The sequence below is a fragment of the Cynara cardunculus genome (genome assembly GCF_001531365.2).
Source record: "Cynara cardunculus var. scolymus isolate 2C chromosome LG 2, CcrdV1, whole genome shotgun sequence".
NCBI classification, from domain to species: Eukaryota; Viridiplantae; Streptophyta; class Magnoliopsida; order Asterales; family Asteraceae; genus Cynara; species Cynara cardunculus.
This window is the reverse complement of record NC_037529.1, coordinates 67769018-67822112: the sequence shown is the minus strand read 5'-3', so window position 1 is coordinate 67822112 and position 53095 is coordinate 67769018. Positions and strand designations below refer to the sequence as shown.

The following is a 53095-nucleotide window of genomic DNA, read 5'->3' as shown; positions in this document are numbered from 1 at the left end:
AACTGATTTCTTTATGTAAGTATTTCTTTCATTGTCTTGTATAAACGCAATTTGATTTTTTCAGTATTTACTTCAAATTTTTCATTCTTTATTTGTTTATCTCTGATTCATTATTTGTTTGTTTATATCTTTATAGTTTCAAAAAAAAAAATCAAAATTAAAAAAAATTATGTTTAAAAGTTGAAAGATTCTATATTAATTATAATAATAAAATATTAAATGCATTTAATATCATGTTAAATTTTAAATGTAGTTGAGATATCTTGGGAATTGTACAAAGAAAATAAAGAAACATATTGGGTTGTTTGGGAAAATACAACTACAAATGTGATATCTGATTGGTTTAAGATTGGATTTCAATGGTTAAAAATGCTTAAAGTTTGGACGTTCAGATTCAATTCCAAGGAGGAATAAAAATCCCCTTGTAGTCACGAAGATTCAAATGTAATTCCAAATTATCTGCAAAGCAGGTAGTTGTCCTGGGATTAGTCGGCTTGTATAGCCGGTTGGTTATCTCCTTCCTTAAATTTGTTGTAGATGTTGTAATAAAACTTAATTTCTCTTAAAACTAAGTTCATGTGCATCAGAAATGAGAACACATAATCTTTTATCTGTATAAAGTATTTAAACAGTAATGAACAATTATTAAATCACCGATAGACGAGAAATTCTTCAAAAAGCAATGACGATGAGAATGATCACGATCCAGATGATGATGATGATAGCTTCGTCCCATATATACTCTCAAAAGATATATTTCAAGCCATACTCACCTTAAACAACCACAATATCCAGATGATGACGATGTCTTGTATTTGGACAAATTCGCTTTACCTCTTTACCAACTGAACTACACGTCGAAGGGGTGTGTGTGTGTGTGTATATTGTCAATAAAATCAATAATTATATCAGTTTACATGTTTATTCAGATCTCTAATTATTAATGTCTTTTTATTACTTAAGTTGTTGGTGTGACTGTGTTTTTATATAAAGAATATGTCTTCCAAGCTCATATTATAGATTATTCAAATCAGTTTACGCATTATCCTTTTGGGAGGTTGTTTTAATTGGTCAGATGATCAAGAACAGACAGCAACATGTAACAACTAAATTTAGTTAATAAAAAAAAGTTGTGAACATAATACATAAAAGAAAGTGCTAAAAATTAGGTTGTCAAACCACAAGGGTGGTGTCTGATTGGTTTGAGCTTGGCTCCAAAGGTCAAAAGTACTAGGAGGTCTCAGATTCGAATCCAAGGAGGAATACCACAGAGGTTCAAATGCGATGATTCCGGACTATCTGCAAAGCATGTGGTCACTCTGAGATTAGTCGGTTCGCAAAACGGGTTGGATATCCAGGTTAATAAAAAAATATGTCATCAAGTTCAAGACTGGGAAATCTCAAAACTTTAATGAATATAACAAGTTTAAGCAATGACGACATCGTTATAGTTGATACGTATGTCCATAAATCTCGTTATCATATCATATTTGGATGGTTATGTTGTAACAACTTATATTTTAAACGATATAAAAAATTAATATAATATTATAAATATTGAAATACAGATTAACACTTCAAATTAAATTACCATTTTTTGATAGAAGGAAATATAAACTGGTTTATCTCTCCTCTTTTTAGAGATTTAGAGAATTTTTCTCTATATTCGGAGTTTTCTTCATGATTCTCTATTTTAGAAAATGAGATAAATAAGTTGTTGGAGCATTATAGATAACAAAAAATTGATTTATTTATTTATTTTAGAGAAGCTATTGAAGATGCTCTTATCAAGATTAGGGGTGCTCAAAAATCCAACCAACCCGATCAACCCAACCCAACCCAACATGAAATAATTCAACCTGAAGTAACCCAATGTGTAATTGAGTTGTAACATTGTCAAACTGTAAGTATTAGGTTGATATTGGGTTACTATTATTTGAATCCAACCTAACACGATGAACCCGATATTCTTATATTTCTTATATGATTGTTAAATATTTCTTATATTTCTTGGATTTAATATGATTTAATATGATTGTTATAAGAATATTTTAATATATCAACGTATCGACTGTAACGCCCCCAGAACCCCGTAGCAATGATATTGTCCGCTTTGACTAACCTGCCCGCTAAACCACAAAGCAGTAGCCGCACGGTTTTGTTTCTGGCAGCCGCACAACGCAAGCCCCAAAACGCGTCATCGCATATCAGAGTCCGCAGCACGGAAGCGATAGATATTGTCCGCTTTGGCACGCTAAACCACAATGCCTCACGGTTTTACTTCTTGCCCGCTATACCACAAGGCAAGACGCGTCATTGAATACAGAGTGGCCCAGCGGAAGGAAGAAGCGCACCTGTCCCAAGATATTGTCCTCTTTGCCCGCTATACCACAAGGCAAACGCGTCATTGAATACAGAGTGGCCCAGCGGAAGGAAGAAGCGCACCTGTCCCAAGATATTGTCCTCTTTGCCCGCTATACCACAAGGCTCAAGGTTTTACTTTGCCCGCTATACCACAAGGCAAACGCGTCATACTAGGTTAGTTTTCACAGTTACTCACTCATCATAATAGAGATCTTTGTGGTTGAGCGGGCAGGTTAGTCAAAGCGGACAATATCATTGCTACGGGGTTCTGGGGGCGTTACATCGACCCGAGCAACCCGTATGAGTTGGGTTGGGTTGGGTTAAGATTTTTCAAACCGCACGCATTATGTTGGGTTGTTCAAATGTCTTCAACCCGATCAACCCAACCCATGAACACCCCTAATTAAAATAGATAGAAAGTGTAAATACCATTGATAAGAAAAAAGAAAAGACAACCAACCTTAAAATGCGTTTGCCAACTATATAATCTAGCTTATGTTTTGAGTTTAATGAAAATACCCGCTTTGTTAGGTATAAGCTATTTTTTGAAACGTTATTTCAAGTACTTCTTTTAACAAGTTTCATCACTACCATCGTTAAACCATCGTCACCAGCCATAAACAAGCGCAACCCATCGTCATCCACCACCGCCACCATCATCACTGGTCATTGAGCCTAAAAACCCTAAAGCAAATGAACAAAACCTAACAACTAAAAGGAGATGATGTGTATAGGACGGGGGAGGGGATGGACGATGGAAAATTTACAATGTTAAAAATAAAAAGAAAATGATGGGGTTCTTCGAACAAAATGATTTGTAATTTATTGTGTATCTTGAGGTATCACAACGTGCATACGATGGGTATCATAGTGGGCATATACAGTGAATTATCTTAATTAATGTATCACAACTTGTATACAGCGGGTATCACAATGGAATGTTCACGTCGCAGGGGAGAGGAGAGAGGAGATTGAAGATATAAGATTTCTAAAATACCTAAAATGCCATTATTTAAAATTTGAAGTCAAAATTACCAAAACTATTAATTTCCTAATTTAAAGTTTGATTTGTGATTGAGATCGGTTCTCACAAAATACTGATTTATGGTAAAAGTCTGAACGCTTAGGAAATATGGTACAAAACAACAAAATCAGTGAGTTGGAACGACCAGATGTTTCTGGATGAAAGACACGCCTTCTGAAAGGAATGACATGATCCAACTGAAGCATGACTAACTGTAAATGACTGAACATAACCATATATATTTATATTTGTATTCTTTTTTCTTATATACGGATATAGAATGTCATTTGGATTTTATAAATATATCTTAAACAATTTACGTCATATTATAAAATGGTAGATGCGTGAAGTTACGGAGGTTTGATCTTAGAATCTTATTATAAAACGTTAAAAGTTTGCTATTTGCGTGTGTCATGGATGTTAGGAAATGACATCACGACATGACCGGATGTTTTAAAAGGAATTTATAGTTAAAATTGTTATTACGTTTATAATTAAAGTTGTTGTTATCGTTTATAATGCTATTTATGCATGTACACAGATCACTATCAATTATAAACCAGTTAAATGTTATAATCTGTATAAACAAAAGGATCACTATCATATTTATTTTTTGAATTGTTACCTCCTTAAAAAACTCAGTCAGTTGTCATATGCCAACGATATCCTAACGATTTTTCCAACTGTTTTTTTTTTCATACGAACCAAACCAGTTATTGTTTCCCATATGAAACAATAACCATTTTTGTTATCCTAGTTTCATACTACTGTTGTTTTTGTGACTGTTTTGTTTCTCTTATGAAACCAAACCAATTATTGTTTCTTATATGAAACAATTACAGTGTTTTTTACCTAGTTTCTTACCAATGTTGTTTCAATATGCGAAATATCAAAAAGTAACTGATTTAATAAAAACCAATGTACATACTAAAAAGATATAAACTAATGTTTCAACTTACATGTACCGTTTCACATGTGAAACATCTATTAAACTCTGAAAACGTAAAATCAAATCATATCTACAACGGTTGATTAACATATTCATCTTATCGCACTATGAAAGTGATGCAGACGAATTGCATTTACTTTGTTTGTGATGGTTAATGACGACCAAGGGTGGGGTGAGAAAAATGTCTGACGATGGGGTAGGAGCGGATTTAATAAAAGACTAATGGTATCCTGTGCAACCACTCAATTTGTTCGTCGTGATGTAAATCTTTGTACGACTCTGGCGATACCGCTAACTTTTTTCCGTACAACCATAGTCGGAATTGCTGCTGGAAAATTGAGACAAAAGAAAGAGAATGAACACTAGAGGGTGCTAATAAATATTTATTTGGAAATGGAATAAATGAAATAAATTTAATATATATATATATATATATATATATATTATAAAATTATAGTAAAATTCGAATATAATTTATTAATTGTCTCTTTTCTCCTTTTTATACTAATTTTAATTTGTTAATTTATGTATTCTGTTAATATATTTGAAAAGCAATTAATGCATAAATATAATTCTATACTATAATTAAACAAAATGCACAAATCACAAAAATATTAATCTTTATACAAAATAACAGTAAATAATAAATAGTAATGCGGATCACTCGTAATATCGATTCGACCAAATATATTCAACCAAGCGGAGCGAAGTTGAAAAGAAACTTCATTTGAGCGCATTTGATAATTTTGATGAAGATAGTTTTGGAATTAATGGGTAGAATGTTGAAATATTTGTGGTTGTCAATCTCTTCATCGATCCAATTGGTCAACTTGTCACCTTCATCTTCGATAATCATATTATGCAAAATCATGCACGTATGCATAATATCCTTCAACTCTTCCTTATACCACGATCGTGATGGTCCTTTAATTATCGCCCAACGAGATTGAAGAACTTCAAGTGCACGCTCAACGTCCTTTTTGCATCATATTGTCGTTGTTTTGAATAACTTTCTTTTTGCATCTTTTTTTTTTTGAAGTATGTAATATTTATATATGTTAAAATAGAATAAATAAACTCACACACCCTCCTCACATTTGGTAAGATTTGAACCCCTGATCTCCTATGATGCCAAAGACTTACGCCAAAAGCCTTTTGGTTTCTTTTTGCATCTTGTGGGCAAGAAAAATAATCTAAACATAATAAAATAATTAGTTGATTAAAAATTAAACTTATTCAAAAGCCCTTTGGTTTCTTTTTGCATCTATGGGATCAATTAATTTTATGGTTGATTGGGAGTTCTCCGGTTTTCAATTTCACGTAGTTGTGACAACAACCATCTAAACGTCCAATGCACATAGCCCAAGTGACCATCAAGGCTACCTCGCATGATCATATTGATGCCCATCTATCCACTAAAGACTGATGCACCAACCAGACGCCCACAAGAATTAACACATGTCCAACGAATTAATCCAACCCTAACCAAGTCAAGCAAAGACTCAAGATAGGAATTTGAGTCCATAGGGATTCAAATTACGTCTACCATAATCAAGGGATCGTCGACCAACAATCATCAAACGGACACTATAAAAGACCAAAGCACACTCCAAGGTAGGGTTCAATACTTCTGGCAAGCCGTAGCTTTCACTGCTCTCAAAGAACGCTAGCACTTTATCATACTTTAGTATTTGTTGAACTCTTTATTGTCTAAAATCCGCACCTATTTCATGGAGCTTTTCGATGTAACTTCTCTTGTATTGTCGGACACCCCCATTCATAGCGGATTGCCCGCAGGTTTTACCAATTCAAGGTGGAAATAGGTCGCCAATTTCCGGTGTTACCTCTTTTTATTGCTTTTTTTTTTACTTTACATCGTCCATACTTCACTTTATTCACATATCTCAGTTAACATTATTTTCTTTGATCGAGCTTTAGTCGGTGGACAACCAAACCAAATTCACATCACTATTGATCAAGAATTTGGCCAAAAACATCAGTCATAGGCCGAAAAACCATATCTGGTCTGCTGGTCATAATCATTGAGCTCTAACCGACTTTTTTTAATCCTACGTGTTCATCTCTAATCCACTTTAACTTACACAAATGTACAATACAAAAACACATATATTCTTGAAACCTATTACAATTTCAAGCGTATACGTTAAATCTTACCCTACATTTACCGTCCAACAACCCTTTAATACCTGGAAAGCCGTTAGAAAAGTTCGGGCGATACTTTCCATGAATTTGTTCGCTATTTTTTCTCCCTTTTGACTTCCAAAACCCGAAAATCCACAAAAGCTATTTAATTTATACCATGAATATATAAATTAATTATTTTAAAAACTTGTATAAAGTATTAAATTTGGAAGTCACAACCAATTGATTATCAATGAATATGGTCAAAATCATCACACAAGTTATCCTTCACAAAACCAATTTTTGGGATGAGAAAATTGACCAAATTCACTAATTTTTCTGATAGACGAATATATATCTGCTCTTAAACAAAATTATATATTAAGATTTGTCAAATCTCCTGATCAGATTCATAATATTTCCATGTATGTATTTAATAATTCAATACTCTTTGAATTTGTTGAACTTTATTACGCGAATCTTTTTTCACACAGTATTTGCTGCGGTATTTACTTGTTTGACCTTCAAAATTTATTTGAAATCCATTCATTTTACTCAAATTTTAGGCTGTAATTAATGTTTTTATTTTCATTTATTTTTTTTAAATTAAAAAAATAGATTGATTACATATGGAGGACACCAATTACTGTGGATTTATGCACATTAGATCATAGCATTAGTATAATATTATAGATCAAGAAACCAAAAGATGTGTATATTATATTATATTATATTATATAGCATTTGATAAAAATTATTAAAAACCATTTTTAATGTATGAAGTACTGTTTATTGATGCATATTACTTAAAATTTAAGATTACAAGTAATTTTGCATAACTACAACTTATTAAAGCTTCATTTTTAAATTCGTGTAACTGACTGCAGATAAACATAATCAAATACAAGATAAACATCCATTTTAAATATAATTAAGATAGTCATTGAGTTTTAACATAATGTTCAATTATTATCTTTTATAAAAAAAAGGTATAAGGGTACTCGGACAATGCAGCGAGATAGATCATAATTTTAATGTTTTTTTTTGTCTCAATTGATGTTATAATACGGTTTATGTGGTTTTGAAAAAAGCGATAATAATTTTATTTTTGAATAAATGTAAATATGAAGATATATATTATAAAAAAGTGGGAAAAAATTATTGATATTAGTAACAAACTAACTATATAAAATTTCTCCTTTTTTTGTGTATTTCTTTAATTCATTTTTTATTTTTGGTTTACTAATATATATTTTTTATAAAGATAATAATTAAGTATTTTGTTAGAATATAACTAAATAATTATATTAATTATATTTTAAATCTTTTATATTTAAAATGAGATGTTTATTCTCTATTTGATTATATTTATCTGCAGTTAGTTCACGAATTCAAACATAAAACATAAAGCTTTAATGAGTTGTATTTATGCAAAATTTACTTGTAATCTTGAATTTTAAGTAATATGCATCAATAAACGATACTTCATGCATAAAAAATAGTTTTCAAGAGTAATAGATTATATTGTTAAATAAAAAATAAATTACTTTGTTATTAAATCTAAATTAAATTATAATACAAAATTGAATTAAAAGAGTTACAAAAAAAAAAAAAAAACTATTAAATAGTTAACTTGATACTAATATCGATTTATTTTTTTTAAATTTTTATGTTATCTTCAAATTTATATTTCATTCAAAAATAAAAACATTATCGTCTTCTCAAGACCACATAAAATCATATTTTATCGATAGAGACAAAAAAATAAAAAATAAACATTAAAATCAAGATTTATCTCACTGCATTGCACGAGCACGTTATTAGTATATAGAGATGTTTATGGAAAAAAACCCAAAAAAATGATAAACTGAAGAATATCATCTATGTATACAAGTAATTGAAATTGTTTCTTGGTTTTATACAAATATGCATGTTATATATATATATATATACATACGAGACAAATTACTTATAAATTACTTGTATACATATATAAATACAATTCAAATCAACGATTATTAGAGTATTTCTCGGTTTTTTTAATGGTTTTTGACCTAAACAAATGGTTTTTGACACCTCTCTCTCTCTATATATATATATATATTTGAAGTGCAGAGGGCAGTAAAGAGAGAAACCTCTGGCTCGTGAAGCACCAGGCAAGAAGTCGAAATATTTAAAAGAAAAAAATAAAATAAAATAAATCCATCATCTCCTTCCATTCTCTTTCCTCTCTGTAAAACCCTCTCTCTCTCTCTTGAACCATTTCACATTCATTCTTTGCTTCTCCTTTTAAATCACGAGATCCCCATCTCTTTCCCTTTCTTTTTCTTCCCTCCCCTTGTTCTATGTTTCACTGTGTTGTAATCCATCGCAGGTTGTATTTTAAAATCAACCACACCCATTGCTAACATCACTAGAAAAGATTGTGGGGGAGAGAGAGAAAGTTCGAAGCTTTATCTCTCTCTCTTGACTCTTGTTGTGTTTGCAGATAGGTTTTCTTTTCAAGAATCTGAAATGTCGCATTCGTCTAAATCGGTTTCTGAGTTAGGGTTTGATGCACTCTCCGATCGCCTACGGAAATCACTCACTAGCGACGGTAACGCCGCCGATAACACCAATAAACCAGACTTCCGGGAACTTGATTTGGGTTCGCCCATTTCGCCTTTACGGGTCGGACCAGCGGTTAGCAGCAGCTCTAGCTCATCCGGGTCGGGGTCGGGTTCGGGTGGGAATGGAAATGGGTCTCACTTTCTTTCCACCTCTAGAAGGTCAGATTCCGGCGAGTTATCGGCTGATAGTTCTCCGACGTCTTCAGTAGGTGGGTCTTGTTCAAAGAAGTCGACTCACTTCCGNGATAGTTCTCCGACGTCTTCAGTAGGTGGGTCTTGTTCAAAGAAGTCGACTCACTTCCGATCCTATTCCGCCGGAGGAACCGGTGGTCACCCGTTAATCTACTCCGGCGGAAGCTCTGCAACTTCTCCGACCACCAATGTGCTTCCGACCGGCAATATTTGCCCGTCGGGAAGGGTTCTCAAGACGGGTATGATGGCAAGTCGGACCTCAAAGCCCGATGTGTTAAGTTTAGGCACCGGTAATTACGGTCACGGCAGCATAATGCGGGGAGGTTCCGCCATCAAGTCCGCCGTGGCCGGCGGTAGAGGAGAAAACCCTGTTTCAGGCAATTCAAATCCATCTGTTTCGAGACGATCATCAACGGATCCAGAGGATTTGAAGAGATTGGGGAACGAAGAGTACAAAAAGGGACATTTTATAGAAGCATTGAGTTTCTACGATCGAGCAATATCACTGTCGCCGGAAAATGCAGCCTACCATTGTAATCGTGCAGCTGCATTGATGTGTCTCAAGAGATTGACTGAAGCTGTCAAAGAATGTGATGAAGCTATTAAGTTGGAATCTGGATATGTGAGAGCTCACCATCGTTTAGGATCTCTTCTTATTAGGTGAGTTCAAGAAAAAAAGTTCCAAGCTTTTTCATCTTTTTTTCATCATACTTTTTCAAGAAATCTTGAAGATTTACCCATACCATTTTCCCAGATCTAGTTCATGAATTTGATCCTTCGATTTTGTGGGTTGGAGTCCAAATCATTGTTGCCCATCTTGTGCTTTACTTAATCTTTAGTTTTCACATGCTAATAAATGATTGATCTTGTGAAAAGAATTACATCTGGCTTATAGGGTTGGTTTAAATTTTGTTTTTTGCATCTATATTATTGTTTTACAAGTGGGTGTTGTTATGCTGCTGATCATGATCATGATCATGATCAAAGATGGTAATCATTAAAGATTAGATTGGTTTCTTGAATTCATAGGTTATGGACTTCTTTCAGTTATTCTCATCCATTAGATACAGTAAGTGAATCTAATTCATGTAAGCAATGACAGTTTAGGACAGGTTGAGAATGCAAGGAGACACCTTTGTTTCCCAGGGTACCAACCGGACCCGAAAGAGCTCCAAAAGTTGCAAGAAGTGGAGAAGCACTTAAATAAGTGTACCGACTGTAGGAGAGTCCGAGACTGGGGTGGTACGCTAAGGGAAAGTGATGCCGCAATCTCTTCTGGAGCCGATTCTTGTCCTCAGGTAAACCGATTTGCTTTAGAACTAATACAATATCATGCGATTGAGATCATTAGCATTCTTGTAATGGAACTGAATCATTTGATATCAAACTGTTAGCTATTTGCATGCAAAGCTGAAGCGCTATTGAAGCTCCGTCAATTAGATGATGCAGATTTGATTCTTTCGAATGTGCCTAAATTCAATGCATCTAGTTGCCTATCCTGTTCCCAATCAAAGTTTTTCGGGATGCTTTCTGAAGCGTACCTTTTATTTGTTCGTGCTCAAATTGACATGGCAATGGGACGGTGAGTTTTGTGTGTTTGTCTCAACCATTTAAGGGTTTTTTTTTACAAAAAAGATTCAAAAAATGACTTCTTTTTTCTTTTTTCAAGATTTGAGAATGCAGTTACCTCTATTGAGAAATCAGTGCAAATTGAGCCTCGAAATGTTGAAGTTGCGGTTTTGCTTCAAAACATACGGTCATTGTCTAGAGCTCGAGCTCGTGGCAATGATCTTTTCAAGTCAGAAAGGTTCACAGAAGCTTGTTCAGCCTATGGGGAAGGGCTTAGGCTTGATCCTTCAAATCCAATTCTCTACTGCAATCGAGCAGCTTGTTGGTTTAAGCTCGGCCAGTTGGAAAGATCTCTTGATGACTGCAATCAAGCACTTCTAATTCATCCAAATTATACAAAAGCACTTCTGCGAAGAGCTGCAACATATAGCAAGGTATATATATAATCTTGTTTTCACTCTTTATTCTCAAGGAAGTGAAATGGAAGTAAAGAAGGGGAGCATTTAAAGTCATTGATGTTGCCTGATATACCCTTCCAACAACAAAATCTCAAATTTCCTGCTTGTTGAATGTGAGTCATGTTCGCAAGTCTCTTAACTATGAGTCACATAAACTACCCATATACAGCCCCGACCCACGGGCTGCAAATTTCTTGTCATAAGTTCATGTGACAAGCTGTCGTCTTTTCATTCTTTATATTAAAGAAAGCAATGTTCTGTTTGACAGTTGGTCCAGTTTTAAAGAATCGAATGTGGATGTTTTCTGTTTTATATAAATCAATGGTACATGCTGTTTTCAGTTTAAATTTGTGAAATGTGTTTTATTTTGCATTTACAGCTTGAGAGATGGGCTGAATCAGTGAGAGATTATGAAGTTTTGAGGAGAGAGCTTCCAAACAACAACGATATAGCCGAATCTTTATTTCATGCCCAGGTGGCGTTGAAGAAATCCCTTGGCGAAGAAGTGTATAACATGAAATTTGGTGGAGAAGTTGAATTGATTGCTGGTCTTGATCAGTTCAAAGCTGCAGTTGCTTCGACTGGTTGGTTCTTTATTCTTCCCAAAATGCGCTCTAATTCTTTGTCCTTTTTTGGAAGTTTTGTTGATATTTTAAGTTTGAAATGTAGGAGCTTCTGTTGTTCTTTTCAAATCAACGTCCGATCTTCAATGCAAGCAGATATCTCCGTTTCTTGACACCTTATGCACCCGATATCCTTCTATAAACTTTCTCAAGGTAAACAAGAAACCGTCTTTATATGTTTAGTGCGTACCATTTTGAAGCACCCAAAAGGAAAAAGAAAATGACGGGTTCTTCGAACAAAAGAAAAACTCAGAAAATGTTAAAAAGCTTCGATTTTTATAATGGAAATGTGATTCTTACGTTTGCTGTCAACAAAAAGCTCGATCCTACTTCCATCTGTTGAATAATTGGTTCTTTTTGATGGAAAAAGGTTGATATCGAAGAAAGCCCAGCAATTGCAAGTGTGGAGAATGTGAGGATTGTACCAACAATCAAGATTTACAAAAAGGGCATCCGAATGAAGGAGATGGTATGCCCATGCCGAGAAGTCTTGGAGTCCTCTGTCCGCCATTACAGTTTCTGAACGAAACCAACCGTTATCAGCCGTAGCTGCTATATACCAATAGATGGAGGACAGAATGGTAATTTCCTTCTCATCATACCCCAGTTTTTACAGCTGCTGTTGCTGCATCACAACTACATAAAAGCACAATAATTTCATCATTATTTCAAAGCCAATCCAGTGGAAACCAGAGAGGGTTAGATTAGTAAACTTTACCATAACCTTTGCAGTTGTTAAAACTTAAAAGATTCTATTCATTCACCCCCACCAGACCACCATTGCTCTTATGGAGCCATTTTCAATACTCCCCATTCTTTTCTCATCAAAATGTTAGCTTTTTTTAGAATTCCCATTTTACCCCCTTTTCATAAACCTATCTTCCCCCCTTGCCTCTGATGTCTTCTTCCATTTGAGATAGCATGTACAATGTAATTACAAGTGGGCTCCCATACTGCTGGCTGTCTTGTTCTAGATATGGATCTGTCCATTGTGTATATATATATATATGTGAAGATGAAGATATATACAAAAAGAAAAAGGAAAAAACTTTGGAGGAATAGATTGGATGGGTGTACTGAAACCATTTCATCAATAAAAATTTCATCTTTTTTTACTTGATTTCATTGTTATCTGATTGATGGTCTCTCTGCAGTCTGCATTACCCTTTGTTGGTAAAAAGTAAAGGGTAAATCTTTACATCTGTTACACCTAGTCACCTACCAGTAAATTTGTTGGCCTGTCTAGTTGCTTTGGTCAAAGGGTAAAAAGGTAAAAATGATTGTGGTTACTTTGAGGAGGGGGGGGGGGGGTAAAAAGTCAAAGAGAAGGGGTTGTTGACTAGATTTTGTCTTGAAAAACAGGACATGTGAAGGGCACTAAAGAATAAGTGGTGTGAATGTCATGTGTATGCAATGAATGAACCAGAACCAAAACCAAAACCACTTTAAAGAAAACCATGGACTCCATTAAATACTGCCCTAAAGATTCTTGATGGGTGTTGGTCCCCATTTCATGTTTTTGGTTTTGCATTTCTGGGCTTCTCATTCATTTGATTACCCTTGTTTTAATACAATTATTCATTGATGCCTTTACTGTAACTCCAAACCCATAATTTTATGGTTGGTGAGATCAATTTCATACATTCAATGTAACCCAACCAAAAGGCTGCCCCTATAACCTCTAACCGGATAAGAATCCTATTTGGGGAAGCATTGATAACGGATAGATAAAGGGTTGTTTGGTTGGTTTTTCATTAAGTCCTATATGTATAACTATTTGAATAAGTTGGGGTGTCATTAAGCTGCTAAAAAACGGATCCTAAGAGTCCATTCTTTAACTTACTAAGTCAGTATCTTGGTTAGCAGAACATGTTACCACTCGTGTTAAACGATGAAGATCGTGTGTTGAAAAAAAGAAAGAAAAGTGATGGTAACATCCGGAATCAAAGGAGTTGAATGGATTTGAAGATGGAAGTCAAAGGTACATTATAGATAGTCATAGTGGTACCACATGTAAGAAGACTCGATTTGTGACTTGTCAGATACATAAATGAATTTGGTAGGGGCTAAAAACTAGTGTTGTAGAAACTAAAAGGGGTTGTACTTGCAATTGACTAAAGTTGAAGGGGGTAATATAGCAGATTTAGCATACTATCAGCTATGTGGTGTCGGCTAGTTTTTGGCTTTTAAGGCCGAATTGTCACCCACAAGAAAGTTCCATAAAAAGTATCCCTTTTTTTTTCTTTTTTCTTTTTTGTTATTATGAATTAAAGTTGCATGATTTTTTTGATTTTTGTTATGTAATTTCTAAATATTTTTGTCACAATATTCGATTTTTTATTTATTTTATAAAACCATTAAAAAGTTTTTGTATTCTCATTATGTAACAAAATCAATAGATAATTATTTAAATTTTTATTGGTTGTTTGGTTCGCGTAATTCAAAAAAATTTGATAGAATTGGAATGACAAATTTCTTTGACCAAATTTCAATTCATTTGTTTGGTTCATTTCTTGAGATGATGAAATCCTTCAAATTCCATTGAATTCCACAACTTTAAATTAAATTCGTCATGTCCTACCCCTTAAACCCCCCCCCCCCCCAACCACTAACCACCATGAAACTATTGTTGTCATCACCTCCACATCATTATTGTCGTCTTAACAACCTCCACTCACCCCGCACCCCAACCACCATTAAACACCATGCAACTATTGTTGTCATCATACCCACCCACTCCCAGGCCCCAGCCACCACGACCACTATCCCGCCACTATCATCGTCACAGCTACCACTCTGCCACCTACCCCGACCCACCCCACCATTAAACACCATGTAACTATTGTTGTTGTCATACTCACCCATTTCTAGGCCCCAGCCATCCGACTACTATCCCACCACAATCATCGTCACAGCTACCACTCTGCCACCTACCTTTACCCACTCCATCGTCTTGCCTCGCCCCACCTTACCCTACTCCACCACCCACCACTTTATCCCACCTTGTCTGCCCCCAACAACCCCCCACCGAAGGAGCAGGAGTGTTGGGGGCGGGGTTTGGGTTTGGGTTTGGGTAGGGTGGAGCAGGGTGATAACTGTGCCAACGACAATAGTGACATGTGGTTGGTAGGTTGGGCGAGGCAATGAATGGGATAGTCTAAACAAAGACGCTTGTTCCAATTCTATTGAGAGATTTCATTCCAATTCCTACCAACCAAACGCATGGTCAAATTTCATTCCAGTTCCTTTAAAGTCAAATTATTTTGATAGATTTCAATTTTATCAAATTCCATTTATTGAACCAAACACCCCCTAAGTGATGAATGAAAGTAGAAATGGAAATAAAGGCTTGGAAACGAATCAAGGCCGATGAACAACTGCATTTTGATCGGGTAAAAGGGGGATAGGTCAAGAGGTGTCAAATCTTACAAATTACTTACACTGTACAGTAAAATGCGGTTTAAAACTTTTACGTTATAGTTGTGGTTTGTATTTTTACCAAACTGAACTATTCAACATCGTTTGCGGTTTTGAGTTATCAAACCACGCCACACCGTATATTTTATATATAACATATATATAAAACAATTGCTTTTTTAATTTATTTTCTCCATACTCCATTAATAAGTCTACTATATTTTCAGGCTTTAAGCAAACATCTACGTTTAGGTCATGAAATGAGGCTTTTGCTCTACTTTACTCTCAATTTTCAAAAAGATTTCAATTTTTAGATACAATCGACAAACTTACTCGACACTTTTTTATTTTTTGGACCATGATCATGTCATTGTTAATTTTATAATGAAAATTTAATCTTCTCAAAGAACCTTTAGCCTAACGGTATCGTAGTATTTGCCCTTTTAGGAGGTGAAAAAAGTGTGTTAGTTTACTTGTTGCATTTGCCGAATATAAAATATTATATACTTCAAAAGAAAAAAGATGTAATCTTATAATTATTGGATTGCAGGCATAAAATGGGATAGCGCATTTCATGGTGTGGGTTTAAGGTATATGCGATGCATATGTGGTGCAAACACCCCTATGTATAACATATCAATCTTTATTAGACATGATTAGGACCAATTTAAAAAGAAAAAAATCATGTGACTTTGACCCATTAGTCAACACAGCGAGCCTTGAGGAGGAAATATATGGGTGAACCACTTTGTAAAGGAAAGTATGAATCCTTAAAATGAAAAAAGAAAACTTGTTCCCAATTGAAATCTGTTTCTTCCATGGGATTGGATTTACAAAGTGAAGGAAGTAGTCGTAAATTCGATTAGGCGCCGGTTGCATACAAACGAGTCCACTCCTTTGCTGCATATCCAAACAAACAAACAAACCAATTTCAACACCCAAGAAAGAAAGCAAGCAAGTCAAGTGTCTGTGTGAAGTTGTTGTTTACCTGTTTCAACAGCCTCAACTTCATTGGATTTCCAATGCTTTGCTATGTTCTCCGACAACGGATCATCTGGGTTTGGAGCGCTTAAAAGTGCTTGAATGCTACCCGCATTCAATTTACGAACAACACAGTAAGTAAATGATTGATATCAAAATTTCTATTCTATAATTAATATATATATACATACCTGAGGAGTACGGTGCGAATCTGAAGAGCAGGGCTCCATTTGTCTTTTAGGATATCAAGACATATTCTACCAAGCTACATACAACAAAATGAACAATTACCAATCCTAATCCCTAATAAACTCAAAAACAATGAGAGTGAGAGTGAGAGTGAGACCAACCTTATCGATGTTTGGATGGTATATTTTTGTAAGGAATCGAACCTGTGTTGCAACATCACCAAATGAATCATACACCCATTCTAAATAATTAGATACATGCCTATAAAATGTATACTTGTTAGCATTTTTCATATATATTAGATTTACAACACCCTCATTTCCACAACTTCCAACTTCTTGTAAACAACCTCCCTTGTAACCCAAGATTCTAACCCTATAGAATTTACCCTTGAACCTTCTTATCGTACGATACTCATGTGGCAGCTCTACACTTTAGCCATCCTGCTATGCTTATTTTTCAGTCAACTTGCTTCACTAACATTTCAAACTCACTTGCTTTAAATTAGCCATCAATATTTACTACAATTTTAACTTACACTAGTTACCTCTAAGGTACATCTGACTTGAAGATCTATCTAAAATCAGACCACAAGCAAAAAAAAACATATCAACGGGTTACTGAGAAGATCAGTAAGCTACAATGTTAGTCATACATAACAGCACCACGCCAATAATTAAGCGACCACAAAAATAAGGTCCCATTTGGTTTGTAGGATTGAAATGGATTTGGAATTGAATTCCAATCCAATCCCATGTTTGGTTTGAAGGATTTCATGGATTTGAAATCCCACAAACATAGGATTTTGAAATCCCATGGGGGTGGTTGGTATTTCATGGGATTTCGTAGGATTTGTATATAATAAAGTTTTAAAATATGTTTGTTTTGTAATAATCAATTAATAAAAAGGTAATTTAATAATTATTTATAATTTGTTTCTATAAATAATGGAATTCACTTCCATTCCAAATCCTACACACGAAAGAATTCAAATCCTTCAAAATCCAAATCCCTCAAAACCATTCTCAAACCAAACGGCCCTTACAAGGTAAGCATTTCCCCTGCACGAATGTGTATAAAAAAATCCTTCAATGCATTGGGAGATACAAGTACAAGAAACAGGATGATAGCATAAGGTTTTAATGCATTAAAGCACAAGAGATAATGGTCTTCATGGAGCACCGGATAACAACAAAAGAGGGAAACTTTCTTCGTTTTAATTCGTGAAAGAAGTTTTCAATGTTTTTGCATGCACAAGTGAAGATAACAAGCAAATAAATAAAACATAAAGTACCCAAGATAGCTTCCCACATGATGTGTGAATAACTAAATCATCATAAGAAGCATACAGCTTCCCGATATAAGATGTTTCTGTACCTTGGGGGCAGCCATTGGATAATCCTCAGGCAAAAATAATTCCAGCTTAAAGACTCCTCCTGTAGAAGAGAAGCAAACCCTGAGGTTAGGATTGTGTGGAACACTGAAATATAACAACGGTCAAAATTATATATATTCAACCATAAAGCATAAGTAAATGAAAATTAAACATCTCAAATGTAAGCTTGTGGCACGTTAAGTAAGTCAAGAAAATAATAAAATAAACTTAGGGGCTGTTTGGTTGGTTTTTCATTAAGGGCCTGTTTACTTGAGGCTTAATGGATAAATTGGCTTATTCGCACAGTCATTTTAGGGTGTTTACTTCGAGCTTATTCGCCCAGATGGCTACCATGGGTTGTCCACATTAAGCCAAAAAAAAGACACTCCCTACCCTTCATTCCAACCCACGCCTCTCTTCTCCTCCAAGAATCGACGCTCTCTTCTCCTCCAAGAACCCTAATCGGCCGATTATTTGTCTCCTCAAATCGAGTCTCTCTTCTCCAAAGGTAACTACTTCTCCTCTTTATCTATAGATTATTTGCTTTTAGAACCCTAGCTGCTCGATTGTTGCTCTATTGCTGCTGATTTGCTGCTAGTATCTGCTCGATTTTTTTGGGTTTGTTTGATGCATCGATTGCTGTTAGTATCTGCTCGATTTTTTGGGTTTGTTTGATCCATCGATTGCTGCTAGTATTTGCTCGATTTTTTGGGTTTGTTTGATCCATCGATTGCTGCTAGTATCTGCTCTATGCTTTTCTTTCTGCAATGTTTGTCCTTAAGTTTCTTGTATCAAAGTAAAGCTGGAATATGTATTAGGACAGTGCATTGTTCTAATGCTGAAAATTGGAAAGAGTTGGAACCAAGAACTGGACCAGAGTATGCGCTCTCTGTTTTAGAACTGTTGTTAATTAGACAATGCGAACCGTAACAGAAGACTTCACCAAAAGTGCTCTCTTTCCATTTACAACACAAAGAAATGTGGTAATTTCTTGCTTTGCGATACATAATTTCATCAGAAAATATAATATTCAAGACCAGTTGTTTATGGAATGCAATGAGGATAGTATATTTAACAACGAAGAAGAAGGCGAAGGAAATAGAGAAGAAGAACCGGACATTTCCCAATGGGGTGCTAATAGCACTCAATATATGGCTACTTTGAGAGATGGAATTGCAAATAGTTTGATCAATAATGTTTGAACTTGGATTTTTGTGTTTGAACTTGTATTTGAACTTGGCTACTTTGTGTTTGAACTTGGATTTTTAAGTATTTTATGAATTTATGTTTTAATTTTGGATGATATAAATGAATTTTATAAATTTATGTTTTGATATTTAAATATTTTATTTTTCAGAAATATCATTTGCCATAAAAAATGAACAACAATTTACTAAACAGCCCATAGTTAATCCTCAAGGGTAAATTGGCCATTTCTATTATTCAGACTGTTGATTCAGACAGAAAAGTAAACAACAACATAAATTTATCCAGACAGCCAAATTTATCCAGACAGACAAATTTATCCATACAGGACTTAATTGAAAAAATTTGGTAAACAGCCCCTAAGTACTATATGGATAAAGCTATATGTGTGTTTAATCCATCTACACAGATTGGGAAGATTTTTGTTTGGGAGGGTTTTCTTCGTAGATGGAAGGAGCATGTTTTTTAATCGGGAGGCGGAGGTATGGAAAAAACTTGGTTTCTGCATAACCCCCTCCCCCCTAAAAACTTACTGAATAAGCCACATAGCTGACTGAATAAGCTGTGAACCCCATTAACAAACATGACCTTAGAATCGGATGACGCTATCAACATGTTTCACCAATGGTCAAATATCCAAAATAACCCCCCAAAGAAAGAGACGATAGAAAAACCTTGTGGATCAAAATCAATGTTAGGCCTCTCCTCGGTTTACACCTTACAAAGCAATCAATGGAATCCCTTCTCTCCCCACTACTACTAATTGCTCCATCCCAAAAGTCTAACCCCTTAACCAACCGACTATGCCCCCTTTCAACTGATCCCAACTACTTTCCGCAATTGAATTTCCTAAACTACCTTTTCCTCCTAGAATATGTATAATGTATTTCAGGCCTAATAATACCCTCCTGCCAAACCGGGAAACTGGGAACTCAGCATATCAAAACTTTCCCATGATGCCTCAAATAGTGGCAAGTTTTTTCCACTTGATTAGCCCTTCTAATACCCATGCCCCTGACGTTTTTGCATATAGAGGAACGTGTGGTACAACACCATCCATGTCCACTAACCCAAGATAATCACCTCTTTATGTTTGCTTTCGGCTTCATAGTTCTATAATATTCTTTTGGTGAGAACTAGGCTACCCCAGCTAGTTTGAGATAAAAGCTTGTTATTAACCCAGATGCTTCAATGGAACCGAGCTTTTTGCTCTTCTATCTTAGGTACAGGGAAGAACAAATAAGTGAACCCCATATACATCTACTACTAAAGTTCCATAGAAGCGAGTTCTTTGCTTATAAAACAAGTAGCCAACAAAATAACTAATAAACTACATGTACTCTTTCAGAAATCAAGTAGTTAAAGCCATATGTAAGTTGTTTTACCTTCATAAGGTGACTGTGATGGGCCAAGAATCATGACATTGAAATACCGCATGTTTTCTTCCGATGGAGATGCACTTATCCCCGGTGCTACACCACAAAATCAGAGGCCATAAACACAAGCACCAAAAATGACAACTTCCTTGCTCTTAAAGTAATCAATACTCCAACATAAAACAAATTTCTTGATCTTGACCCTCACACAGAAGTGAAATGCCAAATCAAATACCCAAAACTGAAATGACCTTCAACATACAACAATTTTCTTGATCTTAACCCTCACGCAACAGTAAAATTCCAAAACACATACCCAAAATTAACTTCCTATTAGCAATTGACGATACAACAATATATGACTAAATAAAGTAGAATTCAAGTTCACCTGGTTCGCTGAGTAGGCGCTGAGTTTCCTGTATCAAAACAAGAAAGTCAAAACGCAAATTAGGGTTTTCAGATACTCGACGGTGATAGCAGGGTAAAGAATCTTAAAACGACAAACATATACGTACAAACAACAAGAGAAATGAAAACGATGAAGTGGAGAAGGGATCAATAGAGGATGATCAAGAATTGGTCTCTTTGATACCTTGATAATTCTTCGAGGCAGGTTGCTGTTCGCCATGGAAGTGGAGGATTGACGCCAAAGGGGTCTTTTTTGCCCTTTTAGAGAGAGAGAGGGGGGGAAGTTTTCTAGAGAGAGAAAGTGAAGGGAACCGATCGTATCGAGACTTTCTTTCACGCCGCGACCATGTCTGCAAATGGTTCGATTGTATTTATTTAGGAGGTTTTTGGTTTTATTAAAAAGGAATCGGATAACTACAAGATGAGGACTCCAACTTTTTAACATTGATGATTTCTTCCACTAAAATTAATGAATTAGCGTTTCCAACCTTCAACTTTGAGTTAATTCTTACATCTCCCCCAATAACTTTTGACTTGACCAATACGAATCTGAATCCTACCGGAATTCAAAAGTTAAATGAAATTGAAATATGGACCCAACTGAAGCAGTTCGGTCTTAGATTGGACATTACCCACATTCAGACGACATTGTTTCCAAACCAGTTTTGAAAAAATATTAAATTGAGAATCAAAGTGAATATAACAGATTGCAGCATGATCTAGGTTGGTTTATCCATTTTATTGGTTCAGACTGATTTTTGCCAACCATTAAATATAATGGCAGAAAAAAACTGCAAAGTAATTACTTAAGTTCAATTTTGAGTCGGATTGAATCAAATTAGACTGCAAACTGGATTTTTAAATCAGTAATTATGCTTTATAATGGCGGATTTGGTTTGCTTTATCTCGGGTAAAACCAACTTATACAAACCCATAATGAAACATCACACCATTTCCACATAGACTTTCAAGCAAATAGAGGAAAGACTATACTTAAATTTATATACGAGTATTTATTCGATAAGAAATGGAGTAAATGAAAAGAAGAGGGACCGAAATTGAAAATAAAGATGCTTGATGGAGGGGATTTTCTTCCAGGTTTCTGGCTGGCCCACGTTTATTATATCCCAATCCATAATTATAGAGGTTGGGTCAATCAATCATTCAAACTCTTCGTCATTAATCACTCTTTTTTAACCATCGGATGTTTGGGTCAACTTGCATGAAATATCGTTTAATTTTACGAGGCCGTAGAAAACAACTAAGAAATTTTCAGAGGCTTTGGATGGACTCGAACCGGTGACATGAGAGGAGCTCCAAAATCCAAACCTTATTGCCGGCTAAACTAACCCTAAATTATTGTGAAAATACATGAAACTCTAATAAATTAACCATCAAAAAAGCTCTTAATATAGAAAGTTCCAACATATATTGATGAGATGAGACACAAGTCTCGTTTATGTGGACTCCAAGAGTACCTGTACAATGATCCTTATTGTCTTTAAAATAAGCATGGCTAGGGTCAGACCTATGAAGGCCCAACGGTTTTATGCACCTGTTTAACCGATTTTCACCAACTAAATTAGATTTTGTGGTTGTGAAAGATGCACACGTTGAACTTTAATGGGTGTTTGAAGATATTGAAAAATACAAGAGACATCAATCAAAAAACTCAAAAATCTTTCAAAACAACGTAATTTCAACCAAAAAAAAACACATCAAAAGACTTTGCAGGTCTTTGATCCCCTTAAAAGGTGCATTAGTTCAGTAAAAATCCTAAATCTGATATTAGTAATTCATATAGAATATATATATATACACACACACACACTCTTATGGTAAATAATGGATCATAAACAGAAATATGGGATTATATCAGCAAATGTGATTCAACCAAACAACACACAGTTAAAAGGGTGAAATTCGTGTTCTTATTTGCATTATCACCAAAGAAAAACTTCCTAAATTAACTAAAATAGGTTCTTTTTGCCTGGAATGGATCATAAAATCTGGGCATTTTACAACAAACGACATACAGACAGACGAAAAAAACAACAACTAATGCGATGATTCTCATATTACCGCTTCAGAAATACGATACCAAAGGCAAAGGCCATATCCCGCTCCCTTCCAAGAATGCAGCAGACCTACCCCTTCAATTTTTTTTACTGCATACCAAGTTTTCAAACCAATCTAAGCACAAATTCTGCCAATAAATATATGAATTAGTTTTTGAGAGAAAAACATGGATCACTCACCTCTGCATCTTCTGCACCAGATTTCGTTATCTCCATCTTTTGGTCTTCTGCAAAGGCAACACCATGTTTAATAAGTACAAACACACTCAAGTGCTTGCAAAATTTAAGACCATCCTAAAAGATTAACATTTAAATCCAACATCTTGCACTTCTACAGAATTCAAGATCATGAGGATGAAGAAGAATGTAATCTTTAACATTTGATATGCCAAATGTTCTTCCTAATAGTTCAATCAAAACACGATTTGCCATTTAAAAACCACAATCCCCAAAAAAAAATTGACGTAGAGAAGATCAGCTCAGATTCAACTTTGCCATCTGAAAACCAGATTCAACCAGGGTATGGACTACTATATTTCGTTTTAGTTGACCCACTAGAATAACAAAATTCTATTTTTTTAAACTATAAAAAACAACAATTTGTTTTCAAAGGTATGCACTTACCATAGGGTGCAAGCCTTTTGCATAGATTGTTGTGCTTAGTAATGTAAAGGTGAAGAAAATGAGTCAAGTCCTGATATTTTAGAAGATGGATGTCTGTCTATATCTAGCTCATCTTAAAAACAAGATGTAAATGTTCAGTTTTGGCCACCAGTTGAGCTTGGCTAAAATGCTAAATGAAGTGTTCACACAGCCGCACGAATATGGGGTTTAAAGGTATATATAAAAACCATGAAGAAAACACTTGGATTAGGTTCATGAATTATAGAACACAGTCAGAACTTGTTCAAAAGAAGTATAAACTGTCGATAGGATCAAATACTTGGTAAAAGAATATGAAAAGTTGATAAACCCAAATAGTTAACATGAAATTTACCTCCATCCTCTGGAATGTCAGAAGTCCACAAAGTGAGGTTGTCCCTCAGGAGCTGCATGATTAAAGTGCTATCTTTGTATGATTCCTCACTCAGGGAGTCAAGCTCTGAGATAGCTTCATCAAAAGCTTGTTTCGCCAGGTGGCAGGCTCTGATAAACCGACGTTTAAGGCAGCTTGATTTAGCATGGACTTTTCATATCAAGTATACCAACAAGATTGATAGAAGTTCCACATTACCTTTCGGGAGAGTTCATGATCTCATAATAGAAAACGGAGAAGTTCAAAGCCAAACCCAACCGGATGGGATGAGTAGGAGATAAATCCTCTGCAGCAGTAGAAGCCAACTGGGGGAAACATAATTCAACATGTCATTTATCAGAGAAGCAAAATTTATCATCAAGCATGGTAAAGAGCTTTGCATTTGTTAACGCTCCTTTATATGCTAAACAACACAAGAACAATTCAGAATCTGGACAACTGTAAGCAATTGTCACAAACTATTCCTGTAACTTGAGATACAACAAAAAGAAATGGTGATGAAATAAAATATATACTGGAGCGAACCGAAAAAATTATAATACAGTGTTATGTCAATACACACTTCTGCACTTGCTATCACATACTTACACACAAGTATATATGTAGAGGAAGGGAGAGAGGGACAGAACTTCAATTACCTTCATATCTTTAAAACAATAATATATATCTATAAAAACCTTTCTTATGCCATTTTGGGATTTTTGCAGCATTGAAAAATCATAAAATAAATAAACTGGCATCATACTACCTGTTCAAAATGCAAGTAGAATTACTATGTGAAATGTTTGTGTAAATGATACTCAGGATCCTCATGAAAAAAGGAAACTACACTATGAAAAGGCTACTTACTTGATAAGCCTTCAGTGACTGCTCAGCTGCCTCTTTTTTATCATTACCAGACTTGAACTCTGCAAGATACCTATAATAGTCTCCCTTCCTGCACTCCGTCAAAACCCATCACAAAAGCTTAAGAACCCAGCAAACTTAAGGTCGTCTTAGACTAGTTCCAGTTGAAAAAAGAAATATTCTATCCCCTTTAATCAAGCCATGACTATATTCTTAGAACAATTTGCTAGAACACAAACCCCACACAAAATCAAAAAGTAATAACAATCAACAACTACCAAGGAATGGGACAAGAATGTTCTTTTGGACCTTTTCCTCATATTTATTAAGAAATACTCACATTTTGTAGTAGAAAACAGTAGATTCTCCAGCAGAGGAAGATGGAATCAGATGCTCATCAATCACAGTCATGATATCACCACAAATGTTAGACAGCTCTGTTTCCACCTTCTGCCTGTATTCCTTAATCCGCTTTACATTCACTTCATTGCCTCTAGACTCCTCTTTTTGCTCAATGGAGGACAATATCCTCCATGATGCCCTACGTGAACCCACCACATTCTTGTATCCAACCGAGAGCAAATTTCTTTCTTCAACAGTTAATTCAATATCTAACTTTGCAACCTTCTTCATGGCATCAACCATCTCTGAACAAGAAAAGACAATCACCATAAGATCCTAAAGACAACAGCACAGATCAATCCTCAAATCAACTTCTATATTTTTATATTTAGGATATTCAGTTTTTTAAAGCAATTAAAACGCATGAAAGTTTTCCTAGTGATAAACAAAACTGTAACCCACATCTTATTCAAATATTCCCTTAAAATGCCAGAATAAGTCAAAAAACCAATCCTTGCATAAAAGTGTGTTCATCTACCAAAGATTCCTTCTAACCTCAATGTTTACCTTACCAAATACCAAGTACCAGTAACTCCGTTTCAAAAACCAGTCAACGTTTGATGTGTTAAATGTCAGACTTAGTACTTTTTCACAGCTTTACTTTTTTGCAACAAAAACTGCCGGATTCTATATTCAGTACTTCTTACATAGGTTATCGTAGCGATCAATATTTTTCTGAAAATATTTGAACAGTTAATGTCGATTTCAATGTGTTTAGACACTGAAGGAATAAAATTTGAACTCGTTTTCAGGAACAAGAGGTTGAGGGTTGTAGGATCTAGTAAACCCTAAATCTAGCCTCGCCGCCTCCTCCAATTACAATATCCCCTTTTTGAATAATTTACACGTTGCTTTGAAACCCTAACTAATAACTTTAGTCTATAGCATCCACAACATCATTCAGGTAGGGGCGTTTAGTGTAAAACTGAAGCAGTAAGCACACATGACACATCTACATCTTGCACGATCAAGACCTCAAATTTCATAATAAAAATAAGGAAATCAACAAGTAAACAACGGATCCACGATGAGAAAGATGCTAACCGTCATAGCGTTCAGCTTGTTCGGCGAGCTTGGCTACATAGATGAAGTTCTCGCGTTCAGCAGAGGCCGCCATGGATGCCGATCTCGGAGCTCAACTACGATTCTCTCTCTACTGTTTTTGTCAAATAAGAGAAACGCGGAGAGATGCGTCTGTGTGACTGTTAGCTGTATATTTCTGTAATATAGTGAAGAGAATATTTTATTCTCACCACAAAAGTTTAGTTTTTTCTACTTCTGCCACGAACAAAAACAGAAAATACTACTTGCACACTAAATTATATGAGTGACAATTCTGTATCAAACCAAACCAGTTAACATGTATATCAAAAGTATCAATTACAGTCAATTATTAATAGTAATACTCTATTAACAGATGCAATCATTTGTCGGGCCTAACTTATTTTTTTTGTCCAACGGGCTTAATATTGTAAACGCAAACCGTTTTTTCGGGTTTGACAACTTGTCATTGTCCGTCCTATAAACAGGTCGGGCTTGCCCACAGGCTAACGGTCCTAAAAAATGTAATTCTTATAATCTATAAACTTGATCACTAGCAACTAACTAATAAATGTAAAACTGAAAAATAAAGAAAAAACACCGTTGCAATTAAAATTTTAAGCAACTAAAGTGACATGTGGATTTCAACAAATGGAGAAAAAATGAAAAACAAAATTCAAACTTCCAGAAAACGAGTAATACATTTTCATGGCTCCATCATGCTACTGCCAGTTTCAAAGATCCCAGGTTTTGATCAAGAAATAACCAAAGACTTCCAACTCTCATTCTATAACATATAACTTTAAAATATATTAGTATAATACTATAGTTTTAATTAATGGTAAAAATATATTAATTATAAAACATAAACGGGCTGGGCGAGCTTATCCGTATTTATTTTTTCCATTGTCCATGTCCGCCGTTAATTTTAACGAACAAATCCGGTCCGGTCCGGTCCATTTTATCGATAATGGTTGTCCAAGCTCGTATTTCTAGCGGATTGGATGGACCGGGTCTAACGAGTTGTCTCGCCCATTAACAGCTCTATCTATTTAGTATACAAACTTGGTTGATATATGGTGTTGAAAGTCGTGTACCACAGTCATACAATGGTACCGGCTTATTTAATTATTTATTAAATTTTGTACTAATATTAAACATTATAACTTTAACTATTATATTTGAATATTTGTAAGTTATATGATTTGCATTTAAAAATCCTTAAACATCACATATGTTGCTAGAAAACTCAAAATATCATTCAAATTTTGAACAAAATGACAAATTTATATATATATATATATATATATATATATAGAGAGAGAGAGAGAGAGAGAGGGTGGGTTATTATACAACCCCTTACATTTGTACAACCAATACAACTCAATCTCAACCGTCCATTTAATTTGATTAATATGTAATTTCATAGAAATTTTGATTGTTTCCGAATATAAAATATTGATTATAATTAATGAACCATATTCATATTCCATAAATATTTAAATCATAATAAATGAACTCTCATCATTTCCATAAATATTTCAATTTATTGGGTTGCATTGGTTGTACAAATGCGATGAGTTGCATTTGAAACAAACTCTCTCTCTCTCTCTCTCTCTCTCTCTCTATATATATATATATATATATAATTTGGAGTTGATACAAAACTAGTGTTCAACCAGGAAAAAAACCTAGTACAAGTTAAGTTGGTATCAAATGTAATTGGCTACAACACAGTATTTTGTCTATCAATTATAACTGATTGATACACAATATTAAGAAAAACTCGATACAGTACCAAATCCATCTCCACTAAACTATTTTCAAATTCCTTTAAGAAAAGAGAAATTGTATGCTGTAATGATGATGTATACCCGAAGTCAAAAGAGATAAATGCACTCCTACTCATGGACTAAAGAAGCATGAAGATTATACCACATAAACCCTTGAGAACTTGCATGTTAAACTAATTCAATATTAAATTTACCTATTTGTTTGAATACCAGTTTAATATCAAGAATAATCGAATACATTGTGCTTAAATAAACAAGTGATAAACATATAGACTCTGCTCGTTATTTATGGACAAGTTTTATCAGATATTTTGAGTTATTACAGAGGATGATCAGTTTGATATTTGGGTCGATAACAGTTTAGGGTATTTTGCGATGATGGGTGTCGTTAACTTGTGAAACAAAATTTGTTCAAGGAGGTGAAATTAGTTTTAAAAAGTAATAAAGTGTCTGAATTGAACAAAAAGCAATGATTTAGTGGCAATAATAGAAATATAAAGAGTAATGTGTGCCAATATGCAAAGAGGAAAAGGTAAGGGGATCGAAATGAAACTTTAGATGATTGATGAGGCACTGCAAGTGGGTGGAAAACGACATAAAGGGACCCACAGCCCGGTAGATAGTAGCGTATGGCTACCACTCTTAGTGCGCCACGTAGGATAGAGACGGCAAGTGCTTTCTGGGTTAATAGCAATTTGGTCCCCGTTACTTACACTAATTACACTAAGACCCGTCATGTTTTTAATATTAGGCATATAAACCTATTATTTTAAATTTAAGAAAAAAAAAATATTTTAGTAATATAATTCATATTATAATCTTTAAAATAAAAAAATTATTAGAAATAAACATAAATTTGGTTTAAAAATTTTGACTTTTAATTTTTTATTTAAAAAATCTGTTGAAAATACTTTAACAGATGTGTCTTTGACTTTACGTGTAAATACAGGTGGAAAAGCAACTACACTTTTGGAAGGACGGCATGATTAGGGGGGGTGATGCATGCATTCTTCTCAAATGATTACTTTCATGCCCTTAAACCGAAAGTGGTTAAGTGCAAATAATAGAGGGTTACTTTGGTAATTTAAACGCAACTCATTTCACTTCAACAATAAATTTAAAAATTTTGTGGAGCTTGATCAAAGACCCGTAAAATCATCCGATATATTTTTAGCTGAATTCTATTGTTTTGAGGGGGGTTTTAAATTGTTTGGTTGATTTCAATGCACTTTTTTAGTTTTTTGATTGATATCTCTTGTATTTTCTAATATCTCAAAGTGTCCTTAAAGTTTAGCATGTACACCTTTTCACATACCAAATAAATTTCAAGACCCCGTTGGGGGATTCATAGGTCCACCCCTACCCTGTGAGATCCCACATCGATTGTGGAGGGGGGGTAAATATTGTCTTATAAGAGACTATATACCTCCTCTATCAGACGCGTTGGGAGTCCAGGTATGTGGTAAAGCGGACAATATATGATATGTTCAGCCTAAAACCGGACTGATGTCGGTTGGGGAGCAGAGCCAACTCGAGGGTTGCCGGTTACAAGCCACAAACACTCGCGAAGATGATAAATAAGAAGAAAGTGAAGCAATTTATATAGAACTTGTAATAAAGTGTACAATATAATCCACTGGTTTTATTGGTGAAAGTACCATTGATGGGTGCCTATAGTACAACTTCAGTAATCAGAGGTGAAGACAAGAAAATAACTCTGAGAATACGTTTAAACACGGCCGTGACAACGTCTTTTTCGATGTCGAAAGGCGGAAAACCCCCGATATAGTTGCATAAGGTGGGCAGTTAACCGGTGTTCTGCATACCGGCAGCAATGCCCTTCATGGTCAGGATCAGGGTGTCCTCCAGACCTGGTGCATACTCGCTGGTCGGGTTCAGGGTGATCAGTTCATCGGCCGGTTTGCTTGGCTCAGAATACTCTTTCGAGATATGAGGCCTCAATGTCACATGATAGTTTGGATCACGAATTCGTTTTAGCGTGTAAGCTTGGCATACGTTCAAGGTAGTGATATATGAATCACGCAGACGAAGTCTTTGTTTCAAGTAAGGATCGCCCTCGAGAAGGTCCTTATGTCCAGCGATCTACAAACACGAAAAGAAATATAATCAGCCTGTTAAAATATGTGAAACCTCTTTAAGAGCCTGTTTGTTAGCAACTTAACAAGCTTAATGATACTCATAGCTTATTCAATCAGCTATACATCAATATTTGGTAGTGGCTTAACGTTGTAGGAAGTGGCTTATGCAAAAAACCAAGTTTTTTTCTAAACCTGCCCCCTCCCAATTAAAAAAACATACTCCTTTCGTCTATGAAAAGACCCTCCCAAACAAAAACCTTCACAATATATACAGACAGATTAATCCACACAAACAACTTTATCCATACAGGACTTAATGGAATACCAACCAAACAGCTCCTAAATCTCCTTTAGGGTACATTTGGTAAGTTGGACATAGGACAAAACAAAAGCTTGTTATCCCACATTTGGAACAGCATTAGACCGGGAGTAGATGGGATTGACCGAGACAAAAATGCATTTCTTTGGGAGACAAGACAGTATTGCTACTACCCATGTCAAATTAAGACCCAGTAACCTTCCACAATTCGTTCATATGCCCAACCCACTCTCGTCAGTCTAGTCTCGTCCAATCTGTGTATAGAGATAGGGGGTTTCTATGTATATACTGTTTTGATGGTACGTGTCTAGCTGATATGAGACTCTAAGACACTCGGTATTCAAGAGCAATAGTTATGAATCTTGAAATTGTACCTTGAGGAGATGATCCTTGGTTTCTTCATAGTTTGCTCTCAAAGATTCTCCGAAAGACCATAGATCTTCGGAGACGAGGAGCTTGTCGTTCAGTGCGGCAATGCCGGGATCTCCTTTAGCGAACACCATTTCGACTAAATCAATGGTGACCCTAAAGAAAGGCCAGGTTTTGTACATTTCTTGTAGCATTTTTAGATTCTTGCTGTCCTTTTGAATGGCATATTTGAATGCAGCCCCGAAGCCGAGCCAAACGGGGAGATGGAACCTGGTTTGAGTCCATGCGAAGATCCATGGAATGGCTCGGAGTGATTCTATGCCTCCACTCGGTTTTCTTTTTGATGGCCGACTTCCGATATTCATACGTCCGTACTCCAGTTCTGGTGTGGCCTGTAGAAATATAGCAAATAAGAAAAAGTTAAATTTTATAAAGCAGTTTATTAAGACTTCTAGACATCTTTGGCCATCTGTAAATCCGATTATGTTGTAGTTAATGTTTAAGGACACTCACGAGGCGGAAATACTCGACGAAACGTGGTTCTTGGAATACGATAGAACGATACTGCTCGGTTGCAAAAACTGCGATCTCGTCCATAAGTTTACGCCATTCAGGTCGAGGTGAGATCGGGGGATTCATCCCGTGCTCGAGAGTAGCTGCGCAAAAACGTTGGAGTGTTCTAAAGCACAAATGTTCCTCACCGAAAGATTGCTCAATGACCTCACCCTGAACCGTGACTCTTAAAGACCCATGAATGGTCTCCGGTGGCTGAGACAGGATGGCGAGATGGGTAGGTCCGCCTCCTCTCCCAACGGTTCCACCGCGGCCGTGGAACATGGTGAGCTTAACTCCGAACTCCTTTGCAACCTTAATAAGCTCTTCTTGAGCCTTGTATAGCTGCCATGCAGCAGAAAGCCTTCCGGCATCTTTTCCCGAATCAGAGTATCCGATCATGACTTCTTGCTTACCGTTGATGCGGTTTTTGTACCAGTCGATTGAGAAAAGTCGAGTCATGGCCGCCGGAGCCGCCTCAAGATCGGCCAGTTTCTCGAAAAGCGGAACCACCCTTAACGATTTTTTCACATGGCATTCACGTTGAAGAAGCTCGACAGCAAGCACATCGGAAGCTGCTGTAGCCATTGAAATGATGTAAGCACCGAAGCAATCCGATGGGAGTTCGGCCAAGACATTTAAGGTATCTAAAACATCCGCTATTTCCTCAGTTTTGGGGAGATCCGGACCAAAAAGAGGCCGTTTTCCACCAAGCTCCGCCAGAAGCCATTCTTGGCGCTTTTCTTCAGACCACTCACGGTAAGACCCAATTTCCAAATGTTGAGTAATGGCATCGAGGACGTCCGTATGGCGATCAGATTCTTGACGTATATCAAGTTTCACAAGCGACAGTCCAAAGGTCGACACTTGCCTTAGAAAATCGAGAAGGCTTCCATCAGCAATCACAACATCACCACAAGCGCAAAGAGATCTGTAGCATAGCTCAAGAGGTTCCAAGAACTGTAAAAACGTTTTGGAAACATGGTTACTGATTGCATTAAGAAAGATATCAATTCACAATCTTAAAAGGGTTGGAAGATACCTGTTCAACATTGGTATAAACTGCTTCCTCTGGAATGTCGGATTTCCCGTGGGCGAGAAGATGGCGAGCTCGTTCACGTGTGTTATATAACCTGTCCCTTACGTCACCAAGAATCACACGATAAGGTTCCGTGGGAGGAACCTGTTTCCAGAACTCTGCAGAAAAGAAAACACCCAACATCTAAGCAACTCTAAAAGGGAACATATGTTTAGACAATTACACACGTTCAGACATTTATCAGTTTACAAAAACAAACAATAGCGTTTTCTTTGTGTTCTGGCATCATTAACATTAATACCTATGTAGTGCTTCACATCTCTCCTTGCTGTTCTATATAGTTCTTCAGCCCGAACACGAAGCTCATCGTTACAACGCCACATGGACATCTGAGAAAGGCGAAATTAGAGTAAGATGAATACTCTTTCTGGATGGGGAGGTTGAGGGACTATTTGTTCATTGACTACGTACCTCAAACATTAGATCTTCTATCTGGGAAAAGTACATGTTTGCAGCCATCATTCTAGCGAGTAAGCAAACGTCCCTTGTTACCTCAGGAGTTACCCTCGGATTGCCTGCATTAGATGCCAAAGAAATGTTATTTAGATGGGAACAAAGTGCGCAACGACTGTTGATAAACATGACTAGACTTGATTAGTTTTAAAATTTTATCATCTTTCAAGTTCTTGAGGAGAGAGAACAAGATGAGATTCTTGATCCCATTTGCTTGATGTATGCATAAATCAAGAAACACCCACAAGCTAAACATGATTAGACTTCATTAGTTTTGAAAAATTTATCATCTTTAAAGTTCTTGAGGAGATGACAAGATGAGATTCTTGATCCCATTGCTTGATGTATGCATAAATCAAGATAGAGCTATGGACAATGTATAAATGAAAGAAATCTTGGGTTTTTCCAACCCGTGTCTGTTAGGATTCATACCATCACGGTCACCGCCCATCCAGGAAGAGAACTGTATAAGAGGGGCATTGTACGGAACACGTTCATTGATTCCAATGTTCTTAAGAGCCGTGTCCACACGTCGTAAGAATTTAGGAACACCCTTCCAGATTGTTTCGTGGAAGTAGCTCATTCCAGCTCTCATTTCATCTTGTGGGGTTGGAGGAGTCCTACGGATCTCATCTGTGCGGAAAGCAGCTTGAATCTACAAATCACATCAGACCGATTAATCGCTATTAATCATAAAAATATCGCAAAATGCAGGAAAGTTTGTTGAATCATTAATACTTACTTCTCTATGCAAAGCCTCATCTAGTTCCTGTTTATCATCAGGAGTGATATCCTTGGTATACAACTGAGCCAAACAGTCACGAATCCTACAAAGAACATTGGATGTAAGCTAAACGGAAAATCTTGAAATTGGGTATTTGATAAAACTTATATACATTCAACGGAATAAAGATCGTACCTTCCATGCTTTTGAAGCAAAGATCTTCGGACAGATTGAGTTGGATGAGCAGTCAAGACCAAATCAACTGTTTGATTCTTGAGTGCATCAAAAACTTCTTCAGGGGACTTCCCAAGTTGATGCACAAGTTTCTTGAGAGTTTCTTCGATATCAGATTCAGTTGTTGCATTGGCTTCATCAGCAAAATCACCTTTCTTCAGTTTAATCCTACGACGGTAAGCAATCTGAACCTCTTCAGCCAGATTGGCCAAATTAAGCATGTGAGAAAAAGCTTTCGCAATAACAATGGAGTCCCCTGGATCTAAACTTGTTAACACACTTCCAAGCTCCTCCAGCTTTTTCGGATCGCGCTTTCCTTCATACTCAGCAGAAAGCTCATAACATTCTTGAACCTACACAAAACCGAAAACCGAAAACCGTAATCAGCTTAACGATCTCGACAACTTATGAATCCTAAAGACCCATAAAACCAAACTGACAACATTGGAGAGTGAGCTTTTTAAGATAACCAATTTCATTATATCTGATATGCTTGCAAATGATGATGATGAAAACTCATCTGAATTGAAGTGGGTTTTCTGAAATCGATTAGGGTTCGGGGATTCAATGTGACAACTAACAGAAAGATTGAAGTTAGCATATACCGTTTCTTTGAGATCCTCCCCATGTAAATCTTGAAGGATATCAAGAAACTTATCCAAAAGCAAAGCATCATACTCAATAAGCTTATCATCCTCAGAAACTTTTCCAGGAACTAAAAGCCTCAACTGAGCATCAATAGATGCCAATTTCTCCAGATTTCGATTAGCCATTTGTTTAATCTTCCCCCCCAAGTCCTGAAAATTAAAAATTAGAAATAACCCATTTTAGAGGACCAATCACATCAAGCTTTAACTTCTGATGGCGACCCATGACGATAAAAGGTTCTCATGGAAATCGAAGTTCAGAAAAGCAATCAGCAATCCAAATTATCTGAAGTTAAACATATAGTCATGTCTTAATAGAAGATACATATTATATTATATGTAGATTATGAAAGAACCTGAAGAATTGAAGACGAAATCGATCAGATAGAGAGATGGGTTTTTGCTCAGTGGTTGAGACCTAAAGAAAATGGATTGTGGATTGGATATATATAGAGGGAGCAATCACATATGAACAATGGAGTTGCACTTGCCAAATTGGCATATTCCAATTCTGAATTATTGGATTATTTTTCTTGAAATTATTTATCATTAAAATCCGAATTTTCTTTCTCTTCTCTTAGATTATGTTTTAATTATCATCCGTTTCGATAATTCAAATCGAAAGCAACTCGAATTAGGTTTGATTATAATTCAAGTCGTATGTGTATGTATGTATGTATGTATGTATATATATATCATAATATCAGTAAAATGACAAAAAAGAAAAACTTTATATTCATTCTTTTGACGAATTTGTTTGTATTATTGTGGAGCTAACGGCTCTACAAACACTCCTAGGTCACTTCATATGCCTTTTCGTGGTACGAAAGATCCAATTTTGCTTTCCATTCCCTCTTCGCACTGCAACTCATTAATTGTAGTTTTCATAAATGAACCATTTTATGGTTTATTTTCCCTTCCACACAAAATGCTGCTTCTGAATTTCAATGAAAAGTTGTAAACTACATAAGTTGTCCTTCGACTATATGTTACTGTATATGTTCAGTCACTCGATGTATTTTCACAAGTTTCATGCAAGATAGTCGGTTTGTTTCTATTTGGACCACTGAATGTAAGGTTATCAGTAAATCTTTGTTAAATAATATCAGATGTATACCAGTATACCACATGGGTTTTTTTTATATGAAACATAAACAAAATCAGATTTCTGTCTTCGATCTATTTAGATTAAACTAAAAACTCTGCTTTAATTTCCTACTACCCTACCACATGGTCCACGAATCCATTGTTTTTATTTTTTATATAATATGTATAACTTATCCACCGTTATTTTATTTGTCGGTTATGTTGTGAATAACTACCACCTCTATTGACCAAAAATACGAAAAATACACATTTAGAATGGTCGATATTTCAGGGACGATTTTTGCATCTATTTGAACTGTTTTTTGATAACAAGTTATAATATTTTTTGTTATACTTTAAAATATATAAAAAGGACTTAAAGGACCATCCTTTACGTCGAGGAGCTTTTTCATTTTTTTTTAATGATAATTGTTTCGACTTGTCTTTTGAAAAAGCTGAGAAAATATTAATACTAATTAATAAATAGACTCTTAGTTGCTTGCTACTTTACGTGTCGTAATATTTATACTTTATTTGTCACAAATTAAATGTTTACGTACTATTTTAGTTCATACTAAATAAGGGTTTAGTTTCAAACCGACTGTATGCTTTAATTATAAGATGAACATTTATTTTAAACAAAATTACCCTACATTTTTTTTATCAAATTTAAAAATAAATTTATATATTTATTTCTCAATTATCAATACAAAAAAGTTGACAATACATAATACACAAATCTCACAAAATATAAAAAAAATGTGTAAGTTTATTTGTTACATTTGTCGTATATAAATATTATCTATACTATATTATAAAGCATTTGACATAACTCTTAAAAACCATTTTTTATGCACGAAGTATTGTATATTGATGGATATTACTTAAAATTCAAGATTACAAGTAAATTATGTATAAATACAACTTATTAAAACTTCATGTTTGAATTCGTGTAACTAATTGCAGATAAACATAATCAAATACAGGATAAACATTTCATTTTAAATATAAAAAATATAAAATATAATTAGGATAATCATTAAGTTCAAACAGAATATTTAATTATTATTTTTATAAAATGTTATATTATTAAACCAAAAATAAATTATTTTGTTATTAAACTTAAATTAAATTATAATAAATTAAAGAAATTACATAAAAAATGATAACTTTTAAATAGTTGATTTGATATTAGCATTGACATATATTTTTTTCAAATTTTTATGATATTTTTAAATTTACATTTTATTCAAAAATAAAATCATTATTGCTTTATTAAAAACACATAAAATCGTATTATAACATCGACAGAGACAAATAATAAAATAGAACATTAAAATCGATATGTGTCTCGCTGCATTACTCGAGTATCCTTCTAGTATATTTAAAAAAATCTCGTTTTCTTAATGATAAAGGGTACATTAAATTTTCAACAAATTAGTTAAATGTTTAACTCAAAAAAGTCAATATATTTTAAAAGAAAATTTATAACTACCATTTATTATCGAACTGATTACAATCTATTGTATTAAAAATCTATCTTGTTTTATCACTATAAAATTAAATATAAAAAATATATAAACATTTTCTTTTAAAAAAGAGTAAATTACTGATTTAGTTACTGTGGTTATATTAAAATTATGGATTGGATTCCTAAACAAATTAGTTGTAGATACTGTCATTATGGTTTTAATTTTATCGTGAACTAGGTCGCTAAAACTCAGATTAAGGTTGAATTAATACATGTATATATATATATATATTTCAAGAAAACCTAAGAACATATTATACAGTGCAATTTGGACAGTCTAACCCCAAATATATAGTATATATATATAAATAAATAACTATAAAAGTATAAATCGTAAATATTAAAAATATTTTTTCACAATATATATAAYATATAATAATATAATTAAGTCAAAAACTATTCAATATTGGACTCATTTCGAATGTATTAACGAAACGATTATATTGGTGTAACTTATTAAAATAAAAATGTATTTTTTAAACATGTTTTAATTGATATACGATTATGTATATTAATTTGATAAAAGTTTAAAATGAAACATTTAAAAGTAAAAGACGTAAAGTAAATTAATTAACTAATTATATGAGTATAAAGTGTAAATTTAAAATTATAATTTTAAAAAAATGGTTGTGAGAGGGTGAGTGTATGTGAGGAGAGGAGGGGGTGAAAAGTGAAAAAATGATATAAAAGGTATCTTGGTCATTTATTATTTTAAGACTTTAAGACTTTTGTTAAATTTGCTTTATAAGATAGTATGTATACTAATTTATTTATTTTATCTTTAAAACATATATGAAAAAAATGACCAAAATATCCTTGATTTAACATCTTTAAAACAAACAGAGTTAGGGTTTCTGGACAAAAAATAGGGTAAGCAGTTATAATTTCATTCTAAAACTCATTTTTTTTAGTCTTTTCATGGCTTATGATCTGTCAAATTTGTAGTTTGCTTTGTTGGTTTTGAGTGTTTATCTTAAAACTCAAGTTTCTTGGTTCTTTGCTCTTGGTGTAAATCGAACACATTTGTGGAGTCGTTTAAATATGTTGGATTTTAAATATATTGAATTTTAAATTGTCATATAATTTTTTTCATCGATAGTCTGTAATTGGAACCATAACTCTTATTTATTCAAATTGTATTAATATGTAAAGACCAAGTGTAAACCAGTGGAACTTCAAAATTGTTAAAATTCATGGCTCCCGCCGCATTGCGCGGGTACACAACTAGTTATATACATATGGTTGGGTTCCAGTGAGAAAAAAAGTTAAGATAAGTAAAGTAAGAAATGATCGTCACCTCTTGATGCATTGAATTAATCCCCGTATTGAACATTAATGGAGGAAAGTGGTTGGTGAACTCACCGGCTATTCAAAAGAGTTGTACAACTAGCATTTTATTTATATAATTTTTTTATTTTTTAAAAGAAAATATAAAATGATTAATAGACTCTTAACTTACTTAACAGAGCTAAGTTAACAGAGTTCAAGGCAGTAACCTAATCCAAAATAAAAATAAAACCACAATGACCATTTATGTAATTAATTGGTTAGAGGGATCCAATCCAAACTTTTACATAATCACAGGGACTAAATTTGTAATTTAGTCTTGAAAATTACAAATATTACCAAGTAGATAAGTTATTTAACATTTCACATGATTCCAAGAGATCTAGATGCACCAAACATGGTCTTTAATGTTCCCTTCTTGCTTCTCCCCTGCATATATAAATAATTTAATAATTATTTTATTAATATTATTTCGTTTTTAATTGATTTTATTCAAATAATTGATAGTGTTTTTAAGTTTTGTTTTGAATATTTGGTTAAATAAATACATAAAAAAATTATTTATTTTAAGAAGTGATATTTTCGAAAACAAGTCAAGTGTCACTTACATCACTTTTAACACTCGGGTATTTAAATATATATTTTAAACCTATATCTATAGTGTTCTTTAAAATATCTATGGATAAGAGTAATCATCATCACTTACCTCGTAAGCTCATTAAGTTACAAGTAAACACCCGTTTGTAATCTATGTTTTTCTATTAACCTGGATATCCAACCTATGCGAGCCGACTAATCCCAGTGCAACCATTTGCTTTGCAAGTAGCTCAGAGTCACCGCATTTGAACCTCCGTGGCCAGAAGAAGATTTTTGTTCCTCCTTAGATATGAATCTAGGATCTTCAGGCACTTTTGATCCTTAGAGTCAAGCTCAAACCAATCAGGCATCAGCACCACCCTTGTGGGTTTTGTGACTTCATCCATTGAAATGAACTTGTGGATTTTTGTGCATTTTTGTTGATTTATGCGTCTTTAGTAATTCACAGTTAAAATTTCAAATTGTCCAATATGGATTTTTAATTGTCATGTTTTTATTTATTCTATAACTTGAACAAGTATTATTATGCTTGTTTTGATTAATATAGAACGTTGTTTTGAACTAGTATTATTGAGTATGTTGTTATATTTATAAAGTAGTTGTTTCATTTATATATTTATCAAATAATTATATTTCATTCAGAAGTAAATCATACAAATGGTTAAAATAATTTGTTGTCATACAAACTGTCCATTCAAAAGAGTTAACAAACAATCATATTTCATAATGCATTATATCATACAGATTATATCATACAGAGTCTCTTAAGCATTATGACTGCTTAATCATTCTGTATCAAAACATTCAGTAGCTAGCAAACAACCATTAAGTGTGTAGGGAGAAGATTAAAGAAAAATAAGTAAACAAGTAAAATGGCAACTTTACCCTCATGTGCAAGGCACATGGGATGCCTTAATAGTTTTTTTTTTTAACATTCTTTAATGAGATGAACAAAAATCAAACAACAATCTTCAATTTATAATCAGATTTTATGTTCTATTGTATTGCATTGTGCATATAAGCTTATAATACCCTTTAATTTGTTTTTTGAAATAATTTTATAAAATAGAAATTAAATAAAAATAGATTATTTATTATCAATACAATTATTCTCTTTTTCTATAACATATTATTTGAGTCCATGTTACAATCACTACTTGACACTCATTATTTATTATTATATTAATGATCAACCATTAACTAAAAATATTATATATATATATATATATGTATATGTGTGTGTATATGTTGTCATGCTATGCGATTATTTTCAATAATTTTATTTAAAATATATCTAAATAGATTTTTTAAAATTTCTTTAAAAAAGAGAACAAGATGTCAAAATTTCTAAAAAAATGTTATATTTAATTCCAAGTGATTCATAATTTTAGAGATTTCAACATTAATTATAGACTGAATTGTGGATTTGGTCCGTGTTGTTTGATATTTTATTTACTAGGGTTCATATGGTATGTTATCATGGATTTGGTTATTGTGGTATTCAATTTGTTTTGATCATAGTCCCTCTAACTAATGGTTATGTTAACTCCGTTAAATTAAGAGTTATTTTAGCTTTTTTTTTCTTATTCTCTTATCTTTTTCCTATATAAAGCGAAAATAATACTTTTAAACACAAATATATATATATATATATATATATATATATATACCAAAATAAATAAAATACGATTTTATTGTGTGATTTGATATGTTTATATTTTTTTGAAAATTAATTATATGGACCTCTACTTAATTTCACCCAAGCTGCATCCTGGTCATGGATAGATCTAGTTATATTAAATAGATTTAATTTTGTAGTTTTATTGTAACAGTGAAAAAATATATGGTTGTAATGTTTTAATGTAATTAAAATTTAATTTAAATAAATCAAATCATAAAATGATATCTTATTTTATTTAGAGCGGATAAAATAAGATATGGTTTTATGATATGATGTATTTAAATTAAAAATAATAATTATTATGTTAAAGATGATTTGATTTTATTGTTCTTTTTCTATCATTACAATAAACAACTTATTATCGAGATTTTTAACACCAAAATCATTGAAAACCACTAAATTTTTTTAGAATATATATCGAAAATGCTACTATTACAAAATTACCCTTATAATGTAGGTTGACTTTATAAACGAAGAGCTCTAAAAAGTTGACTTTTGTTCTTCCATTACATCCCTCAATAATTGAGCTCTTATTTCCTTAAAAACCCCAAAATGTAATTCATGAAGTTGCATGAGGTCATCGATTACGCCTACTAACCAAATTGTCAAATCAATCATTCATTCTTTTAAAAGACGTAAATAAGTGAATAATTGAAGGTCCTTTATGAAAATTCTGTAATTAACATTAAAATATTACATTTTACCCCCTTTTTTTAACCTCCATTTGATAGTGCTTTTTTTAGTTTTCAAATTATAAAAAACAGGAAAATGGAAAATTAATCTAAAATTATATATTTGTATTTGTATTTTTTTTTTCAGTAATACAAGTCAAAGTCATGACTTATTGACTTTTCTCATTAATGTTTGATTTCCACGACACGTTAGTTGTGAAGCTTGAATATCCTCTTTCGGATTCCAACTGATTGTTGGATATTCGTTTACAGTTACGGAAGGCAAATACATGACCACCATTTCACAAGTCAACGGTCTCTCGTTCTTTTTCTTTACAGAAAAAACAATATTCTAATGGTTTGTCTGTTTTTCCTTTTGGAGACTCAAGACCACTACTTTTTTTTTATTAACCTGGATATCCAACCCGCTATGCGAGCCGACTAATCCCAGGACGACCACCTGCTTGGCAGATAGCCTGGAGTCACCATATTTGAATCTCCGTGGTCATAAGGTGATTTTTATTCCTCTTTAGATTTGAACCTGAGACCTCCTGGTACTTTTGATATTTGGAGCCAAGCTCAAACCAATCAAGACCACTACTTGTTTCATATTTAGATGGTCAATTACTGTTTCCTACGTTGGTTACTATATATGTCATCCCAGTTACTATTTACCAGTATTTTGTTTGTATTTTAGAACTGATGTCTGAAAAAATAACAAAAATATTATTTTTGTTACTTTTATTTTCTGAAACATCACAAAAAATTTCTTTATATATGATAATTCATATTGTTTAGGGATGTGTTAAATGCACCCGTACCTATAAATTTCTTTCTCACATACATCAACATTAATACATATTTTTTTGTATTTTTAATGTATGAATTAACTTAATTATGTAACAAAAGAGGATGTAAATGGCGGTCTTTATTATTTATAATGGAATTATTTTTTTATTTTTATATCTTATAATATTAATTATTATTGTGATGATTTGACCAAGTGTGGGTCACTTGATAAGCTATAATTTATTGGTGGAGAGTACTTATTAATTATCACAGCTCACATGGCTTATCACCTAACTCCTTGGTGGTTCATGCATTCCACTAATAGTACACTTATTTGTTATTTTTTAATATTATATTGAAATAATATATTATTATTATTTTTTTTAAAATTATTGAATTTCATTTATTTGAATCAAACTACAATAGATAAAAGTTACACTGTGAATATTTTATCTATCAACTTGTTATTTTTTATTTTTTATTGGTTAATTTGATTTAAATTAAACAAATTAGAAACAAATGGTTTTGTATACCTTTGTATGTAAATATAAAATTAAAATAAACAACAAAAATAAATTTACAGTATTTTTTAGCAGCAACAAAAATTAATTTTATTAAACAACTAAAACAGAAACATGAAGAGAGTGGTCCGCAAGATGCGGAAACAAGATCAAAAGGCAAAAAAAAAGGGAAATTAATTAAAATAAGCATTTTCGGCTTTCGGGTTCACTCTTAACCATTTCTCTCTTAACATTATCAAAATGTCATTCAATTTGCATGTGATAGATCTGTATTTTAAGGAGGGGTCAAAGTGTAGAAAAAAGAAGTTTCTGAACCAAGTCAAGTAAAGTTAAGGAACCAAATTATAAATTTGGAAAAACACATCCGCAGTTGCATATTTTTGCAGACCTAGTCCAAATTTACAGAGTTGGTCTCTGTATTTTGCGAACCTGGTTCAGAATACACTTTGACCCCTCCGTAAAATACAGATTTGCCGCTTGCACCCCGAGTGACATTTTGGTAATATTTGGAGAGAAAATGGCTAAGAAGTTAAACCATATGGTCAAAATGACTATTTTAATTAATTTCCTCAGAAAAATGCAGGAAACCCACACGAAAAGCAAAGATCAAGAAAACAAGATGACAGTAAAAAGAACACAAATTGCAACCAAAGGTTAAGGAACCCGATCACAACATGTAGAATCCCGAGCAAAGGACCCAAGAGACGATCTCCCAACAAGGCATCAACAAGAAAGACAATCAGAACATACAAAAGACCCTCCGATCACCTGCTTTGACCGCTTAGCCAATCAGCCTAATAAATCTTTTAGTTTTTGATCCTCGTAGAAATCCATGCATACGATACTAACTGTATTTCTACAAGAACCAGTACTATTGTGTTATATTTATATAGTTATTAAATGTTTATGTGAAACAATTATTGTTAAAATCGATAAAATACGATAAATGAAGTAGCATGAGATCATCAATCATGCTTGCTACCAAATTGTTAAATCAATTATTGGGTGTTTAAAAAGACATAACAAAATGAATAGTGAAAGGTTAGTTTTGCAAATACTCTAATCTTAAATCTCTAGTGACCGACAAGTAGAAAATATAACGTATGAGGAAGTTACACAATGGCACAATAGTTTCAAAACATGCCATTTTAACCCCCCTTCTATGTTTATTTTCATTTTAGTGTCGATAGTTATTTTTTAAATACATGAATAGTTTACAAGACACTAATATATCAAATGGTACAAGTTAATAAACTTGTAACTACTTTTTGTCTTACCAAATTAAGTCAAATATGAGACATTTTTAAAAACATTTTCATACTTCAAGTTAATTAGTAGACTTTTTTTTTATATTGGTGCTTATTGGCTGTTTAATTAGATCAGGTGTACATACATATACATATGCATAAGGTCTTTGTGTGAAAAGTGACGATTTCAGGAATTACATATAAAGCTGGCTCTAAAGTGAATTGAGGTTGGCTTGTTGAATTGGATCACGGTTACATAGAACTTCGCTTTGGACTGGTTCTGACAATGATTGAACCAGGTTTACAATACCATTTTTTCAGTTTCATATGTATCAAACGAATTGTAATTATAGTTTTAGAAGTAAATTAGTCAAAAGTGCATGATCGTTGAGAGTTATGGTTATCCCACAAGGTTAATGATTGTGGGTTTCAGTAATATCGGTGTTTGACAAGACCTCCAATTAAAGACAATACTCTGACAATTGATGTGGTGCTTCATCGCGACATAAGGGTTGGGAACATTCTAACTTGACATAAATATTTCCACTTGCATTTAACTTTTAACCAGAGAACATACATCTGATTACAAATTATTGCACTTTTTTATTACTGATTTACATAATAATTTATATCTATTACATTGTAGCGGATATATTACTAGTATATGTATACGTGTGTGAGAGAGAAAAAGGAAGAAAGAGAGAGATGAAGTGATACGCTATAAAATATTAATTATGAAAAGTCACATGCCTTATCACCTAACTTCAATGGTCGGTGCAAGTGGTTACATGGATTCCATTAAGAATTTACTTTTTTATTATATATATATATATATATAGGGGCTGGTTTAAATACTAACCCAATATTTTGTGCAAACTATGCTAACCCATCTTAATCGTTCATTTTCTCATCTAACGGTTATTATTAAATGAGATTAAATAAACAATAATTTAATTAATATATTAATTAATATGTGTATGAACAATTGTTCAAAGGATAAATTGGTCAAAAATTTGTATTAATTAATATGTGTATGAACAATCGTTCATCTTCGTGCCTATATCAAGGTATGAACATTCATGTGAACCCTATGGTGTGAACCCTAGATATATGAACATTAGCTACACCGTGTGAACCCTAGATATATGAACATTAGCTACACCGTGTGAACCTAATGAACACTATAATCGATATATGTTGGTCATATGATCATGTTCTTCAACCTTGATGCATGCTCGTAGTGATACACATGCACGACGATGAGACATGCACATTAACAAAAACAGGGRTTGTGCAGATAAAACCGATACCTGTACTTTATATCTGTTCGTGCATGATGTTCGTTGTAGGTGGTTTTATATGTGAATTAGTTGTCAATAAGATGAACATATTTGAATCTTCATGTCATTATTAGATGAAGATCAATTTGAGATATTGTAGGATTTGTAACTCCCAATTAAAATATTTGGGAGTTACATAAGAATGACTAATGACCTAAATACCCTTATCATTAATATGTAAGTTACATTTTAACCAAACCCAAAGATGCAACATTATTGGTTGATGTGGGTTAGCAAAGTTTGCACAAAATATTGGGTTAGTATTTGAACCATATATATATATATATATATATATATATATTAAATATTTATATGTTTTGTGATTATATAAACTATTAATTTTTATAGATTATATAAAAAAATTAAAAATTCATTTTTTAAATTGTTATATTTTCAAGAATATTTAAACTATAAGTGGAATGATACTTTTACAAAGTTAATGTTTTAGTCTCTCACCAATCACGTAAGACTTTCGTGCCATTGAACCATATGCATCTTGCCTTTTTCTAAGGGAACCATTACACACCGTCAAACCTTCTAGATCAGATTTGAACAGTCACTGAGTCGACTCGATTTCAACCCCAACTCCAAAACACCAACGTTCGACTTAACTCGTTCGAAAGTTCGATTACACTTTATGAGTTGAGTCGAGAGAGCCATTCGAGCATATACTTTTTCGAGGGAAAACAAATTTATATGTTTACAAATTATATAATCAAAATATAAAAATCACCGAGCTTGAGTAAATAAACGAGTTAATCGAGCTTGAGCTTGATATCATTTTTTCGGGCCACGCTCCAATAACTACTACTCGACTCGATTCGTTTAAAGCCCTAGGTATACCAAGCATCTGTATATCACATATAAGCATCACTCTAGTTAGAGGCAAACAATGACTTAAAAGAGCTTCGGTTTAAGATTTAAAAACAACGTTGTTTTTGGTTCGGTTTGATTTCGAGAGATTTTTTCAAATTTCCGTTGATTTTGAGGTATTTCTTTCGTTTTTTTTTTGTTGATGTTTCTAATATCTTCTTATATCCCGAAGCACCCCTCAAAGTTTAACAGTGCACGTTTCATATCCAAAAAAAATTCTGCTTGTGAAAGTAAGTTGAGCGGGTGTATGGGAGTTCACTCAGATATACTGTACATAGGTCTGTCCCTGCTAACGAAGTTAGAGGAATCACCGTATATTGTCTTTAATAGATTTGGTTGATAAAATTGATGACGAAACATAATATTTATTTGAATGTTGAAAAGTATGTTATTATTCCACTCGTGATTTATAACTTTAATATCACGATTTCATAATATTATTTTATTTTTAAAATCGATAATAAACATCTTAAAAATCCATGAACTCTTACACAAACCGTCTAATGTGCGTTAAATTGGTTTCGAGATGCAATTGGATCTTTTTACATAATTACATTAAAGTATACAGTTATAAAGTATTAAATTAAATTAGCTAATTAGGATTTTAGATTAAGGTAATTAATTAATTTTTTAGTTTCATATTTATCACATTGCTATCGCAGTTAACACATCGAGTACGAGAAGTTGAGTGGCTATCACATTGATCATAATTAACAAATCGATTAGCAGAAGATGACTGTGTATCACATTGCTATCACACCTTTGTAATAACACCATTCTTATCACAAGTGTCACCACAATTATCACATTTGGATTACAAATATTGAATCTGTATTACATTGTTGTTAGAGCTGATGAATCGATTAGTAGAAGTTGATTGATTATCACAATTAATGTTTCGAATCGATATGTAGAAGTTGATTGATAATCACATTGCTATCACAGTTAACACTTTGAGTCGAGTAAGATGATTGGGTATCACATTGCTATCACAGTTGACACTTCGAGTCAAGCAAGATGATTGAATCAGTTAGATTAAACGATCGGAGACATGATAAGATTCTGATAAAAAAATCATGGGATAATTACAATATATAATATAATTTACATCAAGTAAAATAGTAGAAAGCAATATATGGTTGATTTACAATCATCAAAACAATGTGATACACTTAAACCAATAAATACGTCAAGCTCCAATATTTTTGACTTTGACAACACACGTAAATATCTAAGTGATGCCACGTGTCATGCCTTTCCGCCAAGGGCTGAGGATCATGTTTGCAAGTGAAGACAACCTACTCAATTCTGATCAGAGGAGGAGTGCGAATTCACCGATTTGCCCTCTGTCATGAGCCTTTGAGAGTTGTTTTGTTAATAAAGCCCAGGCCCACGTTACAAGGACCATAACTCTCACAAGTCACAAGTCATAACAAACAAACACATGTAATTTGTCTTTTTTTTTTATTAACCTGGATATCCAACCTGCTATTCGAGTCGACTAATCCCAAGGAGACCATCTACTTTGCAGATAACCCGAAGTCACCGCATTTGAACCTTTGTAACCAGAAGGAGATTTTTATTCCTTCTTGGATTTGAACCTAGGACCTCCTGGTATTTTTGATATTTGGAGACAAGCTCAAACCAATCAAGCACCATCCTTGTGGTTGTAATTTGTCTTTTTAAAATCTAAAACAAATAATGTCTTCAATGAAAATGATTTTTTTCTTCATATTTTTATTAATATATCGAGAAAGAAAGGGTATATTCCTTGTTTCATAATTATAAAGATTTATTTATTTTAAAAAAACCTCTACTTAAATCTTGTTATCCCAAATAAGCTACATGAAACCCGAACTAAACATGTTTTAAAGTAAAAAAAAACCTATATTAATTTTACTGTTCCCAAATCCTACGTTATTCAAACCTCTCAACACCTCTCATCTCCTCATCGTCGTTTGTTCTCTATCACAGTCCACTACCACTGTTGGCCTTGCGAACATCTCCCTATCTTTGATTGTAAAAGAAGATAAACGGAAATACAAAAAGAAAAATAAATCAAAAAGAGGGAGATCAATGACATGAGCCATTTGTACTTTTGTAGCAATAGATGGTATGAAGAATGGATAATAATGGGACAAGGAGTGGACTAGAGGGAGCGATGCCGTTCTGTACAAGTGATTTTAAAGACATAGTGTTTTGGAAAGATAAAACAAATTTTTAGTTTCATTTTACTTTAAACCCTTTTTAACCGGTAACATAGTCTTTTTTGGGTTAAAAAAATGTTCAGAAATTTAATTATTCAAAACAAAATAGAAAACTTAGATCTTATTTTTATTAATTTCTCTTAAATTTTTAAGTTTTTTTATTTCTACGAGAAGCTCTACAACATCCATAATTTACAGTCAAAAACAGGTTTGTGCTGTAGGTGTTGAACGATCCACTCACACTTAATATAAATGCATATTGTGGATGTTTATATATATATATTCAAAGCAAAATATGATACGGTGGCGAGTCAGAGTCGTGGTCGCAAACGGCAACCGATGGCTTCCCATGATCCATATCATTGGGCATATTTAATTTATTCCCGTTTAAGTTCCAATGGCAGTGGCTGGGGTTGCTTTCATTTCCTGGATTTCGATTATAAATCATTTTATAATTATTTTAAAATACAATTATCCAAATCTCATCATATCTTTCACAGATTGATAGATACTTATTACAAATCACATCAAACACAACACCATCCTCATAACAATAAATCCACATGTCTAATACTTTTTGGATGTTTTGATGTAGGCCAAATTCGTCGAGTTCCCAACTCTTGTTAATGTTTTCAAATCGTACGCGATCCAACACCTTGATCGATCCGTATGATAGAAATACCCCATACACTTACAATCCTTGCTGCATTTGGTCTCGCAGTCGGTTTGCTTCGTTGGCCCATCTCCCCTCGTGTACTTGATCATAAAATGGTCAACYCCTTCGAGCTTATAGTACCCAAACTCACCACTCTTGCAAGATGTCACCTTTTKSGAMTCGCAATCTTTACTCCACCCACTTAGCCCATTTGGTGTTGGGCAAGCCACACACTGGCTATCCTCACARASACCAAACTTCCCACATCTTTCCGGTAACTGGCACTCGCCTTCCATRGAACGCCTATCGAAAAACGTGTATATAACTTCCCAAGAAACACCTTSCACGTTRGGGTTAWACGTCAAGAATCTAAGGTTTCCATCTATCCCCAATCGKAGGTACGATAAGGTGTTATTGTATCGYGAAAACGCCATGTTTCGATTTGAATTGGATGATGGGTTTGTCATAAAGTACTGAAAYGTCAAGTAATAMAGAAAACCCTCATCRGTATCTGGCTCGGAAGTGAGAGTYAAATTGGTTAAACTACCCTTATCAATGGTGAACCATTCGGWAGATGTCCARTACASCATTGGACGAGSCGMGTTMGGGCTCTTRTAATACATGGCTAACCCTTTGGGCTYCATCACCAAGCTGTATGCTCCATCGACGTTGTTCACCTCCGAACTCCGACTCACAAGCTTACTTGGACCACCGGCTCGGAGATATTGACCCACCAARAGAGTGTCGGTTGGTGAATCAAAACTTTGCCATATGAAATTACCCTTCCCATCATGAAGAACCATGTTACCAGTTGGAAGCAGCTGAAAACCAACGACACCCTTGTTGGCGGTGTTAGTCTGCCATGCAACCTTGCCGTCGGCATCAGCCAGAACCAGGTTTCCGTCGGTGCCGAAGGTGAGGGTGGCGTTTTCACGAACTGGGTTGCCACGGTTAGCTTCCCAAACCCAACGCATGAGGGATTCGGATCGGACAGTACCCATACGTAGAGCTAGAGTGAATGCATTAGGGGTGGTGTTATAGAAACAAAGTTGGAAAGGGTTACTAAAAGGGGAAAGAGCTCGATAATTGGCATCGTACTCGACTATATATTCTCCGAATTCACCTTCGTTTACGTAAGTGAATGTGTCTGAAGCAGGTACAACAGCTCGAGAGATGGAACAAAGAAGTTGGAAGGAGATGAAGAAGAGAAGTGAAATGGAAGCCATATTCGGTGGTGAGTTGGAGAGCTTCACAGAAGCGATATATATATAGAGATAGAGGTGGGAATGGGATAAGGTCATAAAAGGATAACTCATGCATTATCCACTTGTACAGTACAACTAAGGGGCATCATAAATTCAATTTATTTTTATATTTTATTTATTAATTTGGATCTTTACATAATGGGCGGCCCCTTTGGAACAATACATCCATATTTCCGAAACATCCATATATCTATATTATATTATAAATTATTTGTCAAAAACTTTTAAAAATTATTTTTATGTATGAACTCTCACATAAAATCGTATTACATTGATAAAGACAAAAAATAAAAACTAAATATTAAAATCGAAATTTATTTTGTTGTATTGCACAAATATCTTTATTATAAAACAATAATATATTTGTATAATAAGTAGAAAAATAAAGGAGTAATCCAGGTTGGATATATGACCTTTTAATTATTGAATATTATCACATGGGTTATGCAATATAAAAACAAAAAGCTATTTATGGAAAGTATTTTTTTTAAATTCATTATAGTAAAGTTTATTCTTGAGGTCGTATTTTATGGTTTTTTATTATTATAATTAAAATTATTATTAAGTAATGTTTAAAAAGACCTCAAGTTGTGCGTATTCTTATTAGCCTTGTCTTTGATGATAAATTAAGTCTCCCTCCTAGTCATGTTTTTATAAGTCTTTTTATAATATATTTTTATATATTTTTCGTGTTTTAATTTATAGTTTTTAATATATATTCTAAACTTTTGTATATATAATATCAATATATTATTTTGGTATTCTTATATGATTTTAACTTGTTCAATATCGTTAAAGTTATTGAGTAACAACAGTAGAATACATGTGTCTAATTATATATATATATGTATATATATATACACACACACATACATACATATTTTCCCGCTATAAGTCACGTTTTCATAATATGTGGTCTTGTCATTGGTTTATGGCCTAATTTCACTGTGACGCCACGTCTCATGCTACTTAAAATCTTGTTTTAACATATTCTACATAACTTTTAATCTAAAATCTTGTTTTAATATATATATATATATATATANTTCAAATCGTAAGCGATCCAACACCTTGATCGATCCGTATGATAGAAATACCCCATACACTTACAATCCTTGCTGCATTTGGTCTCGCATTCGCTTTGCTTCGTTGGCCCATMTCCCCTCGTGTACTTGATCATAATCTAAAATTTGTATTAACCTGTCATATTATTTAATTTTTCTTTATTATCTTGTTTGTATTTTATTTATTAGCAATTTGTTTTTAATTATATTATTAGAATTTTTTTTTAAATTATAGTACAAAATATTTGTAATTGATTATTTTTCAAAATGTCATTTTTGATCATTTTATATGTCTATATGATGATTGATTATTAACCTAACTCAATCCAAACCAAAATGCAACCCAAACTAACCCAAACCGTACGGGTTAGTCGGGTTGATACTTTGCTATATTCAAATATTTTTCTAACCTTTAATATGTTAGTTTTCTACTCATAAATTCTTTTTCATCGTCAACCATTTGATATAACTTATTTATACTTCTTAAATCTTACATATATCACATTTGCATATATATGTTCACAGTTTCTAAACATATATAAGAATGAATTATATAAAGATGGAGAATAAATTAAAAATATGTGTATATAAAAAAGGTATATGATAGTGTAATTGTCTAATATAGATATTAAATTTAAAAAGAAAAATGTTATCGAATTCATTAGGTTGAGTTGAGTTCAAATAATACAATACCTATAATTTAAATTTTTTACAACATCGGATTGAAATACTTGATGGTAGATTAACTTGAGTTGATGTGATTGATCTGATAACAGCGGGTGGATGGCGCGTGAGTAAAAGTTGTGGTCGGAAATGGCAACTGGCGGCTCCCATATATATATATATATATATATATATATATATACACACACACACACACTTTAAGCTGTAAAATCGTCTAAATGATTTTTTTATTTCTTATATCATGTATATAAATAAAATTTGCAGTGGGTTGGACGGGTTAAGCTAGACCTAACCCAATTTTAATCCTCTTAATTGGTGGATTGACGGGTTTGAAAGAAGATTATTGAAAGTATTATTTACTGTATGAAAAACGATAATCATGGAATATGTCATGAAATAGAAGAAATGTCAATTATTTCTTATTCATTAATCAATTATTTGTCGGTGAGATATATAATATGTTTTATCATAATTAATTTACATATAAAAAATTTAAAATAATAAATTTATATGCCAAGTATATGCTTTTGAGTCCTGTTTTATTTGTAATGATTGAAGTAAATCCCTTACTCGACATAGTCTTGATGTTACTTCTCAAATAGAAAAATCCCGTGTCGTTTTCGTCGACGTTGCTTTCAATTTATATATTTCAAAATACGAAAACTTGACTTTTGGGTTCCACCGAAGATCACATTTTTGACTGATACACATATATGACAAACTTTTCCAAACACTTGAAATACTGTGTGCAATTTCTATCACATACCACTCGTACAACCAAAACCAGTACTCTTAATGAGTACCACCAATATTTGGATGCACATAAGCTAGTTTATCGATAACCTACTCGGAGTAGTATGTGAGGAGCTTTTCGACACTTTTTTAGATTATAACCCTAAATAATATTAATTGTTATTAATTATAAATAAATATTAACTATTCATTATTCAAAAACTTTAATTTACAGTAATTAAGATTATTTAAGATTTGTTAAAATTAATTTTAATTATGCAATAGATATTA

At 33.5% G+C, this 53095-nt stretch overlaps 5 protein-coding genes and 1 non-coding gene across 6 annotated transcripts; 2 read left to right on the top strand and 4 right to left on the bottom strand.

Moving 5' to 3' along the window:
* Positions 1-8992: 8992 nt before the first annotated feature.
* LOC112507290 (TPR repeat-containing thioredoxin TTL1-like) lies at positions 8993-13014 on the top strand. Its single transcript, XM_025111816.1, has 8 exons — positions 8993-9293; positions 9375-9940; positions 10383-10578; positions 10675-10862; positions 10950-11283; positions 11687-11891; positions 11977-12083; positions 12301-13014. The coding sequence occupies exons 1-8, from the start codon at positions 8994-8996 to the stop codon at positions 12451-12453; spliced, it is 2049 nt and encodes a 682-aa protein (XP_024967584.1). The 5' UTR covers position 8993; the 3' UTR covers positions 12454-13014.
* Positions 11344-11461, top strand: LOC112508329. The gene has a single exon (XR_003068704.1). It is a non-coding gene; the product is annotated as a small nucleolar RNA snoR104 (small nucleolar RNA).
* Positions 13015-15974: 2960 nt separating the features above from the next.
* On the bottom strand, positions 15975-21243 carry LOC112506992 (ubiquitin-conjugating enzyme E2 36-like). The gene is made up of 8 exons (XM_025111368.1): positions 21067-21243; positions 20863-20890; positions 20484-20570; positions 17895-17953; positions 16679-16720; positions 16520-16593; positions 16336-16433; positions 15975-16247 (listed from the first exon to the last, which is right to left on the bottom strand). Exons 1-8 carry the CDS (start codon positions 21100-21102, stop codon positions 16210-16212), a joined length of 462 nt encoding a protein of 153 aa, XP_024967136.1. The 5' UTR covers positions 21103-21243; the 3' UTR covers positions 15975-16209.
* Positions 21244-22730: 1487 nt separating this feature from the next.
* On the bottom strand, positions 22731-26457 carry LOC112508158 (14-3-3 protein 9-like). Its single transcript, XM_025112935.1, has 7 exons — positions 26289-26457; positions 25183-25489; positions 24846-24933; positions 24195-24301; positions 23958-24106; positions 23141-23187; positions 22731-23050 (listed from the first exon to the last, which is right to left on the bottom strand). Exons 1-7 carry the CDS (start codon positions 26359-26361, stop codon positions 23048-23050), a joined length of 774 nt encoding a protein of 257 aa, XP_024968703.1. The 5' UTR covers positions 26362-26457; the 3' UTR covers positions 22731-23047.
* A 3199-nt stretch (positions 26458-29656) lies between these two features.
* On the bottom strand, positions 29657-34724 carry LOC112506520 (phosphoenolpyruvate carboxylase 1). The gene is made up of 10 exons (XM_025110633.1): positions 34533-34724; positions 33889-34280; positions 33712-33796; positions 33402-33624; positions 32928-33031; positions 32758-32845; positions 32460-32614; positions 31379-32377; positions 30871-31257; positions 29657-30181 (listed from the first exon to the last, which is right to left on the bottom strand). The coding sequence occupies exons 1-10, from the start codon at positions 34698-34700 to the stop codon at positions 29885-29887; spliced, it is 2898 nt and encodes a 965-aa protein (XP_024966401.1). The 5' UTR covers positions 34701-34724; the 3' UTR covers positions 29657-29884.
* Positions 34725-48819: 14095 nt separating this feature from the next.
* Positions 48820-50286, bottom strand: LOC112506656 (epidermis-specific secreted glycoprotein EP1-like). The gene has a single exon (XM_025110869.1). It carries the CDS (start codon positions 50283-50285, stop codon positions 48972-48974), a length of 1314 nt encoding a protein of 437 aa, XP_024966637.1. The 5' UTR covers position 50286; the 3' UTR covers positions 48820-48971.
* Between the last annotated feature and the right edge of the window lie 2809 nt (positions 50287-53095).

What these genes read in the sequence shown, in the direction of transcription:
- LOC112507290 (XM_025111816.1), top strand. Translation starts at nt 8,994, where the DNA reads ATGTCGCATTCGTCTAAATCGGTTTCTGAGTTAGGGTTTGATGCACTC. An exon ending in GAGCCGATTCTTGTCCTCAG is followed by an intron (nt 10,579 to 10,674) that starts GTAAACCGATTT and finishes TCAAACTGTTAG; the next exon opens with CTATTTGCATGCAAAGCTGA. An exon ending in CTTCTATAAACTTTCTCAAG is followed by an intron (nt 12,084 to 12,300) that starts GTAAACAAGAAA and finishes TGATGGAAAAAG; the next exon opens with GTTGATATCGAAGAAAGCCC.
- LOC112508158 (XM_025112935.1), bottom strand. Translation starts at nt 26,361, where the DNA reads ATGGCGGCCTCTGCTGAACGCGAGAACTTCATCTATGTAGCCAAGCTC. An exon ending in ACAAGCTGAACGCTATGACG is followed by an intron (nt 25,490 to 26,288) that starts GTTAGCATCTTT and finishes TTTCTTGTTCAG; the next exon opens with AGATGGTTGATGCCATGAAG. An exon ending in TGACATTCCAGAGGATGGAG is followed by an intron (nt 23,188 to 23,957) that starts GTAAATTTCATG and finishes TTGCCTTTGCAG; the next exon opens with AAGACCAAAAGATGGAGATA.
- LOC112506520 (XM_025110633.1), bottom strand. Translation starts at nt 34,700, where the DNA reads ATGGCTAATCGAAATCTGGAGAAATTGGCATCTATTGATGCTCAGTTG. An exon ending in ATGAGGCTTTGCATAGAGAA is followed by an intron (nt 33,625 to 33,711) that starts GTAAGTATTAAT and finishes TGTGATTTGTAG; the next exon opens with ATTCAAGCTGCTTTCCGCAC. An exon ending in GATGGGCGGTGACCGTGATG is followed by an intron (nt 33,032 to 33,401) that starts GTATGAATCCTA and finishes CATCTAATGCAG; the next exon opens with GCAATCCGAGGGTAACTCCT.
- LOC112506992 (XM_025111368.1), bottom strand. Translation starts at nt 21,102, where the DNA reads ATGGCGAACAGCAACCTGCCTCGAAGAATTATCAAG. An exon ending in ATCCAATGGCTGCCCCCAAG is followed by an intron (nt 16,721 to 17,894) that starts GTACAGAAACAT and finishes GTTGCAACACAG; the next exon opens with GTTCGATTCCTTACAAAAAT. An exon ending in ATTCGCACCGTACTCCTCAG is followed by an intron (nt 16,434 to 16,519) that starts GTATGTATATAT and finishes GAATGCGGGTAG; the next exon opens with CATTCAAGCACTTTTAAGCG.